At 45.1% G+C, this 72,089-nt stretch overlaps 1 long non-coding RNA gene across 1 annotated transcript; it reads right to left on the reverse strand.

The window, feature by feature from the left end:
- Positions 1-970: 970 nt before the first annotated feature.
- LOC120982479 lies at positions 971-11,988 on the reverse strand. The gene is made up of 3 exons (XR_005774906.1): positions 11,977-11,988; positions 10,820-10,824; positions 971-1,104 (listed from the first exon to the last, which is right to left on the reverse strand). It is a non-coding gene; the product is annotated as an uncharacterized LOC120982479 (long non-coding RNA).
- Between the last annotated feature and the right edge of the window lie 60,101 nt (positions 11,989-72,089).

A 72,089-nucleotide genomic window follows, 5' to 3' on the forward strand; every position in this document is an offset into this window, starting at 1 on the left:
CATACTGATGCGGACAGCACACGGTGTGCTGTCCGCAATTTTTGCGGACCCATTGAAATGAATGGGTCCGCATCCTACACGCAAAAAGAAAAAAACACGGAATGGGCCGGTAAACAAACAACATTCGTGTGCATGTAGCCTTAAGGCTGCACACCAGCCGATTGTCGGGCAGATCAACGCTGATAAGCGTTCGCAGAAACGCCAGTTAGCAATGATCTGGCAGTGTAATACTGCCGCAGATTACCCCAATGAGCCCGTTCTATGGTCAGTCGCAATCTTTCAGCAGGTTCAAAAATCGTCACTTGCCAGCGGCAGATTGTGCTGTCTAATCACTACCTGCTTCTGGCAAATAATGATCAGTATAGGAACGAGCGATTGCATTAGCGATCGCTACTCCCCGTACTGGGGAGGAGATTGCTGCATGTAATAGCAGAAGTCTCCTCCACTGACGAGCAGGCGATTGCTGGGAAGTAACACTTTCCTTTCCGATAATCGTCTGCCTGATCGCCTGGTGTAATACAGCACTTACTGTTGAAAATGCAACAGGTTTTTTTTTGGGCCCAAACTGATGTTCATGCTTTGCTCAGCATTAGGGTACTTTCACACTAGCGGTCTTCTTTTTGACATAGAGTTCCGTCAAAAGGGCTCAATGCCGGAAAAGAACTGATCAGGCATATCCCCATGCATTCTGAATGGAGAGCAATCCATTCAGTCATTTTAACTGATCAGGCAAAAGAGAAAACCGTAGCATGCTACGGTTTTACTTCCGGCGAAAAAGGCTTGCCTGAATGCAGTCATTTTTTCCCCCCATAGGAATGTATTAGTGCCGGATCCGTCCTTGCACATGCGCAGACCGAAAAAAGGTGAAAAAAAAATAAATGCTGGATCCGTTTCGTCGGATGACACCGGAAAGACTGATCTGGCATTTCAATGCATTTTTTGGACTGATCAGGATCCTGATCAGTCTTAGGCTACTTTCACACTAGCGTTGTTTGAATCCGGCGTTCAATTCAGTCAACGGAACTGCCCGCAGGATCCGGGAAAACGTGTGAAAACTGATTACATTTGAATCCTGATCAGGATTTTGATCACAATGAAAAAATGCTCGATCACCGTTCCCCATCAGTGCACCCCCTCCATACAATAGAATGTGATGAAGTAATTAGTAACGAATCAAATTTCTTGTCGAAGTTTGGCAGAGCAACAGAATCAAATTTTTCAAAACTTCACTCATCTCTAATAATGATACCTATTGCTTAGCGATCCATTGCCTTATGCCAGAGGAAAAAGTACTTTAATCCTTGTGCAAATGAGCAATTAAGTGCACGAAGGCCAGGCCTCGTCGTGTCTGACTTTTCTCCTGTGGTGTGTCCCTTCCAGTAATACACGCTGCATGTGAGATCTGTGGATCCAGGATGCTGCTCTCTTCCCCAGCTCTCATCATCATTCCTGAATTGATTTCTTCTTCTCCGGCCCATGAGTGATCTACATTCACTTGTACTGATATGGGGTGTTCCCTGGGCGCACCTACGCAGATTGATTGGACTTGTATGCCTTCCATGACTACGTCAAAAAACGGATGGAGTGGCCTGCGGGACTTTCCTTGCGCCTCTTGGTTTGTGCCATGTATTTTTTGTGTTACACTGGCATGTTGCACTATTTTTCTTTGCAGGAGCAAAAATGGTAGGAAATTTTTTTATAAAAACTATGTACAAAGTCGCTTAATTTTAGGATCCAACGAATATTTTTAAAAAAAATCTTTGCAAATTTGACTATAGCCTTTATAAAACCAATGATCAATTGCATGTGGCCTGTAAACTGATTATAGACCCGCATTGCACGTCTCATTTCCGCAGAAATATTCTTGTAGGCTGGAAAATGTCTTATGTAATAAAATTATACATGTGGACGACACTATAACCCATAGCAACCAGGTTATATTTATTCTATTCCGTATATCTGATCTCCTAATCGGAGCCATACCTATGGCTGATCCTCTGATGTGTCACCCACTGCAGCCCCTTCTAGCATCTCCCTTTTATCGGATTCGCCTCTAGGCTTTGCTGTTTATTGCAAAAAGCAGATTATTATTATTTTTTGTACAGAGCAACATGAATAGAATTGTAAAGTCTTTTATTACATCTGATCGCTGTTCTATTCCGGCCAATTTTCAGGAACTGAAATGAGGTGGTGACCGGAGTTATATAACGGTAGATGAAGAGGCCGAAACCCATTAAATACAGAGGGGGATGGAAATCTGGTTATGCAATGCAGAGAAGAGGCTTCACCTGACCGGGCAGTGTGTTATATAAACCGGGATTATTATGCACTGCGGTCATCCGCGAGTTAACCTCTCCTCTTGCAGGGGAGGGGGATCACCGCAGCCTTTCCTTGGCAGCCCTGCATAGAAATGAGGCGGTGGGGTACACCTGAGGGGAAAGACTTTTTGCTTGTAAAGAACAGCATAGATAATGTTCGAAATATATTTCTAAATACTTGCATGCATGAAATAGGCCTGTTAACTACTTGGCTATACTGAGAGACTGCAACCAAGCAAATCGGACATCATACGGTACATGACGATCTCTTTCTAACAGAGTGAGAACCAGCCTTGTAAGGCCCCTTTCACATGGGCGAGTATTCCGCGCGGGTGCAATGCGGGAGGTGAACGCATTGCACCCGCACTGAATCTGGACCCATTCATTTCTATGGGGCTGTGCACATGAGCTGTGATTTTCACGCATCACTTATGCGTTGCGTGAAAATCGCAGCATGCTCTGATATTGTGTGTTTTCCACGCAACGCAGGCCCCCTAGAAGTGAATGGGGCTGCGTGAAAATCGCAAGCAAGTGCGGATGTGGTGCAATTTTCACGCACGGTTGCTAGGAGACTATCGGGATGGAGACCTGATCATTATTATTTTCCCTTATAACATGGTTATAAGGGAAAATAATAGCATTCTGAATCCGGAATGCATAGTAAAATAGCGCTGGAGGGGTTAAAAAAAAATTAATAAAATTATTTAACTTACCTTAATCCATTTGCTCGCGCAGCCGGCATCTCTTCTGTCTTCATCTTAGCTGTGTGCAGGAAAAGGACCCGTGGTGACGTCACTCCGGTCATCACATGATCTTTTACCATGGTGATGGATCATGTGATGACCGGAGTGACATCACCACAGGTCCTTTTCCTGCACACAGCTAAGATGAAGACAGAAAAGATGCCGGCTGCGCGAGCAAATGGATTAAGGCGAGTTAAATTATTTTTTATTTTTTTTAACCCCTCCAGCGCTAGTTTACTATGCATTCTGTATTCAGAATTCTATTTTCCCTTATAACCATGTTATAAGGGCAAATAATACAATCTACAGAACACCGATCCCAAGCCCGAACTTCTGTGAAGAAGTTCGGGTACCAAACATGCGCGATTTTTCTCACGCGAGTGCAAAACGCATTACAATGTTTTGCACTCGCGCGGAACCCGTGTGAACTCAGCCTAACTCACATGGTTCCAGAGATCTCCCCATTCATTTCAAGATGGCAGCTCTCTTCCTATCACCGCTCAGAGGGCGCGTTGTTTCTGCCGCAGCTCTCTCCCTGTAAGGTTTCATGCACACGGCCGTATATTTGGTCCTTGTAAAATCTGCATTTTTTACGCATCGCACATGGACCCATTCATATCTATAGGTCTGCAAACAAAAACACGGACAGCTTCTGTGCGGCGAGGGCGACACACTGTAGATCAGAAGTAGGCAACCTCTGGCACGCCAGCTGTTGTGAAACTACAACTCCCAACATGCATACTTGCCCCGCCCTTCTCAGAACTCCCATAAAAATCAGTGGAGCATGCTGGGAATTGTAGTTTCACAACAGCTGGAGTGCTGAAGGTTGCTGACCCCCTGTAGTAGAATCTGTCCTATTGTCCATTTTGCGGATAAGAATAGGCTTGTTTACAGCGGGTCCTGAGAAAATTGCACGAGGCCTGTCACAGCTTCTAACAGGAGTCCTGTCTGGTGGCAATTAAAGGGTGGAACTGAGTATGTGCGTCCACCTCAGATGTTACCGAGGTGGACAGAGAAATAAGGAAAAGAAAAAACAGCAGGTGGCACTCTACAGATAGATTTTATTAAATAACTCAGTTGCTATATATTTTTAATTATATGCAATTGTGAAAGTATTCAGATCCAGGTGCTGGTTTGAAAAAATGCAGATTTTTTTTTTTTATAGGACAACCCCTTTTATCTGGTACAAATAAGCAAACATATGCAACTACGCCCATGTGTAAGCCAGAAAGGGACCATATGGAATACTTGTGCCGTTGTGCAGGGTCTGTGCATGATATATACCCCCAATCGGTCATAATACTAGCCAAAAGTCACTAAAAACACATAAAATAAAAAATGGGCCTGAGTGAATCTCGTGACAATGGCACCTGTTAAGGGGTGGGATATATTAGACAGCAAGTGAACAATTGGTTCTTGACGTTGAAGTGATGGAAGCAGGACACATGGGCAAGCAAGAGCTTCCGAGCGACTTTGATAAGGGCAAAACTGTTATGGTGCTTTGTTGTTGCAGACCAGTTAACGTTCCCATTCTGACCTGTCTCTTGCCAAAACCACCTGCGGTGGGCATGTGAGTATGGACAATGGAGCAATGGTAGATGAAGGCCTGGCCTGATGAATCACATTTTCTCGTCACTTGGAAAAGACATTGCACCAGTATGTACTATGCATCCTAAACATTGTAGTAGAGGCAAGTACCTCCTTCATGGCAACCGTATGTCCTAAGGGCAGTGGCCTCTTTCAGCAAGATACTGTTGACTTGGCCTCCAAATTATTCCCCAGATCTCAACCTAATTTGTTCATCTGCAGAATGTGCTGAAAAAAACAAGTCTGATCCATAGAAGCCCCACCGAACAGTTTACAGTCACTGAAGGATCTACAGCTAATGTATTGTGCCCGATCCCACAGGACACCTTCAGGGGTCTTGTGGAGTCCATGCCTCGATGGGTCAGAGCTGTTTTTGGATCACAGTAGAGATAACTAGAAAAATATTACTCACAGAAAAGGTGTTTTTTTTGGAAAATATAGAATAGGAAACTTGGACCTCATAGGCATTGTGGACCTTTGTCATGAGTATAAATGACCATCTACATTCCTCATGTTGGAAAGACAAGACTGCATCCAGGCTGGCATCTGTTGGGTTTAGCCTCATTCTTTCATGCTACAACAGGGGTCAGCAACCATCGGCACGCCAGATCGGGTGAAACTACAACTCCCAGCATGCTCCATTCATGGGTGTTCTGAAAACAGCTAAGCAAGTGTGTCTGCTGGGAGTCATAGTTTCACCACAGCTGGAGTGCCGAAGGTTGCTGATCCCTGTGCTAGAGCGTAGCTGAAATATCCATCCTGCCCACATAGTTCATACAATATAATGGTAGAATGTATTCGCCTGTTCTCTGAAATTGTCCGGAAGCGGATCTTAAGCCTAGAAAATCAATTTACCCAATGCATCCTAATAGCCCGGAGAATCACAGTCCAGAGATATCAATTGTCTTAGCTTTTTGCTAATGTTTCATAATTTCTACTGAAATCCCTCAATAAAATATTGCTATTTACCAAGGGCCGGAGTACAAGGCTTCATGTACGTGCACTTTGCCCCTGTACAGGGGACATTTGGGTGTGTTTGTTGATTGCATTGTCTAGATGCGAAGTGTTTGTGGTTAGAAGTTTTCATGCTTCAATTAATCTACACAAAGCTCTCAACCAGGCTGAAAGTAGGGTGACATATGATATACGAATTACCATGCAAATACATCTGATGGGAATAGGTTTAGGGTGCGGCCACACGTGGTGTTAATGCTGCGGATTCTCCGTTTTACAGTACATGCAAAGTGGATGGGATTTCAGGAATCGCATCCAGACGCTGCAAAAAAATAAAAATAAAAAAGTGTATAAACTGGTTTCCAATCTATGTTAGTGTACAGTATGCTGCAGCTGCAGGAAAGCAATGCTGCTGCAAATACAAGCCCGTTTCGGACATTTTTGCTGCAGTGAATTTCAGCCAGATTAGCTTTGGATTTTCCATTGTGAGCATACTCGCTACTTGTGGCTGTACTCTAAGGCCTCTTTCACACGGGCGCTGCGGGAAAAGGTGCGGGTGCGTTGCGGGAACATGCACGATTTTTCCGCGCGAGTGCAAAACATTGTAATGCGTTTTGCACTCGCGTGAGAAAAATCGCGCATGTTTGGTACCCAAACCCGAACTTCTTCACAGAAGTTCGGGCTTGGGATCGGTGTTCTGTAGATTGTATTATTTTCCATTATAACATGGTTATAAGGGAAAATAATAGCATTCTGAATACAGAAAGCATAGTAAAATAGTGCTGGAGGGGTTAAAAAAAATAAAATAAAAATTAACCTCACCTTAGTCCACTTGATCGCGCAGCCGGCATCTCTTCTGTCTCCTTCTTTGCTGATTGCAGGAAAAGGACCTGTGGTGACGTCACTCCGGTCATCACATGGTCCATGTATTCAGAATGCTATTATTGTCCCTTATAACCATGTTATAAGGGAAAATAATATTGATCGGGTCCCCATCCCGTCTCCTAGCAACCGTGCGTAAAAATCGCACCGCATCCGCACTTGCGCTCGGATGCTTGCGTTTTTCACGTAACCCCATTAATTTCTATGGGTCCTGCGTTACGTGAAAAACGCACAAAGAGGAGCATGCTGCGATTTTCACGCAACGCACAAGGTGATGCGTGAAAATCACCGCTCGTGTGCACAGCCCCATAGAAATGAATGGGTCATGATTCAGCGCGGGTGCAATGCGTTCAACTCACGCATCGCATCCGCGCGGAATACTCGCCCGTGTGAAAGGGGCCTAAGGCTAGTTTTACACTAGCCTAAGGCATCTTCGGCAGGCTGTTCCGGCAGTGAACAGCCTCCTGGATCTCTCCCCATTGCGGCATAGCCAGAAGCAACCGTATCGCCATCTGGCCCTATTCACTGTTATGGGGAGAATGCTCGCAGCGGTTTAAGTCCAGCCGCTTGATCGCCATGTTTGCCAAGTTTCGGCCTGATCTCTGTCAATCCCCATTCCCTTACAACCAAACAGCAGCACAACCGGGGGTATTACTGCCCCTGTGAACAATCAGAACAGGTGGAACTTTTATTAATTAAGTCAAACAAAGTGGTAATTAACCAGGAGTGCCCCCTATAAAGCCCACCCCCAACACACAGACTGTGCGAAAATTTGAGAAAACCGTTTTCTCAGGACCCTCTAGTCAAAAGGTTCCTTAAGGGAGCCGAAAGACTACATTCCAGGATCCTGAGCCCTATACCTCAGTGGGATCTGTCAGTCGTGCTCAGGGGGTTATGCTCTCCCCCCTTTGAGCCCCTTCAGAGCGTGGATTTAAAGTTCATATCCTGGAAAACCTGTTTTTTGCTGGCTATTACGTCAGCAAAGAGAATCTGAGAATTGCAGGCCTTGGCCGCGGTGGAGCCATACAGACTCTTCTTACCGGATAAAGTCCTCCTGCGTTTTCTCCCAACCTTTGTTCCTAAAGTTCCTTCCTTCCACAACGTAAACCAGGTCATTTCTTTACCGGTTTTCTATCCAACTCCAGTATTGGAGCAAGAGCAGGTGCTTCAGACCCTAGATGTTGCCAGAAGCATGAAGGTATACTTAGAAAGAACTAAAGACTTTCAGAGATCCGAGAATTTGTTCATTCTCTTTGCCGGAGGGAACAGAGGCCTTAAAGCTTCTAAACCGATATTAAGCCGCTGGATCAAGGAGGCAATCAGAGTAGCTTTTGTCGCTCAGGGGTTGACTCCCCCGGCTTTTGTAAACGCTCACTCTACGAGAGCGGTCGCTACCTCGGTGGCTGAGAGAAGCCTAGTACCATTGGAGCACATTTGCGCTGCGGCCTCATGGAGTTCCCATGCTAGATTTGTAAGCCATTATAGGCTTGATCTAAGGCTGCTTTCACACCTGTGTTCGGTGCGGATCGATCTTGTATCTGCACAGACGGATCCGCACCGATAATGCAAACGCTTGTATCCGTTCAGAACAAATCCGTTTGCATTATTCCTTCAAAAAAAAGTCTAAGTTAAAACGGATCCATCCTGACTTACATTGAAAGTCAATGGGGGACGGATCCGTTTTCAATTGCACAATATTGTGTCAGTGAAAACGGATCTGTCCCCATTGACTTACATTGCAAGTCAGGACGGATCCATCTGGCTCCGCATCGTCAGGCGCAAGCAGCGTTTTTGGTGTCCGCCTCCAGAGTGGAATGGAGGCTGAACGGAGCCAAACTGATGCATTCTGAGCGGATCCTTATCCATTCAGAATGCATTGGGGCTGAACTGATTTGTTTTGGGCCGCTCGTGAGACCCTGAAACGAATCTCACAAACGGACCCAGAAACGGCAGTGTGAAAGTAGCCTAAGAAGTTCAGAACATGCAGCCTTTGGCAGGTCTGTCCTGAGTTCATTTCAGCTTGAGGACCCTCCCTCATAGGGTTTCTTCTTGCTAATTCCCCAGTTGTGCTGCTGTTTGGACGTATATATCCCTCCCTCTAGATTTTTTGTTGTCTTTACTTACTATTTCGCACAGTCTGTGTGTTGGCGGTGGGCTTTATAGGGGGCACTCCTGGTTAATTACTACTTTGTTTGACTTAATTAATAAAAGTTCCACCTGTCCTGATTGTTCACAGGGGCAGTAATACCAGTGGTTGTGCTGCTGTTAGGACTAAGGGAAAACAAATTATTGTTAGAAAATTAACGATTATAGTAAATCAGGCCGGCGGGTGTCAGGTAGCGTCCGGATCCAAACATCCCCAGCAGGTTGTTCCTTGCTGGAACCGCCAGCCGGAGATGCCTTACGCTAGTATGAAACCAGGCTTTGGCCTCATGCTCAGGTTGATTTTTGTGCCTTAAATCTGCAGCTTTAATATAGTACCTGCTAGGTAGATGAACTTTTTCTAAATCTCATCTACATGGTGCAGAAATTTTTCACCCGGAAACTGACCTGCGGTGCAACTTTCAAAATCTGCAGAACGTCCATTATTTGTGTTGATTATCAGGGCAGATCTCACCCTTTGCAATGCAAAGGGTGACATCTGGGGCAAATCTGCATCAAAATCCATCAGAACTGTATTTCGCTACTTATTATTCAGCCTTCATAAAATTAACATTGCTCCTGAGTAAAAGGTGCATGTTGGTTATCCAGCTACATCCCACACCATGACAGATAAGCAGGGAGGTAAACCAGACAAATATGCTTTGGTATCCCCATAACGTGACAACATGAACAACCTCTACATAATGTGGTGCATTTGGCTGCTGAAGGCATCTATGTTGGTCCCATGTTCATATGTGCCTGCATTACTGGGAAAAATGATGTTTTAATATATGCAAATGAGCCTCTAGGAGTAACGGGGGCGTTGCCGTTACACCTAGAGGCTCTGCTCTCTCTGCAACTGCTGCACCCTCTGCACATGATTGACAGGGAAGGTGTGATGACATTTTCACTGCCTGGCCCTGTCAATCTATGTGGAGAGGGTGCAGAAGTTTCAGAGAGAGCAGAGCCTCTAGGTGTAAGGGTAACGCCCCTGTTGCTCCTAGAGGCTAATTTGCATATATACTTACACATCATTTTTCTCAGCAATGCGGGCACATATGAACATGGGACCAACACAGATGCCTTCAGCTGCCAAGCGCACATGTAACAGGTCAGCCAGTGTCATAGGTACAAATCTGCTGACAGATGCCCTTTAATACATAGATACTTCAAACTGGCAAAAATATCAACATATGGAAATGCAGTGGGATAAAAAAAAATCGACTTTCTTAAAGTAGCTGCCTCCTTAAAGGGTTAATTTATTAACGAAGCATGTACTCCAATAACTCTAGGGTTTCCCAGCTCTCTTACCAGCCCCACACTGGGGGGGAAAAAATGTCCGTCACAAGCTCACCAGGGAAGGAAAGGTTAGTTTGGGGGTAAACAACCAATATGGCTGCCAATTACAGCTCTCCTAGTCTTTGTCTCCGAGACTCCAAAGTGGTAAATGTGTCTTGTTATGTAGTGACCCCTTCTTCTGCTATGTATCACTGTATAATGAGACAGATTAGACAATCAAGATTTTAAGACTTGGGTGACAACCTCTTGTAGAAACTGTACCGACCGCCATATCGTCACCAAGCTTTCCCAAGGACAGCAAGCTATAAGATATGATCAAATAGAATGTTTTAACCTGATGGAAGAGGACCTCAAGGTCAGAGGTGTAATTAGAAGGTCCTGGGCCCTCCACTTATCATGTGTCATTTATAGTACTGGTTCATTTGTATAGGACAGGAGGCACATTTTTGGAGCCCGGGTGCCACTGCTACGTTGCTCAGCCCTTGTATTCTCCAAATTTTTTTTTTTGTTTTGTAACATTACAACTTTCTGCCTCCTATTTAACCGAGCATTTATCTTCTTGCGTAAGTGCTTTATATTTGCTGATCTGGGACAACTAAGTAGGTCAGGTGACTTAAAGGGGTTGTCCAAGATAAATAAGATTCTCGGACAACCCCTACAATGTCTTAAAACTAAAAAGCAAAAAAAAATAAAAAAAAAAAATATATATATATATATATATAAAAAAGGAAAATGATGGCGGCACTGGAAAAACAAGCAGTAATGGGTGCTAGGTCCAGGGATGTAGCTGCTTACCCCGTATGGATAGAGATGAAAAACGGACAGCACTCCAGGTAAAAAGCAATGGTGTTTATTCACCCATGTGGAAGGCCTTCCACATGGGTGAATAAACACCATTGCTTTTTACCTGGAGTGCTGTCCGTTTTTCATCTCTATATATATATATATATATATATTCACCTGTTTCTCTGCAGCGCTGGTCTGGTACTCCCGCTACTGCAGCCAATCACTATCCCTCAGCAGTGTACACCTGAAGACAGTGATTGGCTGTAGCGCTCAAGCGCCTCACAGTAGTCAGCACTTTACCACTGCAGCCCATCATCATCCTCGGCTGTAGACTGCTGGGGAAAATGGTTGGCTACAGCGGTTACATTCCATATCAAAGGCATGCCACTTCTGTTTGAAAACAGACAGCAGCAGAGAAAAGCGCTGGAGTAATGAATGAGTGTATCATTTTTTAAATTTTTTTTTTTTTTTTTCATTTTAAGAAATTTTAAGAGTTGTCCAAATTATCTGGGACAACTCCTTTAACAATTAGTGCTATTTAATGTGGAAGAATCTTGCGTTATGAAGGTGTTCAAGATCGACAAAAAAAATAATAATAAAAAGAACAGAAAACAGAAAAAAAAAAAAAAAAAAAACTAGGCAGCAGCTCATTAATGCTCAATATGCATAATATTCGGGAAAATTTACCTGTGTAACTACTAAAGCAATTACACGGCTTCATAATTTTCACAAATCCATTTAAATGTATGAAATATGCAGTAAACGAGACAACGGATGTAAGTAAATCGCCGTCTTCTCCCCTGATGTGCAATTAGTGATGAGAAGATAAAATGCTCGCATTGTTCTCCTGGCTTTTCTTCGCGCCCTGACACCCGTCTACCAGATACGCTCCTGACCTAATTGCAAAAACTAGTAGCATTTTCCCTAATCTTGGAGATGCTTCTATTTATACACAGGGAGCGTGTGACTGCAATTAAGTCATCGGTAATTTAACCATTAGCAGCTTTATCTTTGTCGCAGAAATAAAAAAAATACCTAGGGTAAGTATGCGGATTGCGTGCGTTAAAGCTGCAGCATAATACAGTACCAGCAAAGTTTATGGGATCCGACAAACGTCATGTACACTTTGCTTTTTTTTTTGCTTAGGTGCGGAAATTGATCCGTGTGGATTTTGAAATGTGCAGCATGTCCATTGTTGTTGCGTTTTTCATGTGTGGATTTCACCCTTTTCAGTGGAAGGGTGAGATGTGTGGAAAAATTTGCACCAAAAAACGGATAAATACTGTACAAAAAAACTAACCAAAACTGCAATAAATGGTGTGAATTTATGTGCTGTTTTGTGTGGTTTTGGTGCAGAATTCCACAAATTTCCATGGATTTATGTGCGTTTTTGCAGCATATCCACACCAAAATCAGCAATGTCTAACAGCGTTTTTTGGAGCGGATTTGATGCTTCATTGGAGAAGGGTGAAATCCACAGCTAAAACCGAAAACATAATTGACACGCTGCAAATCTGGAAGTCCGCACGGCTGGTCAATTTCGGCTCAGAAAAAAAATCTGTAAAGTCTACCTGACATTTGTGTAATCTCATACACTTTGCTAGTACTGTACTACGCTGCGTTTTTTTTCCGCTGGGGAATCTGCGTGGAAAAACCACATGTATTCCGCAACCTGTGCATGTGGTCTTAGAGGGTGTTCACACCGCGGCTTTTACAACAGACAGCTGAAATTCTGCTGTAAAAACCATCATGTGAATGGCCATTTAGGGTCGTTCTATGGTCGAAATGCACTGAATTTTTCCAAAAATCTCAGTGACGCTATGGAAAAAATGGCGGAGATGTTTCTGTTGTAAAGGGGACATTCACATGATGGTTTTTACAGCGGAATTTTGGCACAGACAGCTGCGCCGAAAAACCTGACGTTCACTTTGTCTTTTCTGCCTACCGTACATCTCAACGGGCAGCGGCGCTGAGGACCCCGGAGTGGCAGCCATGGCCACCCTGAGAAGTGACATGTACCTTATCGGCAGGGCCACGTCTTTAAGCTGCCGCTCCGTGATCTTCAGCGCTGCCTCCCATTGAAGTTAATTGGAGACAGAAAGGAAGCGGCTGTGGGTGGGTTTTCAGCAAAATTTCTGACAAAATTTCGCTGTAAAAGTTGTCGCGTGAACGTCCTCTAAGGGTATTTTCCCACAGGGTGGATATGCTGCACATTTTCCGAAAATCTCATTGACGCTATGAAAAAAATGTTGGGGTTGTTCCTGTCGGAAATGATTGTGTTTCAGGCAACTCCACTTCAGATCCAAATACAATAATCAAGATTTAGGGCGTAGGCCGGGGATACACAGCAATCTTGGCCGTGACACCCATCGTACAACTAAAGAGCGCTGTGTAGCAGTGCAGCCGTTGACCGGAATGCAGTTGCAGCTTGACTCACAAGTCTCTGTGACCCAGTTTCGGATTTTTTTGCAATCCTGGGGTTGTGGCAAATTACGAGTCATGCTGCAACTTCATTCAGTTCCACGGCTCTAAATTGCAGAAAAGTCACAGGTAAGTCGCTGTCACACAATTTACATTGTGGTCTATGGTAGCAAAGTCTTGAGCCATCAGTGCCATGCGACCAAAAATCCAACCGTTACATGGTAGTCATGGCATGTCACGTGTTGCACTGCGACACCATTGGTAATCATTAAATGCAATGTTGCACAATTTTCGTGTCACGTGACACATGTCTGTGTGTAGCCCCAGCCTTATAAGGGCTCATTCACACTACTGTGTTTATGTGTCCGCAATTTTGCGGAACGGATGTGGACCCATTTATTTCAATGAGGACGCAAAAGATGCGGACAGCACATTGAGCTGTCCGCATCCGTACTTCCGTTCTGCGGCCCGCAAAAAGATAAAGCATGTCCTATTCTTGCCTGTAATTGCGGACAAGAATAGGCATTTCTATCACAGGGCGGTATCAGAGTTTCCCGGATCCGCAATTTGAGGACCACAAAACAAATACGGTCGTCTGAGTGAACCCTTATTGAGATGTGTGCAAGTTTTTGCCTTCATTCTCTTCCATAAGCATATAAAGGGTTATAGTACCCTTAGCAATGCATAGGATGATATGCGTGTGGATTTTGCCACTGATTCATTGCAGATTTGCTATAACATCTGCGGCAAAAAAATAATTATTTTACTATATATGACTATCCACATGTCCTGGTTATGTCAGTTTCTCTTTTTTAACCCAATTTTTCCTAAATTGCTAGCAAACCGCGAGTTGGGTATAAACCCTTTGTTCACAGTTGGCAGATTTCCACAGAAATGTCATCCAAATGAACGGAACAGCTGTAGAATTTCCTTCAACAGATCTGCCAGGTGTGAATGAAGGCCTAAATATGGAGGTGTGAATGAGGCCTAAAGCTTCAGGCAAAGTACACAAGTGCATGCAGGCTTAGTGGTTGTCATGGCCACCAGTCAGCGCACCACAGCCAATCAGCTCACTGCTTACATTTTCTAGCCTGTACAAGTAAAATGAGAGACAAAATTTGATTGATTGATATTGGTCTCCCTATTTTACCTCAGAATTAAGAGCAAAATATTAGTCAAATACAGCTGCATGGCAGTGACTTAGGTAATGAAGGTCCCATTTGGGGGATGGCTGTATATTCCCATATTTAGTGTGACAGAAAAGTGATCTCCATGTCATATTTCAGCTTGATATATTGGCTGTTAAGCGTATTTTACACATGGCTTTACATCATACAATACAATAGGGGACATATATATATGTATAATATACACACACACACACACGTGTTTCTTACAGCAACCAATTACATTGCTGCTTTTATTTTCCAATATGGGAAAGCTGGGTTGTGGTTGGTTGCCATTATTGCTCCGATGTGGCAGATTTCCACAATGTAAACACATTCTTGTGTGGGAAAAGGAAGTGACTACTCCTCCAGTGCGGTGCACGCTGTGACACGTCGCATTTTACATGTGACAATGGCGTCACACATAGGGGAGATTTATCCTCCTCTCACATAAAAGTCGTAAACTGCAGCTTTTTAAACAGCACTTGTGCAATTATTTTTGTATGTGTCTTTTCTACACACGCCCAGCCACTTTCTGAATAGGGCGAGTGACGTAGGTGCGGCCATTGGTGTTTTTTTCACCCTTGAGGTATGTTTTTTTTTTTGGTCTAGCATTTTTTTTCCTCATTACCTGGTGTTTTTCTCCCAAAAGTCATGTGCAATGTGTATTGCTGTTTTTTTTTTGTTTTTTGTTTTTACTTTTCTTTAACTTTTAAGCAATGCTATATGCCCATACAGCTCTACAGAGAAAGTGACATTATGGTGGAAGGGGGCACATACTTTCTTCACACTATAAAGGTGAAAAACACCTTAAAAATGCCCCTAAAACAGTATTTAAAAAAAAACTTGATTAGGCTGGGCTTTTGTTAAGGTTTCATTTTTTTGGGCCAAAAAAACCTGCCAGGGACAAAAATGAGGGAGAGTTATCAAAACTGGTGCAAACTAAAACTGGCTTAATTGCTCATAGCAACCAACAAGATTCCACCTTTCATTTTACAGAGCTCCATTGGAAAATGAAAGGATTCATCTAATTGGTTGCTATGGGCAACTTTGTCAGTTATGATGAATCTCCCGCTCTGTGTGTGAAAAAAAACATAATGTTGGCTTCACACATAAAGGGAAATTTTTCAAGCTCCCTGCGCCAGAATGGTGGCTCCAAATAGTCGCCAATTTCTCTGCGGAAATGGCGGCCGGATCGCAGTGCCTCAGATGTGGAAGAAGCCTTTGACTGGTGTAAGAAATAGTGGCCCAGATACTGATCCTATAAGCTTAGATATGGCTAAGGGCTTGTTCACACGACCATTTAAAGCCCGTGCCCGTGCTGTGGACCGCAAATTGCACGGGCACCATCCGTGGGGCAGCCGCATGGGGATCGCTGTTTCATGTGATGTAAATAAACACAGCACGCGGGATTACTGCACAGGAGCCATGTTGGTAACAGAACATAAAGATAGGAGCGACTGCCACAAACGGAAAACAGGAAACAGGAAGTGGTGCACCAACATAACATCCATAACATCTTCCCCTTTTTTAGTGTTAATAAATGAACATTGTAAGTTTTGAAGAGAGATAATAACACATTTGATACTCTATAGCAGGGGGGCACAACCTTTTCTTGTTGGGGGCCACATTGTCAGACTGAAGGAATCCCAAGGGCCGAAAATAAAAGTTATAAGGGTATTAGAAACTGAAATACTGTATTTATGGTGCATTGTACATACAGTATATATCATAAATGTCTGGTTACACCTCCAGGATTTCCATCTAGTGTGAAAATACATGAAAAATACATGTGAGCAGCCACAAGACATAGACATACATGTCTGTCACCAGATGATTGGGGGCCACACAGAATGATATTGAGGGCCGCATGTGGCCTCCGGGCCACAGGTTGTGCACCCCTGCTCTATAGGTTAAGTCTAATAGGTGGTTTTGAACATCTGCCACTACGGGTGATGACTGGTTCCTGTAGTATATCAGCCCTCTCGGTAGTTACTGGGCTCTTATCACCTCCTACTGGCATGTCCTGCGCGTGGCTGCTGGTAGATGTACTAGCTTGCTCAGGATTGCCAGTACCATTGGTCTGTGGCCCCACCTCTGTACATTCCTCACAGTTAATGGGCACACGTGTCCCTGTTATACCAAGCGAGACTGGCTTATCAATGAGATATTGCGATGTAGGTTTTTCTGCCACTCGTAAATGCACATGATTGCGACGAAAGAGAGTTCCGTCAACGTCCACTAGATACGAGCATGGTGCAACTTTTTTCAAACAAGTACCCATTCTCCAACGACCTGTTCGGTCCACAGGTAAGGGTTTCATACAGATTTGTTCTCCCATAATCAACTCTGGCAGATCCTTGGCCGATGTATCATATTGAGCCTTTGACATTTGTCTCTTAAACTTTAACTTTTCTGTAACACCTTGTACCACACAAGGTTCCAGAAGCTTATTCACTGCCGGTAAGGAAGTCTTCAGCCTCCTTGACATCAGTCTTTGTGCTGGACTACTATCCATGCCTTCGGTTGGAGTGTTTCTCCAATGCAAAATGGCCTTCCACGAGTCTTTACCATCACTGTGTGCTCTCTTGCACAAGTTCTTAACAATCTTTACAGCTGCTTCAGCTTTGCCATTCGCCTGTGGATGACGTGGTGAGAAAGTAACGTGCTCAAACTCCCATTCCATTGCAAATCTTCTAAATTGCAAGCTTGAAAACTGAGTGCCATTATGTCACCGCCAGTTCTGTGAGAAGGTCTGGCAGACGTTCTTCTCTACCTCTTGCATGATGTTCTTTGTTTTGGTTTCACTTTGTCATCTCCTTTCCTTCTCCCAGGTGTCACCTATTTAGACTAATTGTCTCCCTTTATATTCCCTTCCATACTGCCTCACTTTGCGGTTTATACTACTTCCTGGATGAAGTGTTCACTGCTGGAGGCTGCGGCTGCTGTTTGCTCAGATAAGACTTTTCATGTATTGTGTTTCCTTGCTGGCTTGATTCTAGGTGACCCTGACTCCGTCCATATTAAGTGCAGGGAGCCGGTGGTCGTGTCCCCTCACTATTAGAAGGTTTTCAGGTGTCACACAGTATTAGGTACCTGGGCATGCAATCGTCTACCATAGAGACCCTTGCATGGGCATAGCAGTCAGGGAGAGCTCTAGGGGATTTATAGGGCTCACCCATATGCTCCTTAGTTTAGGATCAAGCCAGTCGGGTGTTTATTTAAAAGTTCCAGCTTTCTGCAACATCATCCGTGACACATTATCAGAGATCACTTTATCTGGTTGGCCATAACGGGCAAACTGAGCCTTGCACTGCTTAATTGTGGTTTCAGTGGACAAATCAGGGAGAAGGTCGATTTCCCAAAAGTCCGAATAGTGGTCAACTAATATCAGGTATTCTTTGCCTGCGTAGTTGAATAAGTTCATATTGATGATCTGCCATGGACGTGTCGGTATCTCGTGCGACATTATAGTTTCCTTTTGTTGGAAGTGGGCATATTCATTGCAGATGTGACATTTACTGACAAAATCTTTGATTTTACCTTGCATGTTAGGCCAGTAAAGACTATCACGAGCTTGTCTGTAGCATGCTTCACCTCCAATGTGGCTAGAGTGTATTCGTGATAACATCTCCGCTCTCAGCGATTTAGGCACTATGACCCTTGGGCCTTTGTACAAGATACCATTTTGTACCCCGATCTCATCTCTGAAGGACCAATATTCCCGTAGAGTTGCAGGAATTGCTACTTTATCATCTGGCCATCCACTCAAGACAACAGATTTCAGAGCTTGTAACGTTGCGTCACCGTCAGTGTGTTGTATGAGTTGCTGCAGACGCTGAGCAGTGACATTAAGATAGTCGGCTCGATTGATGTCGGCAAAGAAAATTTGTTCCTGTTGCAGCTGACAAATTGTTTGACGCTCGTGCTCACCTCCAGGTGCCACATTATCCAACGTAGCTCTGCTCAAAGCATCGCTGATATACTGCACAGGAGCCATGTTGGTAACATAACATAAAGACAGGAGCAACTGCCACCAACGGGAAACAGGAAGTGATGCACCAACATAACATCCATAACAATCGCAGACCCATTCACTTGAATGGGTCCGCGATCGATCCGTCCGTTCCGCAAAAAGATAGAGCAAGTTCTATCTTTTTGTGGTGCGGAGGCATGGAACGGAACCCCAGAAAGCACTCCGTAGTGCTTCCGTAGTGTTCCGTTCCGTGCTTCAGTTCCGCACCATTCCTCATCTCCGGATTTGCGGACCTATGAAAGTGAATGGGTCCGCATCCGTGATGCGGAATGCACACGGAACGGTGCCCGTGTATTGCGGATCCGCAAATGCGGTCCGCAATACGGCAACGGGCAGCACACATTCGTGTGAATGAGCCCTAAGCCATATAATTTAGGGCATACATAGCCAAATTTATCAAGATGGCACCAGTTATGGCATACCTGACGAGCCCCTTCCTTATGCCCCTGTCTTTGTACATACTGTATGTAATTACAAGTACATGTCATTTGATGAAACATGTCATTTATTTTTTAGAAATGTACGGGATCTGACAGGAAAAAAAAAAAGCCTCCTTATAAGGTCTCCTGCACACGGCCGTGTTTTGCTGGTTCCCGGCCATGGGCATGCTGCCATTTTTTTTTAAATTGCTGCAGAAATGTCATATCCTTGTCTGCAAAATGGACAAGATTAGGGCATGTTCTTTTTTTTTTGTGGGGCCGCAGAACGGACATACGGATGTGGACAGCCCACGGGTGCGCTGTCCACATCTTTTGCGGCCCTGTTGAAATGAATGGGTCTGCATCTGATCCTCAAAACTACGGCCTTGTCTATGAGCCCTAACTGGGAGGCATACATACCCAGGTACTGGAAAGCCCTATGCATTTTTAAGTGTGGCCTCTTATGGCTCTGTATTATCTAGAACTGCAATAGAGCCGTATGTATGAAGCGGTATTATTTTTCTGGAGAAATCTAATCAGATATCCCCTAGTCCTCTGTAAAACTCTCAGTTTCTCCTTTATACTGGATTCGCCTGGCTCAGGGCCGCACCACACCTTACAGACGTAGATTACCTCTACTATAATTGACTGGTCGGTGTTAATGTTTAACGTTGTTTTTCCCTATTATCTCGGTTTCTTATCGGCAGCCGTGTTCTGTATAACCCTTTTCATGGCTTACAGCCGCCTGAGTTAGATCTTTACTTGTTCAGACCTTGTGAACCTGAAATGTCATTGAAATATAGCCTGCGGGATTAGACTTTGACCCGTGTAGAGGCGGGTTTGGCATTTTAGGAGCCCCAAGAAAAGTTGTGTCTGAAGAATCTCAGCAGCACTGCTAAGCTCTGTCACAGCACCAAGCTCCGCCTAAGTTTTGCCCCTGAGGCACCGCTAAACTCCACCCCCCAGCAGCCCATTAAGCCCCACTCTCAGCTTAGCAGTGCACCCTGGGCAATTCTGCTGCCGCTCTACAGCTGGGAATTGCCCCTAGGGCCCATGTGTAGCTCAACTGACCCCATAAGTGGCATGTTTGCCCCTTTAGTCATTTTTTTTTTTCAGCAAGCCAGCAGGGTTCCCACTCTGACCTCGAAAGCTTATATAGGGCTATCATAGATAGAAGTGAATTGTGGCGGGATACCCTCGCAGTCTTCTATACTCCATTGGCTACAACCCAGGAAGACGGTATACAGTTTTAAACCGGGTATATTTTTTATTTAAATGGTAAATCTTGACAAAATCACATACTATAAAAAATGAATAACCGCTAGATTGCTGTCTGCAGTGGTTGATACATAACTTATGATGCCTTAGGCAATTTCCACTACCTGTGAATGTAAAATTGTAAATTATACATCAAGGATGGAGATGCATCATTATACAGGGGCGGACGACAACAGCAGAGGGCCCCAGTGCAAGAACAGTATATGGGCCCCTTATTTGTGAGGTGCTACTTTGATGACTGCAGGTTAGTAGCTATAGACCACCTCATTCATAACTGTCCAGAAAATCCCAAAATAGGGTGTAATTATATGATGCCACCCAGAAAAAAAACATTCCTGTTCTGTGTCCATGCCATTTGACTAAATAAAGCAGCAGTTTGTGCTCCAGAGCTGCTCTTAAGGTGGCCAGACACATTAGATGAATGCCGACCGAACCCGCTGATTTCAGCAGGACCAGCCGACCATCTTATGTGCATGGTAAGGGTCCATCCTTTGTTCTCCTAGTGAGAACACATGTATGCTCTGCAGAGCGGAGTGTGCATGTGTAAGGGGGGGGGGGGGCTTCAAAGCCCAGAATGAGCAGGAATGTAAAAGAATGAAATTCAGGTTATATTGAACCTTCTCCTATAAAACTATATATGAATCTGCTCAGATCCTCCTGTTCCATAGCATGTTTTCTGCTGATTATTTCGCATTATTTTTTTCGCATTCAAGGTTCACTCGAAAGTAGTTTTCCGGGAGTTTAATACTGATGGTCTAACGTCAGGATAGGCCATCAATATCTGATCAATGACAGCCCAACTCCTGGAACCCCCACCGATCAGCTCAGGTGCAGAGCTCTGGTCGTTCCTAGGCTAGTAACGCTAGTAATGTTTATTGGCTAAATAGCCTATTCGTAGCTCAGTTTCATTCAAGTGAACGGGCCTGGGCTTCAATACCAACAACAGCCACTATACAATGTACAACGCTTAGCATGGTCAGCTGTGAGGAGGCTGGAGCGCCGCGACCTCTTCAAATGATCGGTTGGGGTGTCGGGAGTCAGACCCCCACTGATCGGATATTGACGACCTAGCCTTAAAATAGGCCATCAATTTTAAATTGCTAGATAACTCCTTTAAAGTTGTTCTCCAGGCTACAGATATTGTTCCTCTATTCTACGGATAAGGGCTTGTTCACGCGAACGTGCCGTATTTTGCAGTCCGCAAATTGTGGATCCGCAAAACACGGATACCACCCGTGTGCCTTCGACAATTTGCGGAACGGAACGGACGGCCCTTTATAGAAATGCCCATTCTTGGCCGCAAATTTTTGCGGGGCCACGGAACGGAGCAACGGATGCGGACACCACACGGAGTGCTGTCCGCATCTTTTGCGGCCCCACTGAAGTGAATGGGTCCGCACCCAAGCCGCAAAAAAAAAAAATGCAGCTCGGATGCGGAACCAAACCACGGTCGTGTGAATGGGCCCTAAGTCATCGATATCAGATTGGTGAGGGTCCCACATCCGGAATCCCCACAGATCAGCTGTTTTGGGCTGCTGATTGGTGGGGGCACTGACTGGCCCACCTCCACTGATCTGATACTGATGACATATCTTAAAGGGGTATTCCGGTAGTACAGGATAGAGGATAACTATCAAATCGGTGGGGGTGCTACCGCTGGGACCCCCACTGATCACAAGAACGAGGTCCCTGTACTGCCTGCAGGATCCTTGCTGCTCCCCTACAATGATCGGAGCAGCATTCCTTTATGCATTCCGTCACAGAATTGCGCTATGGTCCATGGTAATGGAATCCATAACGCAATTCACCTTTTATCACCAAACGAAGTGTGAACAAATTTCATAAGCAGAAATTCACTTATCTCTAGTGGCCAGCATTAGGCCTCCTGCACACGACTGTATACATTTTGCATACCCAATAGGTCAGTGGCCCGCATTTTGCAGACATGTTCTATCTTTTTACTGAACAGACATACAGATGCGGAAACCACATGAATGAATGCAACTGCGCAAAACATGCGGATGCAACACGGACAAGGTCCGTATTTTGTGGATCCGCAATTTGCGGACTGCAAAATAAATACGGTCATGTGCATGAGGCCCTACTGTAATAACATATTGGCCGTTGTAATCACAGGCACACATTCTGGAAGTTGTGTTTTGTCACCTGGTCACTCGGGCGACTGAAAAGTACCCAAACTGTTCCCTACTATTCTGTCTGCCAACCTTATGTAACACCCCTGTACCATTCTATGCAAAGCGTGAGATACAAAAGCCCACCCTGATAGCTGACGCTAACGTAAGGGTTTTCGTTCTTTCCAATGGAGCCAGCTGTCAGGTACACCTCTACGTCACAGCAGACAGCACATAATGCCAAAATGACAAATTCAGCCCTGCTACATCTGTATCAGCAGCCCTTTGTAAACCGTTGACTCCTATGGGCTGCATACTTCAGGTTTAGCACTACTTCCACGTAGGAGTAACAGAAAACAGGGCTCGTCATGGGATCAATGCTGTGGGTCAATGTGTATTCAATTAGCTGTAATAAACTTGTTTGTTCCTGTAATTTCTTACTAACAACATGTCCTATTAGTTTCTCAGTGATCCATGGCCTACAAGGCGGCCCCTTCGGCATGTAAAACGCTTTTCACCAGAGCCAGGGCCGGCGATGCGGAAAGCCACATTACTTCACGTTGGTAAGGAAATGCGAGGATGTCATTGTGTTACTTTGGAACGGTTGCCTTGGTGCCGGAAAGCGCAAGATGCAGAATTTTGTTTATTCCGCTCTTTTAGGCTCTTTTAAGGTTTTTTTTGTTGTTTGTTTTGTGTAGATGAGGTAAATGTTAGTACATAAAGTCAACAGGATACAATTGGGAATTCTGGCAGCCAATGGGAGCCTTGTGCTCTTTATTTTACTAAGAGGCCGTGTCTGTGGTATAAAAAAAAAAAGTTGTGCACGTGACGACGGACAGGACTTCACGCTTCTGGACCACAGGGGACCGGAGGCAGCAGGGACGACCGCCCTGTCACTGGAAGACTTCACTGGTGAATGTCTTTTTTTTCTTTAGGCTAGGCAATTTTTGGACCATAAGTAAGTTGCTGTGGGGGTCAGACAACCCCTTTAACAGAATTTTACCATTTGACCATTTTACTTTGGATTTTAGTAGGTAATGGTTTTGATTTTAGTATCAACTCATCTATCTTCAAGGAAAAATAGTTTTTACATATTTAAAAACCTCAGTGTATAATTGTGCAATTCCATTTGTAATCAAGGTAACGCCGTAAATGATTAACTCCTATAAATGCCATAGTCACTTTGCAGCAAACTCTCCCTAGATCTATAAACCCGATTTGCTGGCCTGTAAGGAAGCCTTTCCCGAGGATCACATGCAGACATTTGCATAGGTCAGGCTCTGAATGTCAGCAGTAAATTGCTGTATCCTCAGGGGCTTTGAAGTGCATTGCATCCTTTCTGTCCGCTGCTTGCAAATGTACCAGGAGATACAGAAGACTAAGTGGAGTGGGGAGGAACTTTTGCTGCAGGAGAAACAATTCCATTTATAAAAGGCAGACAAGGCGGTTTAACCTTCAAGTAACCTTGAGAAGCCACCATCTGCAGCTACTGGGCCTAATATGGTAAAGGGGGGTAGATGACAACTGGAGCAGAGCTCTTGAAGACCAGACGTAGCTCTGTGGGAAAAGAATGGCTATCCCTGCAAACTGCAAAGATTTTTAGACTGGTAGTAGATGCCAACATATGCTGCTTTATGGGATATGAGCCATATGCTTTGTGCTGCTCCCATTGGCAATACTCCTGTTGTGAAATGCAGCCTTGGCAATATGGATGTCTGCCATTGTAACTGACCGCGGCTTCATACCCTAACTGTAGGGGGGACGGGGGGGGGGGACGACTATGGTTTTCAAGTTGGCTTAGCAGTCAATTTGCCGTATAAGAGAAAGGCAGTGCTGTAAATGGCAGCTGATAGATGTGGGGTCCTAGTATAGATTTTACATTGGGGGGGTTACACTTCAGTGGGCAAGGCAGCCTGGAAAAATAATGGGTCTTCCAGGTGATGATTTAGACAATGGATGCTGCTTTGTAACCCCAACTTTAAAGGGGTCGTCTCATCACGGACAATGGGGGCATATCGCTAGGATATGCCCCCATTGTATTATAGGTGCGGGTCCCACCGCTGGGACCAGCACCTATTTCGAGAACGGAGCCCCACAAGTGAAGGAGGGCGCACTGTGCATGCGCAGCCGCCCTCCATTCATTTTTCTATGGGGCCGGCGAAAATAGCCGAGCGCTGGATCGGCTTTTTCCGTTGGCCCCATAAACTGTATAAATAATGAGAAACCTGAAAAGTCACCTTTTCCCTCCCATGTTACACTCAGTGGTCAGCTAAGTAGTGGGGATTTGGAAGGGTCCTCACAATGAAAAGTTGGTGGACACCAGGTTTTAATAGAATTTGACAATTTATAGGGAACCTGTCGCCATGAAAGTGCAATGTAAGCTACAGGCACCAAGTTATAGAGCAAAAGGGGCTGAACAGACTGATTATATAATTTTATGGAAAAAATATTCAGTATTACTGTCATTTCATTCATGTAAATTCCTGCTCATTCTGGGATCTGAAGTCCAGGAGGCGGTCCTATCAGTGATTGACAGCTATCTCTGTATACAGAGTCATAGAGGGAAGGCTGTCAATCACTGATAGGACCGCCTCCTGGACTTCAGAGCCCAGAATGAGCAGAGATATAAATGAATAAATTATAAGTTATACTGAGTACTTTCCCACAAAAAAGTATATCAATCTGCTCAGCTCCTCCTGTTCTATAACATCCTTCCTGCAGTTCAGACACCATGTTCAACGTGACAACTATTTTTGGGGGTCTCAGTGCTCAGACCGCCACCGATCTAACCTTTCAATATGTCCCTATAACATGTCAAAAGTTTATTGAATGTATAGTGCCACTTTAAAGGGAATCTATCTTCCTTTGTGAGAACAGCATAAACGGATGGCAGATTCCCTTTAAATCCAAATTCAGTCCATATAGTGAATGATAAATATTCTTTGGACCCAGCCCTGTACCTCAACTGGATCCAGACATCTCACCATTCATTGCTCTTACTGCCCTGCTAGATTTATTTCACGTTGGCAGCTAAGTAGGCATGACCTTTCTGCTGCAGCTCTCAGGGGACATGCCCATTCTCAGGGGGTATGTCCCTTCTCAGGGGCATTTCCATTCTCCTTCAGCAATCACACTGTAACTCTGCCAATCAGTAGAAAAAAAAGAGACATAGATCGCACATTCACATGCATTGATCTATTGAGTCTCAGCATAATTTGTAACCCTGCACACAAGGCACTTTGTATACGTTTTGATCAAAATGCATCAGCCCACTCACCATATCAAGGTGTTCTCTTATGAGTGGGTCCTTACTACTCTACTTTGGCTGACCACCGCACCTGCAACTCAACACCTTCAAGAGGCAAGAGGCTCTTGAGGGTGGCTTGGCCCTGCAGAAGGGGTGTTGTTGGGCTGCTGGGTCTTGCTGCCTGTGGGTGCTGTGTTGCAGTGGTCACCATGTGGCTCTGTGCCAAAGTAGAGTAGGGACCCATTCAAAAGAGGACACCTTGATGTGGTGAGTGGGCTTATGCATCTTGATCAAAATATATACAAAGTGCCTGGTGGACATGTTTATAAATTATGCTGAAAAGCATTAAATCAATGCATGTGGATGTATGAGCCGTGTTTTTCTTCTACAGATTGGCTTCATGTAACTATCACAACTTCTAACAGTACATCCAGCTGGTGGCAATTGAAGGATGGAACTGAACATGTGGACAGGGAGCTAAGGATAAGAGAAAACAGCAGGTGGTGCAATACAGATACATTTTTTAAATAAGTAGTGTGACACAGTGAGAGGTTTTGTCTGGGGAAAAAAAGGTATTTTTTCATGTGCTGCTGGTCTGGTTTCCAGCCAGGTGAGGTCAAATACCGGACCGGATTTTAAGTGCCGGTCCGGGTTTTGGCAGCACCTGGCTGTCCTTAAATAGGCAGCTGGGTTCAGAAGCCAGGTCTCTGTGTTGGGATCTGGGAGCCTTGTGTCTGGATGAAGGCTTGCTACCTGTTTGGCGTGAAAACAGGTTGGTGCTGCCATCAGCAAGGACTCTTTGAGGCAGAATTGCCGCATGGTGTGAATTACCACCAACACCGCAAGGTGACTTTTTGTTTGAATTTGACTGCTTGTTTTGTCACTTGCCTAAAGTGTGAATAAAACAATGAACAGTTTGATCCAAAGAACTTGTTGCCGCTATACTGCGTCCGCTAATCCTGTCTACCAGAGCGAGTCCCCACAGTAGCTATACTAAAGTTTTAATGATATGCCATTACAAAAGCCTCCGATTAAGATACTGCTTTAAAAAAAACTGTGGAGCAACCCCTTTAAGAACTGTAACTAAAAGCTATAGTTTCTGCAGGTAAGTATGAAGCTCTTGTTATAGGGTTCAGTGACAGCCCTTGGATATTAATCCTGACATCCTCACATGTATATCGCTGCAGGTATTTTAGTCAACTTCATCAACTGCTTTTTCAACCCATGCTGTGAATAAAATGGTGTCATGCCAGTGTCTTCAAGGCAATTACTGTCAAATGACTCACATAGCCAGAACACGCGCTATTGTCACTTATATAATATCACCTAACGGACAGTACTAGGTGTGGGGAATCATTTCGCTATAATAGGTCATGGCAGGGAACAGTGAAAGTGTTCTTGCATGGAAATGGACTCATGAGTTCATAACTTCATGTGCATCTATAACCCATGCGTGCTCTACCAGCTCAGAGGAAGAATTACCGCTTACAACCGCCTCCTAGTCCCTTATAGGATCCATTAGCTCAAAGGCGCTCCTGACATGTGCAAAATGTGTATCAGAGAATACATTTAAAGGGTTATCCGGCTGTAAAAAAAAAAAGAAAAAAAAAAAAAAAAAGCTTCATGTGAAAGTCTACCCTCGAATACCAATTTTTTTTATCCAAATTATTCTGTGCTGATTAATTTCTTAATATGACTATGGCGGTTGGAGCTTTGTTTATTACATTGACCTCAATAGGAAAACAGTATGCAGTAATGTAAGCGCTCTCTGGTGGTGACTGCAGGCAGACAGAATGTTGTTTTTTAATTCTGCAGAGATTTTAGGAAACCCAATTTCATATACTGTAATTAATATATGGTAAAAAGACATATGTCGATGCAGTTCGGCCTGTTATCTTGCAAGTTGATCGAGAGGAAGGCAAAAAAGCCATAAGGTAGAAGCGAATTTTCCTCATTTAAGGGGCAGAAAAAATCCTTCCCAACTCCAATCAGAATAACTCCCTGGATCGATGACCTCTCCAGAAGTCTAATAACTATAGCCTGTAATATTATTACACTCCAGAAATACATCCAGGCCCCTCTTGAATTCCTTTATTGTACTCACCATCACCACCTCCTCAGGCAGAGAGCTCCATAGTCTCACTGCTCTTACCGTAAAGAACCCTTTTCTATGTTTGTGTACAAACCTTCTTTCCTCCAGACGCAGAGGATGTCCCCTCGTCACAGTCCTGGGGATAAATAGATGATGGGAGAGATCTCTGTGCTGACCCCTGATATATTTATACATAGTTATTAGATCTCCCCTCAGTCATCTTTTTTCTAAAGTGAATAACCCTAATTTTGATAATCTTTCAGGCCACTGTAGTTTCCCCATTCCAGTTATTACTTTAGTTGCCCTCCTCTGGACCCTCTCCAGCTCTGCTATGTCTGCCCTGTTCACAGGAGCCCAGAACTGTACACAGTCCTCCATGTGTGGTCTGACTAGTGATTTGTAAAGTGGTAGGACTATGTTCTCATCACGGGCATCTATGTCCCTTCTGATGCAACTCATTATCTTATTGGCCTTGGCAGCAGCTGCCTGACACTGTTTTTTCAGTGAACAGCAAACCTAACTATAAAAACCAAAGTCCTTTTCCATGTCAGTGTTATCCAGTGGTTTACCCTGTAGTATGTACTGGTGACTTGCATTATTCCTTCCCATGTGCATAACCTTACATTTGTCAGTGTTAAACCTCATCTGCCACTTATCTGCCCAAGCCTCCAGTCTATCCAGATCCCTCTGTAGTAGTATACTGTCCTCTTCTGTGTTAATTACTTTACACAGTTTAGTGTCATCTGCAAAAATGTATATTTTACTGTGCAATCCTTCTACAAGATCATTAATAAATATATTGAAGAGAATAGGGCCCAATACTGACCCCTGAGGTACTCCACTAGTGACAGTGACCCAATCTGACTGTGTACTGTTAATAACCACCCTCTGTTTTCTATCCCTCAGCCAGTTACTTACCCACATACAGACATTTTCCCCCAAACCGAGCATTCTCATTTTATATACTAACCTTTCATGTGGTACAGTATCAAATGCTTTGGAGAAGTCCAGATATACGACATCCATTGATTCGCCGCTGTCAAGTGTAAAATTTACCTCCTCATAGAAAAGGATTAAATTCGTTTGACATGACCGATCCCTCATAAAGCCATGCTGCTAGGGTGTAATTCACTTATTTTCATTGAGATACTCTGAGATAGCATCTCTTAGAAAACCTTCAAGCAGTTTACCCACAACAGGTGTTAGACTTACTGGCATATAGTTTCCAGGCTCTGCTTTTGACCCCTTTTTGAATATTGGCACCAAATTTGCTAGGCGGAAATCCTCTGGAACTCTCCCTGTCATTAAAGAGTCCTTAAATATCAGAAATAAGGATTTGTCTATGACATAACTTAACTCTCTTAGGATACAGGGTGGGAGTGCCATCTGGCCCCAGTGATTTGTCTATTTTAATTTGGATTAAACAGTGCAGAACTGTGGACCTATAAAATGATTTCGTGAACAATCACATTAATTATTACACATTGAAAAGTTTTAACATTTTCTTATTCAGTATATATTTATTTCATTTGTAAGATCTCTGCCTGTGTATGCTATGTGCATTTAGAGGCTAAATGAATGACGCCAGTCCATCTTCACTTAAAGATCAAATGCTGTCTCTGAGATGGCCAAACTCCTTGCGCTCATATGCAAGTAATTAAAATTCTCAGAAAAATAGCTCTACTGGATACTAAAAAAATGAGATACATCATCTCATTAAATACTCTCAAGAGAATATATTATAAGCCGGTGCAGAGTCTGACTCAAAAAATAGTGACAGATGCTCTTTCAAGTGGAGTAGCTTTCTTCTGCTGTTGCCAGGTAGCTCATTCCAAAAGCCTATATGACTAATTGTTTTGGTTTATCAAAAATAATGTGTAAAACAAGCGTATGCATAAAAATCTGTGGCTTCCCAAACTTTCTGTGATATATCAACCTTGGAAGTCCAAACAGGCCTGATCGCCCTTATTGCATTACTAGTTAATATAAACTGACCCACTATAATGCTGCCCGCCCTCCTCTTCCCTCCAGTTTATTTCTAGATTCTGTCTCCAGAAATAGCAAGGTAGCATCAATACTTGCTACCTAGTAATAGCTGTGAAGGATGGCTATACGCATTAAACTTACTGTAGGTTGGGTGAACCCACAGACTTCGGCAGGACAGGCCGCCCATTCAACATGTCAGAAATGCCCGTGCATGCAGTGGGCTCCCCCTAGTGGCGGTTGAAATGCGTTGACTAAACGTCCGGAAGCAATTAAAAAAGTGTTTTCGCCTTAAAGGGACTGTCCCATCTGAGACATCAGCATGTTCCATAAATGTCCGGTAGGTGCAGGTCTCACCTCTGGGACCCACTCCTATCTCCAGAACGGGGCACCGTCACTTCCAGCTGGGAATGGAGCTCTGACTTTCTGGAAATGCGTGGCCACCTCTTCATTTCCAGCTGGCCATGACTGGGCCCCATTCAGGAGATAGGAGTGGGTCCCAGAGGTAGGACTTGTGACATAAATGTCCCAGATGGGTATACCCCTTTAACATCATTTATCACCTATACAAAGAATAGGTGATACATTATTGTCATTGGGTCAGACCCCAGTCATCAAACAACCTGTAGATAGGTGATAAATGTTGTCGTGAGCCAACCCCTTTAAGAGCCAACCTTCCTCACCATGTCTACCTCTATGACAGGTACACATTTAACACCCTCTCCCAATTTGTCTCCATCACAATGTACATGTTTGCAAAAAAGATATATAGGAGCAGCAGTATACGCAGATATGAGATCTCCTACAGAAACATCAGGAGCTGCACTTTTGTAATGTCCAGATGATTGAAAATGCCTGCCCAGTCTGACCCCGTCAGTACTAATTGGATAGGGTAAGACTGGGACACATCCCAAACTGGTAGCACCAATTTACTTTTATTCATAAACCTTTAGCAGGAATAACAGAGGAATGGCGCAGCACAGAACTAAAAGAATAGACGCTGCAGAATTGTCATTTCATGTGGAAGACAAGCAATTACTAAAACAGAAATGTCAGCAGAGGTGACAGGTCCTCTTTAAATGCAAGTGCTGGATCCTGAATTCCACCTCACGCTGGGTTTCTTGTTTGATGCCAGAGATCGCTGCATAGTATTGAAATAAGAGGCAGCTGAGCATCGCCTGTAATGTGATAATCTACTGCATTTATGAATTCCAAAGCAGAAAAACACACAAAACCCACAAAAATTACATTTTCATTAGTTATCCTGTAAAATCAGCTATGTTTCTATAAAACGAAGGGTGAATCCCGCTGATCCAAGCGTTAAGGAAGTGTCATAATACTGTAGCGTCATTCAATTCTAAGAGGCTGTCCTTGAAGGCTTTAAAGGGGTTGTTTGCTTTTGTAATATTGATGACCTAAGAGGTCATCAGTATTACAAAGGCAGACAATCAATTTCACAATTAGATGTTTATGGCCACCTCTCCACCCCCTGAAGACACTCCCTACACCAGGTCATTTCAACAAGCTAGGTATATCTAGGTGCTCTCCTTCTACTTATCAAGACTTTCATTTGTGACTGATTAATGCAAACAGAAGGAAAGGCCAAGTCCGCTCTTTCAGCATACCTCACTGGCTGGAAGGTGCCTCTAGGGCATACAGAGGCACCCACTAACATGTAACTGTGCAGGTACCCCCCTAGTCACCAAAAAGTCTGTGTAGTGTACAAATAGTAAATAGAAAAATGGAGGAACAGTGACAAGGGGAAGGCTAAAGGATGTTGTGAGAGTGGAGGCTGTGCAGCAGCAATTCTACTCATGCTGTGGAAGAGGAGGGGAAGAGGGGGTGCTGTAGCAATTCGACTCATGCTGTGGAAAAGGAGGGGAAGAGGGGGTGCTGCAGCAGTGAGACTTATGCTGTGAGAGAGGAGGGGAAGGAGAGGGTGCTGCAGCAGTCAGACTCATGTTGTGAGGGGGGAGGGAGAAGAGGGGGTTCTCAAGCAGTATGACTTATGCTGTGAGAGGGGAGGGAAAAGAGGATGTGCTGCTGCAGTCAGACTCCTGCTGTGAGAGGGGAGGGGGAAGAGGGGGTTCTCAAGCAGTCAGACTCATGCTGTGAGAGGGGAGGTCGAAGAGGATGTGCTGCTGCAATCAGACTCATGCTGTGAGAGGGGAGGGGGAAGAGGATGTGCTGCTGCAATCAGACTCATGCTGTGAGAGGGGAGGTCGAAGAGGATGTGCTGCTGCAATCAGACTCATGCTGTGAGAGGGGAGGTCGAAGAGGATGGGCTGCTGCATTCAGACTCATGCTGTGAGAGGGGAGGTCGAAGAGGATGTGCTGCTGCAATCAGACTCATGCTGTGAGAGGGGAGGGGGAAGAGGATGGGCTGCTGCATTCAGACTCATGCTGTGAGAGGGGAGGGGGAAGAGGATGGGCTGCTGCAATCAGACTCATGCTGTGAGAGGGGAGGGGGAAGAGGATGTGCTGCTACAGTCAGACTCATGCTGTGAGAGGGGAGGGGGGAGAGGATGTGCTGCTGCAGTCAGACTCATGCTGTGAGAGGGGAGGGGGAAGAGGATGGGCTGCTGCAGTCAGACTCCTGCTGTGAGAGGGGAGGGGGAAGAGGATGTGCTGCTGCAGTCAGACTCCTGCTGTGAGAGGGGAGGGGGAAGAGGATGGGCTGCTGCAGTCAGACTCCTGCTGTGAGAGGGGAGGGGGAAGAGGATGTGCTGCTGCAGTCAGACTCATGCTGTGAGAGGGGAGGGGGAAGAGGATGTGCTGCTGCAGTCAGACTCATGCTGTGAGAGGGGAGGGGGAAGAGGATGTGCTGCTGCAGTCAGACTCATGCTGTGAGAGGGGAGGGGGAAGAGGATGTGCTGCTGCAATCAGACTCATGCTGTGAGAGGGGAGGTCGAAGAGGATGGGCTGCTGCAGTCAGACTCATGCTGTGAGAGGGGAGGGGGAAGAGGATGTGCTGGTGCAGTCAGACTCATGCTGTGAGAGGGGAGGGGGAAGAGGATGTGCTGCTGCAGTCAGACTCATGCTGTGAGAGGGGAGGGGGAAGAGGATGTGCTGCTGCAATCAGACTCATGCTGTGAGAGGGGAGGTCGAAGAGGATGGGCTGCTGCATTCAGACTCATGCTGTGAGAGGGGAGGTCGAAGAGGATGTGCTGCTGCAATCAGACTCATGCTGTGAGAGGGGAGGGGGAAGAGGATGGGCTGCTGCATTCAGACTCATGCTGTGAGAGGGGAGGGGGAAGAGGATGGGCTGCTGCAATCAGACTCATGCTGTGAGAGGGGAGGGGGAAGAGGATGTGCTGCTACAGTCAGACTCATGCTGTGAGAGGGGAGGGGGGAGAGGATGTGCTGCTGCAGTCAGACTCATGCTGTGAGAGGGGAGGGGGAAGAGGATGGGCTGCTGCAGTCAGACTCCTGCTGTGAGAGGGGAGGGGGAAGAGGATGTGCTGCTGCAGTCAGACTCCTGCTGTGAGAGGGGAGGGGGAAGAGGATGGGCTGCTGCAATCAGACTCATGCTGTGAGAGGGGAGGGGGAAGAGGATGTGCTGCTGCAGTCAGACTCCTGCTGTGAGAGGGGAGGGGGAAGAGGATGTGCTGCTGCAGTCAGACTCATGCTGTGAGAGGGGAGGGGGAAGAGGATGGGCTGCTGCAGTCAGACTCCTGCTGTGAGAGGGGAGGGGGAAGAGGATGTGCTGCTGCAGTCAGACTCATGCTGTGAGAGGGGAGGGGGAAGAGGATGTGCTGCTGCAGTCAGACTCATGCTGTGAGAGGGGAGGGGGAAGAGGATGTGCTGCTGCAGTCAGACTCATGCTGTGAGAGGGGAAGGGGCGGTGGGCATGCTGCGAAAGTGAGACTTCTCTAATGAGAAGGGAGGGTGCATTGTGTGACCATGTCTTGGAACAGGGCATATGGACAGGGTGTAGTTTTTACGAGACTGCTCTTTTACAGGATTTGACTCATGAAGACAAGCCATTTAAAAGAGAAAAAAAAACAGAAGAACATTAGCCACACAGTGGTCGCTGCAGGGGAAATGCGCGCCCAGCTCTAACCAGGAATGTTCTGGGAGAATGTCTGACTCATGTGATGGTGTGTGTAGATCTAGAGAACATGAATGGTATTCAGCATGTGTGCCATCCCAGACTATTACCAGAATGGCATACTATACATACTTTGCACTTGTTCTTCCTCCGTCTGCACATGCCAGGCATTTCTCTCCCATAGAACAAGTGTAACAAAATCTGTGTCTCGTAGAATAGAAATAAAAACAATGGACGTATGAAGTACATTAAAGGTTCAGATCCAGTTTGTAGCAGATAATACTACTGCCTACATGACAATTCCATATTATACTATTGCTATAGGAATTCACATCTGTGGGTGGGGATATGGCTATAGTGGGAGTCGAGGTTGCAGAAGGACCTAGATCCCGGACAATGAGGGGGGTCCAAGTCACTTCTATGATCCTATAAGGCAATTGCTATTTATGCAGTTCCATAATATACAGTATTATTTGAAGTGACCCCAATCTGGAGCTTCAGGGTGCGACCTTATTAGAGGGACTGTTTATGGACTTGGGGAACTGACCTTCACCAATGGGCAGAACCGAAATCTAACTGCCTAGCAACAGGCTCCAAAATCATTTAATAGCTCTCTGCTTTGGTAGATTGCAGTACAGTCACCTAATAGTCGGTATGACCACTGATGGGCACAAGCACTTCTGGACCCAAAATTTATCCTGGTAAAAGGGTACACTTGCTGTAATGCAAATCAGTTCCACTGGTGACCTTTATGTTGCTTATATATAGCACCCAGTTCACAAGCAGAGCTGCAGTATAAAGCATGGAAGGTGGATTTCAGACAACCTCAGATTCCTAGTAAGGTAATGCAGCTCTGCTGCTTTGCAATGTCATGTAACAGGGGGTCAGCAACCTCCGGCACTCTAACTGCTGTGAAACTACAACTCTCAGCATTCACCATTTGCTTCTATGAGAGTTCCAAGAACAGCTGAGTAAGTGTGCACGCTGGGAGTTGCAGTTTGACAACAGCTGGAGTACCAGAGGTCACTGACCCCAGTCATATAGTAACACTGAGGACGACGAATAACCTCTAAGCACATTCCAATGGATGTGACATCAGATGAATGACTGCCAGCTCTCATCCTTAGGGCTCATACACATGATCGTAGTTTTGGTCCACATCTGATCCGCATTTTTTGAGGATTGGATGCGGACCCATTCACTTCAATGGGACTGAAAAAGATCCAGACAGCACACCCCTGTGCTGTCCACATCTGTAAGCCCATTCCGCATACCCGCAAAAAAATAAAACACGTCCTATTCTTGTCTGTTTTGCGGACAAGAATAGGACATTTCTGAAGGAGTAAAAAATAAAAATGGCCGCAGGCTCTCGGACGATATTCGAGTTTCCGGATCCGCAATTTGCAGACAGCAAAAACAGCAATGGCCGTGTGCATGAGCCCTTATTAAGACTATTTTTTTGCTCTTGCACTATGCAAAAAAAGATTTAAATATCGTCTCTTCTACCAACTCAGCAGCGGCTGTTAGTTTTCAAGTGGAAGCTTCAGGGTCCCCTCTGACAACAGGAATAGTGTCACAGATCAGTGGAGCTAGGTAAATTCTGACAATGTCACCTCTGGACAAACCATTTACCCTTGAATCTGGCTCATAGAAGAGATATCTCCAGCTTATTCTGCAGGGAGTGGTTGAAAGTCATATGTCTGGACAGATTATCGTGGCTATAATTCAGCAGCTGTCATGTGACTGATTCTGCCTAACGTTTATCGCCTGTGCATACTTGTAAATTGTTTGCTTTGGCAGAAGTCCTGTGTTACTGAAAGAGAACCTGTCCCCTCTCCTGATATGTCCATTTTACTAAATACCTGTATTTCCCATAAAACAACAATTTAAGGGTATCTTTTCATGGAGCTCTGTGCCAATCCTATGTTATTCCTCCTAGAAATATATAAATAAACTGGGTGTTACCATTCCTATTGGATGGAGCAGTTGTCGGGTCTGGTCTGAAAGAGTGATTTTGACTAGCTGCAGGAGTGGGGGTTGCATGGGAGGAGGAGGTTGCAAAGAAGTTTGTGGGGGGAAGGGGGGCGTTCTGACGTTTGCCGTGGGGCCCAGTCCGTTCTAGTTACGCCACTGTGACGAGGGAGAATAGCCAAGCCAAATATCCATCTGTAGACAGCTGTCTGGGGGGGGGGGGGACTCGCCCCTCATCAGTATGGAGAAGGATTCTGGCTGGCTGAGTGCAGTGCCTTGAGTGTAGCTTAGCCAGCGTAGTTGTTCTCCTTAAAGAGACCAGCTCTGTATGAATACTTTGAATCCAGAGGAAAAAAATCTGCTGACTGTTTGCAGCTGAGTTGAGGAAAACAGCTTTGTAAGCAGACTGATAAAGCTTGTGTTTGGGAGCTTGCAAGTCTGTTTTTATCTAAAGTGTGTTCTGTCTTAAGCGTGTGACTTGAGATTAAGTGGCTTTAGATTCAGGGACTTTTGGTGGGAACTGGATTTATTCACGAATTGTTCAACAACTTGTTTTTAGCAGATCTTGTGCAATGTATGCAGTCCTTCAGAGGCTGATTGAGGGTGCATATTGCTGTGCAAAATGTGAGTAAATTGCACCTTTGGAAGCCCAGATCCTGGATCTCAATGAGATAATTACAACAACAAGATGCCTTGAAATTATAGAAAGGAGTTTGCTGCTCATAGTATAGGTCGGCAAGTCTAATATCTGTTGTGGGGAAACTGAAAGTTGTCTAAGAGATGTATCTCAATGAAAATAAGTGTATAACACAGTATCAGCATGGATATAAGAGAGATCGGTCCTGTCCAAGTAATCTAATGAGTTTCTATGAGGAGGCAAGTTCTAGACTGGATCAGGATGCGTAGGTGGATGTCACATATCTTGACTTCTCCAAAGCATTTGATACTGTACCACATCTTAGACTGGGAGAAAATGTCTGTATGTGGGTAAGTAACTGGCTCAGTGATAGAAAACAGAGGGTGGTTATTAACAGTACACACTCAGATTGGGTCATAGTCACTAGTGGGGTACCACAGGGGTCAGTATAGGAGGGGTCACTGTCACTAGGGGGGTACCACAGGGGTCAGTATTGGAGAGGTCACTGTCACTAGTGGGGTACCACAGGGGTCAGTATTGGAGAGGTCACTGTCACTAGTGGGGTACCACAGGGGTCAGTATTGGAGAGGTCACTGTCACTAGTGGGGTACCACAGGGGTCAGTATTGGAGAGGTCACTGTCACTAGTGGGGTACCACAGTCTTCAATATTGGAGGGGTCTTTGTCACTAGTGGGGTACCACAAGGTTCAGTATTGGAGGGGTCACTGTCACTAGTGGGGTACCACAGGGTTCAGTATTGGAGGGGTCACTGTCACTAATGGGGTACCACAGGGGTCAGTATCGGAGGGGTCACTGTCACTAGTGACTTGGGAATTTTAGTTGACAGTAGTAACCAGTCCCAGGCAGCTGCTGCCAAGGCCAATAAGATTATGTGTCTTTTAATAATATGGGCACGATGTATGTCAGCGTATTACTTTATTAAGACTGGTATAAGAAACCCACTTATAAATTTCCCCTTATATACACTCACCTAAAGAATTATTAGTGCCACCATACTAATACGGTGTTGGACCCCCTTTTGCCTTCAGAACTGCCTTAATTCTACGTGGCATTGATTCCACAAGGTGCTGATAGCATTCTTTAGAAATGTTGGCCCATTTTGATAGGATGGCATCTTGCAGTTGATGGAGATTTGAGGGATGCACATCCAGGGCACGAAGCTCCCGTTCCACCACATCCCAAAGATGCTCTATTGGGTTGAGATCTGGTGACTGTGGGGGCCATTTTAGTACAGTGAACTCATTGTCATGTTCAAGAAACCAATGTGAAATGATTCGAGCTTTGTGACATGGTGCATTATCCTGCTGGAAGTAGCCATCAGAGGTTGGATACATGTTCTCATTCTGTTTACGCCAAATTCGGACTCTACCATTTGAACGTCTCAACAGAAATCGAGACTCATCAGACCAGGCAACATTTTTCCAGTCCTCAACAGTCCAATTTTGGTGAGCTCGTACAAATTGTAGCCTCTTTTTCCTATTTGTAGTGGAGATGAGTGGTACCCGGTGGGGTCTTCTGCTGTTGTAGCCCATCCGCCTCAAGGTTGTGCGTGTTGTGGCTTCACAAATGCTTTGCTGCATACCTCGGGTGTAACGAGTGGTTATTTCAGTCAACGTTGCTCTTCTATCAGCTGGAATCAGTCGGCCCATTCTCCTCTGACCTCTAGCATCCACAAGGCATTTTCGCCCACAGGACTGCCGCATACTGGATGTTTTTCCCTTTTCACACCATTCTTTGTAAACCCTAGAAATGGTTGTGCGTGAAAATCCCAGTAACTGAGCAGATTGTGAAATACTCAGACCGGCCCGTCTGGCACAAACAACCATGCCACGCTCAAAATTGTATAAATCCCCTTTCTTTCCCATTCTGACATTCAGTTTGGAGTTCAGGAGATTGTCTTGACCAGGACCACCCCCCTAAATGCATTGAAGCAACTGCCATGTGATTGGTTGACTAGATAATTGCATTAATGAGAAATAGAACAGGTGTTCCTAATAATTCTTTAGGTGAGTGTATATGGGTGAGAATTACAGAAAAAAAGATGCAAAAGTCACCTTAACAGCATAAAAAGTTATAGCTGTTTAACCAACACAACAAAATCAATAAAAATGCCTGTAAGTAAATATGATGAGGTAAGAGATGAAAATAGAGTACAAAGCCACATATTGTTGTCACTACAGTACGAAGTAAAGGTGACCGACACAGCCAGTCTCCGGTGGAAGCAAAGACATTGCCATGAAAAAAAACATTGTTGTTTATGGAGGAACAGACAACTCTATTTAAAGGGGCTTTCCAACTTTCGAAAGAAGAAACGTAGTTTTTCATATTGTTAAATAAATGTGTCATTTTCCTGCAACAATGGTACAAGGGCTACCGACCTGCCGTATTGTCACTGGAGTACAAGTTGTGCACCAATGACAATAAGGCAGGTTGGTAGCCCTTGTACCAGTGCCACAGGAAAATGACACATTTATTTAACAATATGAAAAACTACGTTTCTTCTTTCAAAAGTTGAAAAGCCCCTTTAAATAGCGCTGCCTATTCCTCCATAACATGGGCCTAGCTACCAGGTTAGCAGATGCTGTGGGGCCCAACAAGGAGACCCATTTCTACTCAGACATAAGGTGCGGTTTGTAATGATTATGGATCGGGATGGTCTCTGGTGTACTATTCATGTGCCTTCATATTACTGCATTGTCCTTGCACTGTGACATTATGTGTATATTATTACATGTGGCATCTTTATATGCACAGTGTTGTGCAAAAGTTGGATGAAAAAAATGTAAATCCAATCAATATTTGGTGATTGCCTTTAGCCTTCAGAACAGCATCAGTTCTTCTAGGTACACTTGCACACAGTTTTTGAAGAACTCAGCAGGGAATTTGTTCCAAAACATCTTGAAAAACTAACCACAGATCGTCTATGGATGTAGGCTTGATACAATCTTTCTGTCTCTTTATATAATCCCAGACAGACAGGATGATGATGATGATGAGATCAGTGCTCTGTGGGGGTCATATCATCACTTCAGGGGCTCCTTGGTCTTCTTTATGCTGAAGATGGTTCTTTGTGACATTAGCTGTATGTTTAGGGGTAGTTGTCCTGCTGCAGAATAGGTTTAGCGCCTCCTTGATGATATTGCATGATGTATCTGCCTGTATTTCTCAGCACTGAGGAGACCTGCGTTATCTCTGTGGCATCTTATCATGGTGTGCATTATTCATGTGCTCTGATATTGCTGTGTCCATTATCCCTGTACAGTGACATCACTGTGTCCATTATCCCTGTACAGTGACATCACTGTGTCCACTATCCCTGTACAGTGACATCACTGTGTCCACTATCCCTGTACAGTGACATCACTGTGTCCACTATCCCTGTACAGTGACATCACTGTGTCCACTATCCCTGTACAGTGACATCACTGTGTCCACTATTCTTGTACCTAGACATCACTGTGTCCATTATCCCTGTACTGTGACATCACTGTTCATTATCCCTGTACTGTGACATCACTGTGAGAATTATCCTTGTACTGTGACATCACTGTGTCCACTATCCCTGTACAGTGACATCACTGTGTCCACTATCCCTGTACAGTGACATCACGGTGTCCACTATCCCTGTACAGTGACATCACTGTGTCCACTATCCCTGTACTGTGACATCACTGTGTCCATTATCCCTGTACTGTGACATCACTGTGTTCATTATCCCTGTACAGTGACATCACTGTATCCATTATCCCTGTACTGTGACATCAATGTGACCATTATTTCTGTACTGTGACATCACTGTGTCCATTATCCCTGTACTGTGACATCACTGTGTCCATTATCCCTGTACTGTGACATCACTGTGTCCACTATCCCTGTACTGTGACATCACTGTGTCCATTATCCCTGTACTGTGACATCACTGTGTCCATTATCCCTGTACTGTGACATCACTGTGTCCACTATCCCTGTACTGTGACATCACTGTGTCCATTATCCCTGTACTGTGACATCACTGTGTCCATTATCCCTGTACTGTGACATCACTGTGTTCATTATCCCTGTACAGTGACATCACTGTGAGAATTATCCCTGTACTGTTACATCACCGTGTCCACTATCCCTGTACTGTGACATCAATGTGACCATTATTTCTGTACTGTGACATCACTGTGTCCATTATCCCTGTACTGTGAAATGACCACTAAATCTATACTCTGACATCATTGTGAGCATTATCCCTGTACTGTGACATCACTGTGTGTATTATCCCTGTACTGTGATATCACTGTGAGAATTATCCTTGTACTGTGACATTATTGTGTGCATTACACCTGTACTGTGCATTATAATCGGTACTATGACATCACTGTGTGCATTATCCCTGTATTGTGACATCACTGTGTGCATTTTCCTGGTGCATTAGAGAGGCCATTAAATTGTCTATATTCTAAAAAAGGGGTCATCGTGGAGTGGGCCCCCGTTCCAGGCGTTACCATAGCCCCCATGGTTACTAGTTACACCCCTGCTCCTTAATAGATTTGCTGTAATTTGTACCATTGTCCTGTATGAAGGATGAAAACTGAAGCAGATGAATGAAGCACATCAGTTCTGCCATTAAATTTATTGCAATGAACGATACCGCAGCACTAGTGTGAACAGGATTTTACCTCCGCACTTGCAGTTTCCTCATCAGCGATATCCATCCCTAATTGTTTGAGTCATAAATTTATCAGCAGTTTATTAAGGAAGCCGCAGCTGACATCAAACAGATACACCTCTTGAACTTCTCCTTTCCTCAGATTTTCGTGTGATGATTCACAGTTCTCCGGGATCCGTCTCTCTGGTCTGTTTTCAGCTTCATTTTCATGCATGAATAGAAGTTTTTCCGTACGCCCACTCACAGGCCTCAGTGAGAACACTGTATACAGCGTTCAGCAGCTCTGTACATCTTGTGTACTGAACCTCCTACGGCATGTGCAGTGACGTCAAAAAAACCTGATTGTTTCTGTTTTGAAGCGAATTGGAGATGTGATTCTCCACAGTATTGCAACGCTGTTAAAAAATGATAGGTAGGTGGGATTTATTTCCTTAGGTGGACCCTAGGAATCCCAGCCTCCAGCACTGCCTCTAATGTCCTCCTAAGCTAACAAAGTGGAATTTGATCCAAATTTCAGGAAAAATTTGATTCACCACGAATCCGAATTTCTTGAAGCTTTGTGGTAACAAATCAATTTTTCCTGAAATAACGATAAAAAAAATAAAAAAATACTCATACATACATTTTTTTCGCGGAGACGCCATCATGACTAGTGTTGAGCGAACTTCTGTTTAAAGTTCGGCTCCCGGTTAGCGAAGAATCCCGATATGGATTCCGAATTCCGTTGTGGTCCGTGGTAGCGGAATCAATAATGGCCGATTATTGATTCCGCTACCACGGACCACAACGGAATTCGGAATCCATATCGGGATTCTCCGCTAACCGGAAGCCGAACTTTAGACGCCGAACTTAAAACAGAAGTTCGCTCAACACTAATCATGACCAATCAAGATGGCCACAATGGCCTATCCAAGAGTAAATGAATGAGGTAAGTATGTATTTTTTTAAACCCCTAAAAGGCCTCAATGTGATTGTCAGATGCCGCAATCAGTATTGAACGCGGCATTTGAGGAGTTCAATGACAGGGAGCAGCGCGATCGTGGTTCCCTTTAAGTGTGTGTTTAGTAGGGGGAGATCTTGGATGTTTTGGGCGTATGTCCCAATTTTGGTGTGTTAAAGGTTTTGTGCAGCTCCACTATACTGATATTTTATTGTATGTTTCTGGCTATTGTTATCAGTAAGTATGTAGATGGCAAAGGTTGGCAAGGAACAGGGCTAACCACCCTGTTCCTCCCCTCTTGGTAGGAGTACCCTGGTCCTGCTTCGTGCCAGGAGGGGAAGTTCCTGTCCAGAGACAGAGAGAAGAAGAGGCACAAGCCAGAACTCCTGTTACAGATTGTCCAGAGTGATCACTTCTCCAGACACTGCTTCAAGGTGAGGGACTATAGCAAAGACACCCATCACCCAAAAAGTTAGTGGGTTAGTGTGACCTAAGTGCTAAATTGCCTCCATCCAACCTGCCTCCATAATACTGGAACTGGAGAAGTTTTGCACTTGAAATCTGCTGCTATTGAATGTATTTGAAGTTCTACATTGCACTTAGTAAAAGGACTTTGGGACATATTTATTAAGAACTGCGTTTTAGACAGCATTTCAGAATTACCTGAAGCGGAGGCAGCGTGTATGAGCAGTGCCCTCTCCTTTACTTCAAGGGCCACTGTCATGCCCCACTCTGACGATGTGCGGAGGTCGGCCAGGAAAGCAGCACGAGTTTAGTGTTTGTTTGGAGCCGTGCTGGATCCGCCTTTCATCAAGTGCACTGGGTGGGGTCATTAGTTTAAATAGTACACCAGCCCAGTGCTCTAAGCGGATTATACTAATCATTGTGGTCTTGGAAGCTAGGAAGGAAGGTTGGCTGTCTGTTCCAGCTCAGGAAGATAAGTGTTATTTCAAGTTTGGGTGTTTTGTGCCATCAATCCCATCCAGGTTCTGTGCGAGCAGGCTGCTCCTATTTCCCCACTTCACCATCTCAGGGAATTCAGGGTTTTGTCAGCCCAGGCACGGGGACACCTCATACCTACCTTAAAGGTCTGTAGGTGGGCTGAGCAGTGCAGGGAAAGAGGTCAGGGATTAGCTAGGAGGTGACCCTTCCCCTGTCTCTCGCCCAGAGCCTGGTTGGTGCGTTATCTGTTATACTGAGTGCACGCCCGCCGTGACAGCCACGTTCTGTAGATAGGTGTGGGTCCCAGAGATGGTACCGGCACCTCTCTGACATTGATGGCATACCCTAGATGGGACAACCCTTTTACGGATAGTTGTGATTAGGGATGAGCGAATCGACTTTGGATAAAACATCGATTCACATAAAACTTCGTTCTAATACTGGAGCTTGGAACCGAACCCGAGTTCGGGAAATGTTATTTTTACAGTAGAAATTCATTTCTGAAGTTATTATGCAAAGTCTCACTCCTGCTCCGTACAGTATTAGAACGAAGTTTTATGAGAATTGACTTTAGATGTTTCATCCGAAGTCGATTCGCTCATCCCTAGGTGTGATCTATAGGACCAATAGCTCTTCACATAATTAGGTGCAGTAGTTTTTTTTTAGCCTATACAATGAATGACATTTTTCAGGAACCTTTTACTACTCGACCGATGTGCTGATCTGTGCACTGTGCTCTGAGAATGTTTAAAGGGAACCTGTCACCAGGATTTTGGGTATAGAGCTGAGGACATGGGCTGCTAGATGGCCGCTAGCACATCCGCAATACCCAGTCCCCATAGCTCTGTGTGCTTTTATTATGAAAAGAAAAACTGATTTGATACATATGCAAATTAACCTGAGATGAGTCAGAGCTTGAAAATATGACTCTTCTCTGGTCACACAAGATATGACTCTTTTATATTAATTTGCATAAAAGACGGGAAGTACAAAAATGCATAATACTTATTGAATTCGTCTGCAAATTAAATTAAAAGTGTAATTTATATGTTTAGGGTAACACAATGAACATTTGGAAACGCTCAGTGAGGGTAGCACAGTAGAGGTGACAGGTTCCGTTAGATTTCATTTCATTACATCATATCACATTACAATTAAAGACCATGAAAAGTGACCCAAGGCAATATGTCTTTTATATTACCAGTCATGAACTTCTGGATATTGAGCGATATTTCTCAGAGCTCTGCCAGCAGAGTGCAAAGAGATTAGATTAATAATTTAAATGAGGTGAATTAATTTAAATGAATTGAGAAGAGGAGATGCAGGGACTGCGAGACTACAAAAGAATGAGATTGCTCTTTCCTAGAAAACAATACAGGCTTTGCGTTGTGATGAGGGTGAATGAAAGCAGCACAACTGCAGGTAATATATGCAATGTTACTGCAGGCAGATTTGTACCTAGGACACTGGCTGACCTGCTACATGTGCACTTGGCAGCTGAAGACATCTGTGTTGGTCCCATGTTCATATGTGTTCACATAGCTGAGAAAAATGATGTTTCAATATATGCAAATTAGCCTCTAGGAGCAACGGGGGCGCTGCCATTACACCTAGAGGCTCTGCTCTCTCTGCAACTGCAGCGCCCTCTCCACTTTGATTGACATGGCCAGGCAGGCATGTTGAACATCCAAACCTTTCTTCCCCCAAGTTCTGGCAGCAACTTACTCCTATCTGTCCATTGAAAACACATATATATACTGCTCAAAGCCAAGCATGTACTAGATGTATATTGGGGAGTCAGGACAGATAGCTGGCTCATTCTGATAGCAGCTATTAAAGGGGTATGGGCATCTTTACTCCGGTCTCCCCATTCATCTGCATGGGAGTATTTATTTTCCAACAGCCTATAACATTACATGAGGGGTTTAATATTTAAGCAGCGCCCTAATATATTTTGAACAGAGGCCCAACAAAAGGTAGAGCATCCCTTTAAGTTTTGTTTGGAGTTACCCTTAAAATATCTTTGTAAATCCAACAATAATCTTAGAGGGGTTGGCCACTATATCAGTACTTTACACAACATTGTTGGAGGCAGGGTAAAAAAAGAGATTCCAAATATACTTTATTTTAAAAATCTGTCTGGTAATCATTTTATAGTAAGCCCCGCCCCATGAGCCCCGCTCTGCCGCGCAGCCAGTTCGTCCATGGCTGCACGCGACATGGAGGAGCTTTAGAGAAAGATCGTCCATGCCTTTATTGTAACTGCACATGCGCTGCTTTTCCTAATCTGCCTAAGAACAGCGCGTGCCCAATCTGCCCCTGCCACTTGCGCGCTACCTGTTCTGTCTCTGACAGGAATCCGCTGCTTGTTCTGTCAGTCCAAACAGCTTATTCCTGTCAGAGTTCAGAGCAGGAGCCTAGTAAGAGCGCATCTGATCTCCAGGCCGTATTTCACAAACATCAGAGCCCCAGTAAAGTACATTTTTCAGTAGTAAAATGGAATATATATGTGTATATATGTAACATCCCAGAGTTATGTTACTAAACTCTTTTGCCCCGCCACAACCTGTTAAGTGTATCTGCATTGTCATCCTGTGTAATTTAACATCACATCCTCACAAATGTGCATTTTCTAAGCCTGTTACATGTATTTGATGTAATTTCCATGTACACCAGCAGGGGTCAGCAATGTGTCAGCAGGGCCTTAGTAACAGTTTAGCATTTCTAGACTGGAATAGTACATTCCAGTTTAGCTCCCCCCTCTTTGAGGAGGTGTGGTATGTTCCCACATCCTGCCTCATGGGGAGGAGAAGGAAGTTATAGTCAGTGTGCCAGCCACCCCTGCTAGGGGAAGGTTGTGCTGGTAGGAGCTCCCAGAAATAGGGATCCCAAACCAGGATCTTGTCTCGGTTGAGACCAAAGATCTTCATCCCCAGTCTGAGCCCTTCAGCCTCAACTGGTCACAAGCAAGCAGCCACCTCCAGGACGAACCATTCCCTGTGAGCTAACAGTGAGTACTATCCAGAGACCAAGAGAAGCCAAATTCCTCTTCAGCTAGTCAGTCCCATACACAGCAGAAGAGAGACAGAGCAGAAGACAGATTCCTGCCATATTCTCCAGGCACATGATAGGAGCAGAAGAGATATTGATCCCTGCCATACATTGCCAATACCTGCTGGGACCCAAGACTATTGCTGTATCTCGTATGGATTAAAGCTGCCTCCAGTAAAGACAAGTTGAATTATATCTCAAGTCTGGATCTAATTCATTACTACCAAGTTCCTCAATTACTCCTACTAGCAACACACTCATTTATTGCAAGTGAGCCAGGATCCAGGAGTCCAGCCGTACCCAGGTAGGAGACACCGTTGACACTATACCTACTGCTATACAGAGACATTATACCACTCTGGCATTCCTCACCTGGTACGTGAGTTGCAACACCTTAAAGGGCCCTGAGACTGTACCCTGCACACGCTGCAATTGGCGTCACGAACAAAAAACATAGACTATTATACCCATATCCGGACCCACTGCATATTTTGGCGTCTGCCTAACCGTACCACGGTCCTGCTCATTGCATATACATATGTGTGTATATCGACTTAGTGCTCCATGACGAGTATACACGTCATGGCATTAAACTGTCAACATGTCTGCAGACGAGGTGACAGTGCTGAGACCCAGTGCTTGTTACCTCCCTCTGTACCCTTACTGAGGGCTAATAGCAATTCATTCATAACTTCTAGCAGGAATAAAAAAAGCAATGGCACAACATAGAGCCATAAGAATAGATGCTCCAGAATTGTTACTACATGGTGAATGCATGAAGCTATTAAAACAGACATGTCAGGAGCGGTGAGACCTCCCGTCTCCCGCCTTGATGTAAGACAGGGGTTAAAGTTCCTGCTGCTACTGCAGGACTGTCTCTTATCAGGTAGTAAGTTAGATAGGAGCAGAGGTAAGACAGACTGAATGATTTCAAGATCTTTAACATGGCAAATGTATCCTACTGTCTGCCCTTGAAATTTTCTAGTCTTTTGTCAAATTGCGATCTTTTCTTGAAATTATCTTATGCAATAATGAAAATGAGAGTCATTCAGTAATTTTTTTTTTCGTGTTTAAATGTTTGAATCCATCTTAAAGGGAGTTACAATGTTGTGTAGGGCTAGCTCGGCTGAATGCAATGATACCGTTCATGTAGCGATCCATTGGTTCATTATGGAGAAAAAGTAATGTCAATCCGTGTGCACATGAGTAGTCAAGTGCACAGAGGGTGGTCCCAAGCCACTCTGTGCACTCTTGCTCCTCCTACTTCCTCTGCCTGCCCTCCCTCTCCTCCTTGATTGACAGGCGCGATGACTATGCAGAAATGTGTATATCCAAAAAAGGTCGGCACTGCTTGAAAAATTTGGCGGTGCACGTGTCTGCGGGCAGGAATCCCAGTAGATAATTCGTGAAGAACAAGACCGGCACTCGCACTGATGAATAATCTTGTAGACTTATTCAGTCACATATTACATCATAGTGACGCGTTTCAGCAACTAAGTGCTTTCATCAGACTGTGTGTCACGCATTATGCAGAAATGTGGTCCTGTCAATGATGGTGGTACCTGTCGGGGATGGGGGTGTCCCTGCACAGTTTAATACTATCCAATCAGTGCTGCCTGTGTCAGACTGTGCAGGGACACGTCTGCTATGGCAGCGGTCTGTGCCCAACGCTGCTCCTCTCCCACTGGTGAGCTCGGCCCTCAGCTTGCTCACCCGTCCCAGTCCCGTCTGTGTCTCCCCAACCAGGGGTCCCAGCCAGAGTAATTGGGCTCCTTCCATGCAGGCTGAGGTCTGCTTCCTGGCGGCTATGACTCTCACTGACCGGTGACACGTGTTCTCTCACCGGCTATTAAAGGGCCATTGAATGAACCGTAATCTTCCCCAGTCGATGACTGGTCACCCTGCGGTACTTTAAGCACCTTTGCCTGTGGAAAGGTGTCTGAACGATAGGTTCTAGTTTACTAGTTTACTGCAAAGGTGTGCCATTAGTTTGTTTGCCTGTTCCTTGTACAGACTTCAGCTTGACTTCTGATACTGACCCTTCTCTGCCTGACCTGACCTTGGACTGTTTAACGGATTTCCCGTACCCTGGCAGACCTGACCTGAACTGACTGTGGTATTGCACAATCCCTGTGTTCCAGTCCGGTGTCTCATGGACCTCGTGGGTCATCAATCTACTGAACAGAGACTTCTCCAGTAAATAGAGGCCTAGTGGTTCCTCTGCAGTGGGGTCCAAAACCCTGTACAGAGGTTAAAGGGTGAATACTGAGGAAGCAGGGGCAGTTAGATAACACCCTTAGGAATAGCCCTAAGCGAAATCTGTTCACGCGACACAGCGGATACATATCTGCTCTGTTACGACACCTCTTTCAAAGGTGAATGGTAACCCACATAAACTTCCAATAGGAATAATAGAGAAACAACACAACATACAGTTCTAAAAAAGATGCCATACAATTGTCATTTTATGTGGAATACAATTATTTACTAAGACAGAGATGTCAGTGTCCTGCTTTTGGCTTCCAAAACTGCATGCAGAAACCCGACTTTGTGACCGTGCCCTTAAGCTGAAGAAGACATTTTAGTCTATCTTCTCCCTTTGGCACGGTCTTGACAGATAATTCTTGCACCATGGGAGTCAGGGGTGAGGGGATTTTTGACACCTCAAGTTTAGATGAAGTGTGAATGGAGTTGTCAGCTGGAGGCGGACAAGGGCAGATCTGGCTCAGACAGCCTTCAGACCGCTCAGATGTGTATGTATACAGCATATAACAAAGGCCTGTAAAGACTTCACCCAGCTGCTGCCCTGTGCACACCAGAGTGATTGGCAAGATTCTGCAATGGGCACTGGCTGTTAATACTGTGCAAATGATCCACGTCCTTGCTGTGCTATACTGTGCAGCGTCTAGAAATAAAGTGGACTGGTATTAATGCGATGGTCAATGAATGTTCCAAAGAAATTCCTGCAAAGGTGTTCTGAAAAATCCCAAATGACTGTTAGATTTTATAGCATGGATGTGATTAAAGATGGTTTATTTGGCCATCTAACTGGACAAGTCTCATGTGACTTCTTTTCGATTGTCTTCTCTATGTCTCTTTATTGCTTTTCACTGCTCTGGGCTGCACTGACCACTTAGGCTGGTTTCACACAAAAGAGTTCCATGCAGGGGCGTTGCTAGGGTCTCAAAGGATCCGGGGCCCAAGCCCCAATGAAGATGGCCCAGTTCTCTACGGCTACTTTCACACTGTTCTGGCGGGGGGAACAGCCTGCCGAATCCGTGCTACCGCTAGTGCATCGTGCCGCCGGATGTCCGCTCCGGCCCCATTCACTATAATGGGGCGGGCCGGAGGTCCAGCCGCAGCACGGCAAACATGTCGAGCGGCAGGATGGAATAAAACTGCAGCATGCTGTAGTTTTTTACAGCCCACCTCTCGGCATGTTTGCAGTACTGCAGCCGGACCTCTGGCCCGCCCAATTATAGTGAATGGGGCCGGAGCGGACTTCCGGCGGCATGGTGCACTAGCGGTAGCATGGATCCGGCAGGCTGCTCACCCGCCAGAACAGCCTGCCGGAGATGGCTACCTCTAGTGTAAAAGCAGCCTAAGTCGACCCTCCCCGCGCACGCTGCATTTTGCTGTACTCGCTATACAGCAGCACATAGCTGTCACATCCGGTGCATCCAGGTGACGTCTGATGTAGATCTTCTCTGTCATCATCTTCTCCACTCGGTCCAGACAACTTCTTTCAGCTGCACCTCGTCTCTGCAGAGTGTGACACACAGACATCTTAGCTTCCTCACATTTCTATCATCATCCCCCAACCTGGAGCCCCCACAGTGTTCTCCTGCTGCTCGCTGTGCCCCCCAATACTATCCTGAAGAGAAATGAGTGCTGTACAGATAGCCCCCCCCCCCATAGTAATAGTGCTCCTCATAGTCCCACTAATAGTAATTCCCTTCTAGAGTGTCCTCATTAGTAATACTGCCCCGTACAGTGCCCCCAACAGTAATAATGCTCCCCAAGAGTAACATCACTCCCTCCCACAACTACCATCAACATACTGTACATTCCCATGTAAACATCATTACCTCCCACAGCCGCCATCAACATATAGTCCCATGTAAATAACATCGCTCCCTCCCCCAGCCACCATCAATATACAGTCCCATGTAAATAACATCACCCGCTCCCCAGTCTTATCCAACATACAGTCCCATGTAAATCACTCCCTTCCCCCAGCCACCATCAATATACAGCCCCATGTAAATAACAAATCACTCCTGAACATTTAGTCCCATGATAACATCCCTCTCTTCAGCCCTAACATACAGTCCCAGTTAAATAACCACAACTCCCAGCATTGCTCTGCCTCTCCCTTCACTTACCTCTCCTCATGTAGCAGACATCACCACAGATTCTTCCCCAGGACTTCTCCTCTTCACTGCGGGCCTCTCCTGCACTGGTCACATGATGGTGACATCATCGCAGGTCCTTCTCAACCCCTGCCTTCTGCACTGATCACGTGACCTGTGATGTTATCAAAGGTCCTTCAGATCTTGCAGTGCTTTATATTCAATTGTATTGCCGCCCTAAGGACAGTTGTATCTGCCTGGCAGGCAGTACATTCGGGGCCTGGGACAAAACATCAGGGGTCCAGGCCCGAATGTTTTAGCCTAGCAACGCCCCTGGTTCCATGCATTGGGCATGTGTCAGTGAGAGCACCCTTCCTGACCTCCTCAGGATAGGTTGTCAATATCCGATTGGCGGGGGGGTCCGACACCAAGCACCCCTGTATCAGGAAACGCCGCGCGCAATGTGCACGTGCCATCTACCTTCTCTCTTCCTGCTCTACTGCTGCTTTGCCATAGACAGCAGCGGTGAGCAGAGATGGGAGACAGCACGTGCACACTGCGTGCTCCATCTCCTCATACAGATGACCGTCGGGGAGCCGGGTGTCGGACCCCCGCCGATCTAATATTGAGGACCTATCCTGAAGATAGCTCATCAAAATAGGAGAGCCCGGAGAACCCCTTTAAAGCATCATTCACATGGCAGTGTTCCACGTACGTGTGCCATAGTGTTTTGCACGGACAGCACACATCCCCATTCACACATCATTGTTTTAGCATGGTCCGTGGGTCCATGTTTTTAGCACGGATGCATGCTCTATTTTGTCTGTCCCATCACGCCCATTATACTCTATGGCTCCGTGAAAACCACGGATGCAACACAAATAGATGTTTTGTAAATTATTTTTCAGCTGTGCAATGTCAGTGAAACATGGAGGACACATGGACAGCAAAAAACGGACACGCAGACCCAACACAGATCCATTACGGACATCTTCACGGAGGCATCACTGACCACCTTTTAAGCACGAACACTGGTGTGTGAATGAGGCTTAAGATTGTATAGAAGGTACACAAATGAGCTCTTAACAAGCTCTGCCTCTAATACTACCAGATGTAAGGTAGCTATCCTACAGTATAAGTCAATTTACGACCTTTTAAGAGGCCCCGAGACATGACTTGGATAATTAAGCCAGCATCATATCTGCAGACAACTGTTTCTGGGTGATTGACCCTCATCAGTGCAAAGCAGAGTGTACTGGCTTAATTAGGTTATAGACCTGGGTCAGGATTTGGAGAATACAATATTTTAAGGGGCTCTCCATAAGGAGATATTGTATTCCCCAAATCCTGACCTAGGCCTCTCACCTAGTTAAACCAGTACTCTCTGCTCTGCACTGATGAGGGGTAATCACCACAAAACAGCTGTCTGCAGATGAGATGCTGGCTTAATTATTATCCAAGTCACGTCTCAAGGCCTCTTAAAAGGTCAAACATTCAGTTTGCATAATGCTGCATTATTCAACATTTCCACAAGTTATTTAGTCTGTTATCAAGTCAGTTTTTTTTTAGCATGGTCATCAAGGAGTTGGGGCATCTTACCGCTTATGCATTTATACAGCTCCTGTCTACTTAAACAGTGGCAGTAGGAATCTGTATGCAGTGAAGGCCCCCTAGTGATGGCTGGAGACTACCAGAATTTTATCTTATTTATGGCTTTGAAAAGTGAAGGAGATTTGGGATTTCTGGGCCCCCAAGCGACATTATGCCTGGGGGCCCCCATCGCACTTCTAGCTTTGCCCCAATGCATCTCTAAGCTCCGCCGTGTTACCCTACTCTCAGCTTAGCAGTGCAGCTTGAGCACTTCTGGTACTGCTCCACAGCTGGAAAGGACTCCCCCGGGGCCCCTGCTTAACCAGCTGCACAGGCGGTATGTCTGCACCATGTAGTCCTTTTTTTCAGCCAATCTCGGAGGCCCCAAGCATTTACTTGGTTTGCGTGCTGGTAAACTACAACTCTCAGCATGCCAGCTGTCAGAGGCTGCTGGAAGTTATGCTCTCATAATGCAAGTTGAGGATGTTCTTCTATAAAACTCTGAAATATCCATAGTCACACAGGTCATCCTGTGTAACAGCTCAGCTAGTTATATCAAGCAGTGTGGCTGCAAATTATTTCTCCATAGCCCATTCACACACCATTGATCACAGCTGATCGCAGTGAAAATAGCAGATTAATGAGGAAAAGCAGGCTGCCATCCTTAATGTCACACTGTGCCCTTGGCAAGCATCTCCATCGCCTAATAGTGGATTTGGTTTTGTTCCAGGCTTTCTAGATCACAGTTATCTTGGGAAGGATGTTCTGAAGCCCACAATCGTTATGATTAGTCAGAAATAAACAAAGCGCCATATTCCTGATCCGCTGCTGAGGTGGTATATGAGTCATGAAAGGCAACCTGTCATCAGGACATCCTTTAGATTAGGCCATGATGTCATAAAGACTCAACTCTTCTCTTTCTCTGTTTGCATATTACTGTATTTTGCCATGGAGTATTGCTGCTATATCTGCATACATAGCTGGTCTCCTTAAAGGGGTTGTCGGGGAATAAGTAACTTTTCAGTGATTTATGGAAACAATCATACTTACCTGCTCCACACCACTCTGGTCCTACGTGCTGGCTCACAAATGTCCATCTTCCAGTCCACTGCTTGTTTACTTCTTCCCGAGCATGGTCACCTCTGCTGCATCCATCCACTGGTTGAGTGGTGACATGTCCCTTGGGGACCAAGTCAGTCACTGGCTACAGCGAAGCAGTTGACCATGCCTATGCCCAGGAGGAAGTAAACAAGTAGTGTACTGGAAGACACACATGCGTGAGCCAGCGAGCAGGACATGAACTCAGATTTTTTCCATAGCGGTGGCAGGCTGCGGGCGCACCTGAGTTTTCAAAAAAGGTCTACATAATGGCCGTGTTTCTTTGTACAATCACAACAGTGAAATAATTGGTCTTTTTTGGGCTTCCCTAATGTCTTTTTCAGCCACATTATTATTACCTGATTCACTTGCACAGTTAGATGAATATCTCTTACAAGCAGGCGGTGTCTCCCTTCTGTGGAATCTGCCAGCACTGTACTGCTGTGACATCCTTTTCCTTACTTCCCACTATGTTTGTGTTCAGCTCTGGAGCTCACAAAACAGATAAAGATGGGGAAACCACACTTACAAAAAGGCAGGAGACTCCTATGGTCTTCAGAAGCAGTGTAGAAGCAGTTTAGTGACTCTTTGAAGGAATCCATTAGGGATGGCAGCAATGTGCAGCATTAGAGAAGTCCTGTGTATAAAATTCTCTCCTCCAGCCCTAAAGATCCTGATCACGGCGCAGCCAGAGGAATAACTTGAAGCTCTTGAACTGCAAAACAAAATCTATAACCCCTAAGTATCTGGTTTATAGGTGAAGGCTAACTCAGCCATACCAGTGATTGTTGCTGGATGGGAGGTATTAATAACATTTGTATAGGAATACAAGATCATATTGTTACTATCACAACTAGTAATAAGAGAAGTTGTGAAAAATTTGATTTGGCTGCTTTGCCGAATTTCACAAAGAATCGATGATCATCACTGATCGCGGCATCTGATGCTACAATTGAGATCTTTTAGGGGTTAATCAAGTTAAAAAGAACATACTCACCTTATCCATTTGCTGTCGCAGCCATCTTGATTGAAGACAGCGTGTGAAATCTTGTGCGGTGACATCATCACGCTGGCCGGGCGCGATAACGTTATCACTGATTACGTCACCACACCCTGCCAGCGTGCTGGCGTGGTGATGTCACACGACACCCTGGGCAAGATTTCACGTGGTATCTTCAATCAAGATGGCTGCGACGGCCTCTCCGCAAGCAAATGGATGAGGTGAGTATTTTATTTATTTTTTTACCGCCATTTCAGGATAAATTGAATCGTTACCATGAAGTATGAGGAAATTTGGCTTCGCAGCGAATGGAACTTCTCCTGAAATTCGGATCGAAGTCAATTCGTTTGGCTTTGATTATCTCAACACTAATCACAACATAGACATAAATACTCCAAAGGTGATTGTTACTTTATATCCCAATTTCTTTACTAAATACTAGTAACGGGAATAAATAAATAAATATTAAACACTTATTTAACCCCTTAAGGACCCACCCCTGGTGGACGTGACTTAAGGACCAGCGCCGTACATGTACAGCACGCTGATCGCGCGGGTGCAGGAGCTGCACCTGCCCGATCAGCGGCAGGGGTCCGGCGGTTACTGATAGCCGGACCCCTGCTGTATGCGCCGGCATCGCGTCCCCGCGCTGCTGTGACGGGGACCCGATGGCAGGGAAGGCTGCCCGATGTCTTCCGTAGGCATCCTGGCTGCCTTCTGTGAAAGCCTTTGAGATCCAGTCCCCTGGATCTCACAGACAAGCAGGCTGTAAGTGTATTACACTGTGTAATACACTTACAGCCAATGCATGACAATACAGAAGTATTGTCATGCATTGTAAAGGGGATCAGACCCCCACAAGTTGAAGTCCCACAGTGAAAAAAGAAGTTAAAAAAATAAAGTAAAAAAAAAAAAAAAGATTTAAAGGGCTTCTGTCACCCCCAAAACACATTTTTCATTTTTGGGCTTGTTAAAATCCTTATTGAACGACTATTCCCTATATAGGGCTCTTACCTTCGTCTGTGGCTTCGTTTCATTAAAAATCAATCTTTTAAAATATGCAAATGACTTCACTACCAGCAAGTAGGGCGTCTACTTGCTGGTAGCCGCCGCATCCTCCTTTTAAAAAAACGCCCCCTCCTCCCGTTGATTGACAGGGCCAGCGAGCACTCTCCTCTTCCGGCTGGCCCTTTCAGCATTTCAAATCCCGCGCCTGTCTTCATTCGGGAGAGAAGGACGCTTGCCTCCTCAGCACTCCCTCAATGACCTCTTCTCTTTCGGTGACGTCATCGGCGCCGGCGCACTGAGGGAGTGCTGAGGAGGCGGTCATTAAAAAGTAGATTTTGGAAATTTTTAGAAAATTTTAAGATTTGCTTCTAAACTTCTAAGCCTTCTAACGTCCCCAAAAAAAGAAAATGTAATTTACAAAATGATCCAAACATGAAGTAGACATATGGGGAATGTAAAGTAATAACTATTTTTGGAGGTATTACTATCTGTTTTAAAAGCAGAGAAATAGAAATTTAGAAAATTGCGAATTTTTCCAAAAATTTTTATATATAAAAACGAAATATTTTCACTCAAACAATCTCAGAATGGCTTGAATAAGTAAAAGCGTTTTAAAGTTATCACCACATAAAGGGACACATCAGATTTTCAAAAAATGGCCTGGTCCTTAAGGTGGAAAATGGCAGGGTCCTGAAGGGGTTAAAGATTACCCACAAGTATGCTACCCATGTAGCATACTTGAACTAACTTTGCATTAATATACGGCAGTGATAGCGAACCTGCGGCTCTCCAGCTGTTGTAAAACTACAATTCCCACCATGCCCTGCTGTAGGGTTATAACTGGGCATGCTGGGAGTTGTAGTTTTGCAACAGCTGGAGAGCCGCAGGTTGGCCATCCCTGATATATGGAGTGCAACGTTTTTTTCTTCCTATTCACTGATGGTCAGCTTTCCTTGTGTGACTGTGTATACAGTGATGGTTGTCAATCACTTATCCTACCCGCTGGGCCCCTAGCCATAGCAAAAGCAGGGATTTCATGCATGAAATGCAAGTGATACTGAATATTTTCCCACAAAACTATATATCGACCTGCTCAGCTCCTCCTGTTCTATACCATGCTGCCCACAGATAAGACTGCATTTAAAATATGACAGGTTCCCGTTGAAGGGGTTGCCTCATCTGAGACAATGGGGGGATATCGCTAGGGTATTCCCCCATTGTCTGATAGGTGCGGGTCCCACCGCTGGGACCCGCACCTATATAGAGAACGGAGCTCGCAAGGTGGTGGCTAGAAGACTCCAATCTGGCCACCACCAAGCGCTCTCCCCAAAGAAGTGAATTGGAGCGCACTACGCATGACCGGCCACCACTCCCATTTACTTCTATGAGCCCTACGGAAATAGCCGAGCCAGCGCTCGGCTATTTTCGGCAGCCCCATAGAAATTAATGGAGGGCGACTGCGCATGCGCAGTGCACCCTCCACCACTTTCGGGGCTCCATTTAGGAGATAGGACTGGGACCCGCACTTATCAGACAGATATCTCAGATGAGAAAACTCCTTTAATGTTCTTTATTTGAGCAATTTCATAAAATGCATCTTGAAAATATTAGAATCTGCATTAAAGAAATGTGTTTTTCATTAGTTTTCTGCTAAATAAAACTGCAACACCCACCCACCATATACTGATAATGATGGCACCCTCTTGCACTGTGAACACTAATGGAGTCGAATCACAGTTCAGTTGGGTTTCTTTCAATCTGGATATGGCCCTGCACTTACTCTCTGGTAATAGATTGTGATAAGGCCAATGGATTATTCCATGGGGCGACATGGAAGTCTGGAGGACAATGCTTGAAAGGCGGTTTCTAAGGCTACCAATGAAGAGCTTAAGAGCATTGCCGCTCATTAAAGATTCTACTTGAGCTTTGAGAGCAGCTGGGGCGAGTACAGGCAGCGCAATCCTCTTCTCGCAATGCCCTCGTACTGACACCTGTCTGTTCCTATCATTTATAAGACAAATCATACACTTTGTGAACTTTCTGTGGTAGGCAAATGAGTTGCCATTTTCCCTTTTTATATAAATTGGAGATAAAACCTTAGCAATTACATCTAGTGGGAAGCTGGGGAGGGCTGCGAAGAGGAGGTGGGTTTTTAAAGAAGTAGACCGGTATTGAGAGATTTACTAAAAATTGTGCATGATCTCTTGGTTTACCTTTTGGGGGTCTTTGGCCAGACCTGCAAAGGGAAGCATATGCACCTGGCTCCGGCTGCTGGGTCCTGGTTGCTTTGCTCCCATGCCGCGCTCAAGTCCCCCCCAGTGTCAACATCCACTTTGATGCTGCTGCAGCCAATGACTGGCCGCAGCAGTGACCTGCTCCCCTTGCATCACGTCCGTTGGTCATGTGACACAGGGGGGCAGGTCACAGCTTCAGACGGTGATTGGCTGGAGTGGCGTCAAGGCGGATGTTGACAGCAGGTGAACTGAGCAAGGCAGCAGCGGTGGGGGAGCAAAGGAGCAAGGACCCAGTGCCATGGAGCAGGTAGAAATGCTTCCCTTTGGAGACCTGGCCAGATTGGAGGGGGGGGGGGGGGGAGGTCTTCCCAAAAACACCCCCAAAATTTGATCAACCTACAAGATTAGAAAAACATGGTCTCTTTGTTCCAAAAACTGCACTACACCTCTCTACAGCTTGTGTCTGGTATTACAACTCTGCCACATTTACTTCAGTAGACCTGGGCTGTAGTACCACACACAACTCATGGACAAGCGTAGTGATATTTTGGGAAAAAAGCACCACACGTGCTATGCTACCAAGTGCTGTCAGCAGTTTAGCATGGTCAGAACTACTGACAGGCTCCCTTTAGTTAATATTTTTGTTTGGAATGAGAGAGATGTTCATGGACAGATAGGTAAAGATTTCATCATGTTAGTCAATTAACTTCCTGCTGCTACAGAAATAATGTGTTCTATTACACCGTCTCCTGTGATGACCCAGTACAGCATTATGCAGCAGGATCATCATACTGAAAAGGTCCCCTCCATTTTTCATGCACCCGTCATTATCTCCTGATGAATACAACGTGTATGACTTGCCAAGCTGTGTAAGGGAAGAGAGGAGACAGCTGCCCTGAGAATATTTCTGTGTGGTTGTCTCTTTTAAGCCTACTCAGATGGATGGAAGAATTTAAATTTTAAAGGCTATTCCAATTATTGTACTTAATGTCATTGTAAGGAGAGAGAGGACTTGCATCCGAGCAGACATGTGCAAACTGGATAACAAATCAAATGGCCTTTGTGCAGCTCAGTCCTATTCAAGTGAATGGGACTGAGCTGCAATGCCAAGCACAGCCACTATTCAATGTACGGCGCTGTACATGGTACACGATGAAGAGGCCGCAGCGTTCATCTGAGCACCGTGGTCTTTTCAATCAGCTGATCATTGAGGGTGCCGGGAGTCAGACCCCCGCCGATCTGATATTGATGACCTATGCTGAGGATAAGTCATCCATATGTATAGTAAGTCCCAGAAAAATTTCCTAAAAACTTGAACAGGAAGGAGCCATCCCATTGAAGGGAATGGTGACAGAGCAGTTGTAATTACACCTGCTCACCTCTGCAGTTGCGATGGTGAGCAGGTAAACAGTGAAGAGAAGGCAGAGCTCGTACAAACGTTGCGATCTCTTCAAACAGCTGGTCAGGTGGGGGAGCCAGGAGTTTGCCCCCGACAGTCTGATATTGATAGACTATCCTGAAGATAGGTCATCAACAGGCTCGGTCGGGCCCACAGGGGGCCAGGTGAATCCCCCAGTGGGCCCCTATTCCCCCACCCCCTGCACAAGTGGCACATGGTAAAATAGACTGACATACAGTCAGGTCCATATATATTGGGACACCGACACAATTGTAACATTTTTGGCTGTATACACCACCACAATGTACTTGAAATGAAACGAACAAGATGTGCTTTACTGCAGACTGTCAGCTTTAATTTGAGGGTATTTACATCCAAAGATAAGATCCAAAGAGCTGTCACTATCAGTGAAGCAAGCCATCATTAGGCTGAAAAAACACAACAAACCCATCAGAGAGATAGCAAAAACATTAGGTGCGGCCAAAACAACTGTTTGGAACATTCTTAAAAAGAAGGAACGCACCAGTGAGCTCAGCAACACCAAAAGACTCCGAAGACCACAGAAAACAACCGTGGTGGATGACCGAAGAATTATTTCCCTGGTGAAGAAAACACCCTTCACAACAGTTGGCCAGATCAAGAACACTCTTCCAGAAGGTAGGTGTATGTGTGTCAAAGTCAACAATCAAGAGAAGACTTCACCAGAGTGAATACAGAGGGTTCACCACAAGATGTAAACCATCGGTGAGCCTCAAAAACAGGAAGGCCAGATTAGAGTTTGACAAACGACATCTAAAAATGCCTTCACAGTTCTGGAACAACATGCTATGGACAGATGAGACCAAGATCAACTTGTACCAGAGTGATGGGAAGAGAAGAGTATGGAGAAGGAAAGGAACTGCTCATGATCCTAAGCATACCACCTCATCAGTGAAGCATGGTGGTGGTAGTGTCATGGCGTGGGCATGTATGGCTGCCAATGAAACTGCTTCTCTTGTATTTATTGATGATGTGACTGCTGACAAAAGCAGCAGGATGAATTCTGAAGTGTTTCGGGCAATATTATCTGCTCATATTCAACCAAATGCTTCAGAACTCATTGGACGGCGCTTCACAGTGCAGATGGACAATGACCCAAAGCATACTGCAAAAGCAACCAAAGAGTTTTTTAAGGGAAAGAAGTGGAATGTTATGCAATGGCCAAGTCAATCACCGGACCTGAATCCGATTGAGCATGCATTTCACTTGCTGAAGACAAAACTGAAGGGAAAATGCCCCAAGAACAAGCAGGAACTGAAGACAGTTGCAGTAGAGGCCTGGCAGAGCATCACCAGGGATGAAACCCAGCGTCTGGTGATGTCTATGCGTTCCAGACTTCAGGATGTACGGTAATTGACTGCAAAGGATTTGCAACCAAGTATTAAAAAGTGAAAGTTTGATTTATGATTATTATTCTGTCCCATTACTTTTGGTTCATTAACAAAGTGGGAGACACATATGCAAACTGTAATTCCTACACCGTTCACCTGATTTGGATGTAAATACCCTCAAATTTAAGCTGACAGTCTGCAGGTAAAGCACATCTTGTTCGTTCCATTTCAAATCCATTGTGGTGGTGTATAGAGCCAAAAATTTTAGAATTGTGTCGATGTTCCAATATTTATGGACCGAGATGCTATACAGTACATTGTCTATATTTGTATAAAGAACTGGGTAGTGTGGGCATGTAGTATATGCAGGTAGCTTTACAGTGGGCCCCCAGATTGAATTTTATTGGTAGACACTAGGCACCCCAGTCGGACACTGGTCATCAATATAAAAAAAGCTGATACCCTGATGCTTTGTATTATGCTTTGCATATATTCCCAAAAGCAGTCTATAGTTGGCACCGTTTAGAGTATTATGCCCTGACTCAGCAGAGAGAACTAGCTTTCCCCTCTGAGGGTGGAGCTTTCTAGTTTGTATAGCATCAGCCACAGCCACCTTAGTTTAGCTCTGCCTGTCGTTCAGGGCAGATGCTAGTTCGTTTTGGGCTTTGCCTGTGAGAGAAGCTGATGCCTATGAGCCTGTGTGAAGCTGGAGACAAGGAAAGAGGCTATTTCCTCAGTGAACGACAGAATCCCTAAGGGAAGGATAAACAGATATCCAAAGACTGTTTAGGATCACAAGGCCATGCACGTTAGGAAGGGATTTGATTGTTACAAAGCATTAATCATCTTAGTAACGTACCAGGGGCCCAGTTCTGGAGTACTGCATCAACCCCTGTAAATACCCTGAAATAACAAAGACTTTGCTGCTTGTGGAAGGATTACCAGTTAACGGCATCTTTCACACTTATATAATAGATTGGCTGACCGTTTGTAGGATTTGCACCCCACCGTGGGCACTGCAGTACATATTTTTGAGAGTTTTGCACGCCTGTGATCATCTTGGAAAGATTGCAAAGTGTTTAAAAGGAGCTCTGATACTACTACTCCTATTATCATCATTATTGCAGTTTGCCTATATACAATTATTGGGAAGACTGCACTGTGACTTGCCTTGGAACTGTGCCTTGATATCATTGGATGCACTACAACTCCTATTGTGCGCTTTAGTAAAGAGAGACTTGTTTATTTTCTAAAAAAATCTGCCAGGTTACTAAATCTAGCACCATTTGCCGGCCACATCTCCTGCCTTGCACCCATACAACACTCAAAACACCAAGGGCACCCCAACTACTATCAGGCAGGAGCCTCAAACTCAGGGTGTGCCGAGGGCAGAAAGGGTGCACCCTCCTATCATTGCCCTAGAGAGCATCGATATGAGGCTTGCCACTGTGAATAATTATTGCAGCCAGAGCCACTACCACTCCCATCCTCAGCTACAGTCCTCTGGGGCTTGCGGTATTACGTGAGTTCTTATTTAACTCCTACAACGTCTCTAATTTTAGACCCGCTTAATTTGGGAACAAAGGTTCAACGTTCACTTTAAGGTTACAAAATAATTGCGCCGTTCCTGAAATTCTTACAAGGACATTTGTCTTCTGCCAAATTATTTGATCCAAAAGCAGGTCATTTCTAGTTTACTTCTTGGATGTTGTGTAATCAGTTGAACACTGCTGAAAGCCGATGGCAGTTTTTTTGAGCAAACCTGTATATGCCCAATCTAATTTTTATGATGTGCGGCCTGCCCTGAATTGTAAATAGCACTGCAGACTCCTGGTGCTTGCAGTTTATTACGCATGGCGGCATTCTCGGGGGCCTGACTTAGCAGAACACAATGTATTGCAGCAGACGGTGATCTCTCATCAGTGTAACTCCTTGCAGACTCGGAACAGCTGGTAACATGGTATTGTCTCCTACAATTTAAAAGAAAAATAAATAAATGAAGCAAACAACTTGGATTTATTCATTTATTAGATATGAGATTTCGAAAAGTCTGGAACCAAGTAGTTTGGACCTTCATCTGTTTGACATGCAGCTAAATATGGAACTAATATCAGATTGGACTACTAGTTATTTTATTTATTATCTTTAATATCCACAGTTACGGGCCCTCCTCTTGGCCACCAGCCAAAAGATCTGTGTCACAGCTGAGGATGGGGGAAACCCTCAGCCGTGCGATGCCAGAAGATGTTTGGTCGCTGCTCGGCCAGGACCACAGGATCAGGGAGCAGGTCACCTCCTATGGCGTCCCTAATACTGACCCTGACTCCTAGCCGTATGAGCCAACCCTGATGGTGGGAGGGCTCATACACCGGAAACCTAGGGTCCCTACTAGCCCTCAGGATTGCCCTGGACTAGGAGCAGGGTAAGACAACCTGTTCCTCCTAGGCACGGACGAACAGGAGTCTCACTGGCCAAGCTGCAAGGAGAAGGGGAACATAAACAGACATATGGATAGGACAGGGGAACCAAGCAGTTCCACACTAACCTGCCACAGCCTTGCTGACTGGAACCCGTGCTCAAAATACGCTGTCCACACAAACACTAGGGAGACAGCACACACATCAAAACACACAGGTAACCAGGACATCCATAGCTGCAATAAATATCAAGAGCATAAAAACATCAACTTAACATCAGACATTCTTTTTATGACCGCAAGGGTGGCCCTTACTGGAAAGATGGTATATGAACCAGGAGGATGACTCCAGCAAACCGCATGGCTGAAGTACCCCTCAGCAACTGCCTTCCAGCAGGAAGCTAAATAGCCCAAGCGGCCACACCCACACACACACTAGGGAAGGGTTTAACCCGTCCATCACCAAACAAGGTAAGTGTCACTTAAAGGGGAAGAGTACACACCACAAACTCCCTCATACCAAACATAGAAAGTGCACACTAAAACCACACGTTGCCAGAGGCAACCGCATGCTGTGACAGCGAGCGCCTAGCAACCGCTCAGTCCGCTCCACTGCCAACAACCTTATGTTGCCAACGGCAACCACACGTGAGGCAAGATACAGAGCCCACACCTGTGGTTGACAACATAAAACAAACCGCTGACAACTGCATGCGAACCAAGGAGTCACGACCACAACCATGGTCGTGACAATCTGATGCTCTTAGCATTAATGTAGGAGCATCAGTCACTTATACTGTACACATAGCCAATGGCCGCAGGTGCCCTCCTGAATTCAACTGAATTGTTATCCTTAGGACGATAATACAGTTTTATACTGTGACTCAGGCGGCAGTATTTTATGCTGCACTGTGGTATTCGGTTTATAGAGACAGTATTTTGTGCTGCACTGCGGTATCTGGTTCTGCTGGGGTGGTATCCTGTGCTGCACTGCGGTATCTGGTTCTGCTGGGGCGGTATCTTGTGCTGCACTGTGGTATCTGGTTCTGCTGGGGCAGTATCCTGTGCTGCACTGCGGTATCTGGTTCTGCTGGGGCGGTATCCTGTGCTGCACTGCGGTATCTGGTTCTGCTGGGGCGGTATCTTGTGCTGCACTGCGGTATCTGGTTCTGCTGGGGCGGTATCCTGTGCTGCACTGCGGTATCCGGTTCTGCTGGGGCGGTATCCTGTGCTGCACTGCGGTATCTGGATCTGCTGGGGCGGTATCCTGTGCTGCACTGCGGTATCTGGTTCTGCTGGGGCAGTATCCTGTGCTGCACTGCAGTATCTGGTTCTGCTGGGGCGGTATCCTGTGCTGCACTGTGGTATTGCTGGCCCCGCCTACTTCTGTTGTCCCGTCTTCTGTCAATTTGGACCAACCTACAACATAAGGCCACTTTTAGGTTTGTTTCCAGGGCCACTTCAAGTTTACAGTCCGCCCCTGTCCACAGTTCATACTTGAGTTGCCCAACAGTGCGGTGTGATCGGACTTTGGACTAGATGCCTTGGGCTCTGTTCGTACTGACGGCAAGAATAGTTTGACAGCAGTGCTATTTTTTCCCAGTGGAGCTCCGACTTAGGCTGAGCTCACATCTCCTTCATGGAGATCCAGCAGGCTATTCCAGCACAGAGCAGCCTGCTGTATTCTCTACTTCACTGCTGGATCCCCATAGACTATAATGAGGTCCAGCGGTTATCCGCTTTGGACAAAAAACACTCCATGCACGAGTTTTTGTTGTCCAGCCGACAGCCGGCATTGGTGCCAGATCAGGCAGCCGGATCTCCTTGATGGAGATGTGAACGAGGTTGCCTCGCTTAGGCAGGCTATCTGTCTACACCACACCTTGCCATACCTGCGGAGGGAAGTGTATTTACCTGCTTCCGTCTCGTCTGTCCACTGCTGCGATCTCAGCGCTCTGGTCTCCAATAGTCAACTTTCAGAGCGGACAGGACTCACATGTGCAATTGCAGCCAATGACTGGCCTTAATGGTAATGTGTAACCCAAAACGGCACATCAATGGATCGCATGCTGCTTGGGACACAGGTCACTGCTGCAGCCAGTCCTTTCCTGCAACGGTGCATGTGACCCCCTGTGCACTCCGGAAGTTAACAAGTGGAGACTGGAGCACTGAGACCACAGCATTTTTGCCGACAGCATACGGCCGTCTGAATGAGCCCTTAACAAACAGCAACAGGAGTACCAGAGCAGCGCCGCAGAGAACGGCGCTGGAGAAACATTACAACATGGCTTTAAGCAATTGTAGGGGTTGTCCAAGATTTTTAATTATCTCGGATCAACCCGTTTAAGGCTGGGACTACACAGACACATAATAATGGTAAAGTTATATATTTTACGTCTTGGGATGGTAGCAAGGGTCACTCACCAACTTTTTTTTTCTATAGGGAAACATTATGGTGGGGAATATATGGCAGATGTAGATTCTCATCTTTAACTGTGAGATGCCCACTTGCAGGTTAACCAGCAGCCATTTATATGTATGATATATTGGTGCACCCTACTTGTTTACATCTGTTTTGAGCAGCTGCATTTGCTGCCTATTTAGCGCCTGCCAGCCATGCCAACTCAACACACACTGTCGGCTTCAACAAGCAGCGTAGCAATTAAACACTAATAAAGACCTAGGAAAAATAGAGCAGCGCAGAAAGTTCCTCCTTGAAGATTATAGATTATTACGGAAAACAGCAGCCTTTGTTGCCTTAGGTGACGTTTTACAACTGATTGACTTTCTGAAAGCTCAGCAACCGGGAGATGCTCTGCGTAATTGTGCTGCAGGCCGAGTACTTCAGAGTATCTTACATGATGAGCAGGTAGCGTAATAACTGAGAATGAAGTAAACCCCGAGATGTGTGCATACTCCTCTTTAAAAAGATTCCAGATTGACACACGGTGGCTCAGTGGTTCGCACTGGGGTCCGTAGGTTCAAATCTGACCTAGGACAACATCGGCATGGAGCTTGTATGTTTTCCCCGTGTTTGCATGGGTTTCCTCCAACACTCCAAAGACATACTGATAGGGAACTTAGATTGTAAGCCCCATTGGAGACTAAATATAGTAGTGCTATATAAATGCATAAAGTAATAAATAAACTTTATAGATTTAAAGGGGTTTTCCAGCAAATAAAAACCACTTGTAAACCATCCCTCAATTAGTTACAAAAATAAAAAGGCATACTCGCTTCAATAATTTTTCCCGCCGTTCCTCTTCAGATGTTGCACGGTCTTGCACTACCTCTGCTGCCTTGTCCTGGTCCACACACAGGAAATCCTGCTCAGCCAACATCTGGCTGAGGCGGGTCACTTCCTGTGTGTCAAGAGAGACCAGGAAGCAGAAAGGGAGCCATTGAAACAGGAGGGGCAGAGTAATGGTAAGCATGGCTTTTTTGTTGTTATTATTATTATTAAAGAGCCATTCATTCAATGGTGCTGTACATATGAAAAGGCGTGCACATACATAAAATAAAACAATTACAACAAGCATGAACAAGACGAGTTACAAACTGGTACACTAGGAGAGAGGGCCCTGCCCGTGAGGGCTTACAATCTACAATCAACCCCATTTGTTATTTTTGTACCCTATTGTGAACCAGTTTAAAAGTAATTGTTATGTGCTAAGCAACCCCTTTAAAACAAGCAATCAATTTGCTAATAGATACCCTTTACAAATTACATAGTTAATACGGTTGAAAAAACAAAACAACGGGATAGGTGGGGATGTGAATTTTAGAAATGGGGAGTGACACCCAGACATCCAAACCCTTTTCAAAAGTGCCCACTGTTCCTATTGTGACCACGTCCTGAGGTACACTATTCCACAGATTTACAGTTCGTACAGTAAAGAAGCCTTGTCGCCTCTGGAGAATGAACTTTTTCTACACCAAACAGAGGCAGTGCCCCCTTGTTTTTTGGGGGGATTTTAAATGGAACAGCTTTTCACCATATTTTTTGTACTAATTGCTCGTATTTATTGCTTTTTAAGACGCACCTGATAAGACGCATCTACATTTTAGAGGAGGAAAATAGGAAAAAAATATTTTTCATCAGTCCTCAGATCAGAACGCCCATATGAGACCTCAAATCAGACCCCACATCAGACCTCAAATCAGACCCCCACATCAGACCTCAAATCAGATCCCCACATCAGATCCTCAGATCAGACCCCCACATTAGATCCTCAGATCAGACCCCCACATCAGATCCTCGGATCAGACCCTACATTAGATCCTCAGATCAGACCCAGACATTAGATCCTCAGATCAGACCCCCACATCAGATCCTCGGATCAGACCCCACATTAGATCCTCGGATCAGACCCCCACATCAGTTCCTCGGATCAGACCCCCACATCAGTTCCTCCGATCAGACCCCCATATCAGATCCTCAGATCAGACCCCCATATCAGATCCTCAGATCAGACCCCCATATCAGATCCTCAGATCAGACCCCCATATCAGATCCTCAGATCAGACCCCCATATCAGATCCTCAGATCAGACCCCCATATCAGATCCTCAGATCAGACCCCCATATCAGATCCTCAGATCAGACCCCCATATCAGATCCTCAGATCAGACCCCCATATCAGATCCTCAGATCAGACCCCCATATCAGATCCTCAGATCCTCAGATCAGACACCCATATCAGATCCTCAGATCAGACACTCATATTAGACCTCAAATCAGCATCCCAAATCAGACTTCAGATCAGACCGCCATATCAAACCTCAGATCAGACCCCATCAGACCTCCATGTTAGACCCCCCCATATCAGACCCCCCCATATCAGACCCCCCCATATCAGACCCCCCCATATCAGACCTCATATCAGAAGCCCTTTAGACCTTTATCTCAGACATCCATATCAGACCTGAAATAATACCCCAATATCAGATGTCAGATCAGACCCACATCAGACCTCAGATCAATCAGAAAGACCTCCATTAGAGCTAAAATAAAAAAATTAACCTCTCCTGCTCTGCTGCTACTCTGCAGGTCCAGCCTTCTCCCCTGCATTCACGCTCCTTGGTCTTCTCTAGGTGCTCCTCTGTGTGCAGCGTCAGGTCATAGTGCACGCACTACATCATGACGTTGTACGCAGTTAGGAGACAGTGCAGCGCAGGCCAGGAGAATCCCAGGGAGGAGTGAGTACAGGCAGCGTTTGAAGTGCATCATTCACTATTCGCTTTATAAGAAGCACTGCCATTTCCCCCCTCCCCCTCCCCCCTACACACACACTTCTTTTTTTCTTTTTTCTTTTTTTTGGGGGGGGGGGGTAGTGCATATTATAAAGTGAAAAATACGGTATATTTGTTTAGGTTAATCTTATTCCCCCTTAGAGACCTCAAGAATAAATAAAATGAATTATTTTAACCTTTCCTCATATCTAAGACTAAGGTGAAGACAAATAAGTCACAGGGGCCTGATGAGATACACCCAAAATTATTAAAAGAGCTTAGTGGTGAGCTGGCAAAACCGTTAACAGATTTATTTAACCAATCATTAGTAACAGGAGTCGTCCCGGAAGATTGGAAATTGGCTAATGTCGTGCCCATTCACAAGAAAGGTAGTAGGGAGGAATCGAGCAACTATAGACCAGTGAGTCTGACATCAATAGTAGGCAAATTAATGGAAACCCTATTAAAGGATAGGATTGTGGAACATCTAAAATCCCATGGATTGCAAGATGAAAAACAACATGGGTTTACTTCAGGGAGATCATGTCAAACAAATCTTATAGATTTTTTTGACTGGGTGAATAAAATAATAGACGGTGGAGGTGCAGTAGACATCGCATATCTAGATTTTAGTAAGGCTTTTGACACTGTCCCACATAGAAGACTAATCAATAAACTGCAGTCATTGAGCATGGACTCCCATATTGTTGAGTGGATTAGGCAGTGGCTGAGTGACAGACAACAGAGGGTGGTAGTCAATGGAGAACATTCAAAACAAGGTAATGTTACCAGTGGGGTTCCACAGGGATCTGTACTGGGACCGATTTTGTTTAATATCTTCATAAGTGATATTGCAAAAGGCCTCGCTGGTAAGGTTTGTCTTTTTGCTGATGACACAAAGATATGTAACAGGGTTGATGTTCCTGGAGGGAAACGCCAAATGGAAAAGGATTTAGGAAAACTAGAAGAATGGTCAGAACTCTGGAAACTGAAATTTAATGTGGATAAGTGCAAGATAATGCACCTGGGGCGTAAAAACCCAAGGGCAGAATATAGAATATTTGACACAGTCCTGACCTCAGTATCTGAGGAAAGGGATTTAGGAGTAATTATTTTCAGAAGACTTAAAGGTGGGAAGACAATGTAATAGAGCAGCACGAAATGCCAGCAGAATGCTTGGATGTATAGGGAGAGGTATAAGCAGTAGAAAGAGTGAAGTGCTTATGCCGCTGTACAGAACACTGGTGAGACCTCACTTGGAGTATTGTGCGCAGTACTGGAGGCCATATCTCCAGAAGGATATAGATACTCTAGAGAGAGTTCAGAGGAGAGCTACTAAACTAGTACATGGATTGCAGGATAAAACTTACCAGGAAAGGTTAAAGGACCTTAATATGTATAGCTTGGAAGAAAGAAGAGACAGAGGGGATATGATAGAAACTTTTAAATACATAAAGGGAATCAACTCGGTAAAGGAAGAGAGCATATTTAAAAGAAGAAAAACTACCACAAGAGGACACAGTTTTAAATTAGAGGGGCAAAGGTTTAAAAGTAATATAAGGAAGTATTACTTTACTGAGAGAGTAGTGGATGCATGGAATAGCCTTCCTGCAGAAGTGGTAGCTGCAAATACAGTGAAGGGGTTTAAGCATGCATGGGATAGGCACAAGGCCATCCTTCATATAAGATAGGGCCGGGGGCTATCCATAGTATTCAGTATATTGGGCAGACTAGATGGGCCAAATGGTTCTTATCTGCCGACACATTCTATGTTTCTATGTTTCTATGTTTCTAAGACCCTTCAGGCCCCTTATCAGTTTTGTTGCTCTCCTTTGTACTTTTCCCAGCTCCAGGGCATCATTACTATGAACCAGTGCCCAGAACTGAACAGCATATTCCAGATGAGGCCGCACCAAAGCTTTATAAAGTGGTAATAATACAGTACATTCCTGCCTCACGAGTCCATGCCTCTTTTAATACATAACAATATCCTGCTGGCCTTAGAAGCAGCTAATTGACATTGCATGCTGTTATTTAATCCATGATCTACAAGTACACCCAAATCCTTCTCTACAAATGACTCTCCCACTGTTACTTCCCTTAGGACATATGATGCACATAGATTATTACTACCAAAATGTAGAACTTTACATTAATGTATTCCCATTTTCTCATAAAATTTGTAGCAGCTACTTTGGACGAGCGTGAGGAAAGGTCTATGAAGTTCTTTCACATGGATATTCAGGCCCAGGAGGCCATCAGAAGCCTGTTCACAAATGCTCTGAACAAGGGGCATCTGTGTGTTTGATTGGCAGCAGACGCAGCTCCTTTGTATAACATTGATAGTCTGCTCACGTACTTCATTGTTCAGCAGTTCAATAAATTTGACCTCCCAGACTGCAAGAAATCTCAATGCTTAACAGTCCCTGGACTTACTTTGGTATTAGAAACCTACAATCAAAATGAAAGAAGAGCCCAGGTACACAGAAATGTTTAGATAATACACTAAGAAAGCTCAAAATGATAGACATACAGACAGATACTTTGGATGAATGGATAGATAGATATGAGAGAGCTAGACAGATAGATGGACAGATAATGTTGCAGAATATTGAATAGAACACATATTAAAGCGCATCTGTCAGCAGTTTTGTACCTGTGACACTGGCTGACCTGTTACATGTGCACTTGGCAGCTTAAAGGGATTCTGTCACCGATCTCCTGGAGCCCAGCCGCGCCCATCGATCCGGAGCCCAGCACCGCCTACTACTTCATTTATTCACTGCACTATCCTGACGTCATGTTATCTCTGCTCCGTAGTCTCGCATAGGCGCAGTGGACACTGTAGTCTGCGCCAGTGCGGACTACTGGCGCCGGCTTCGACTTGTCCACTGTGCATGCGCCGGCTCCCTGCGCACCCACGGACCGGAAAATACTTTCTTTCTCTGCGCAAGTCGGTCAAAATTGTAAAAGGAGCGATTTCTGCCAGAAGATTCCTCCGCCTAGGACCGACTTGCGCAGAGAAAGAGTCTTTTCCGGTCCGATCGGGGTGCGTAGGGAGCCGGCGCATGCGCAGTGGACAAGTTGAAGCCGTTGCCAGGCGCACAGGCGCAGACTACAGTGTCCACTGCGCCTGTGCGAGACTACGGAGCAGAGACAACATGACGTCAGGATAGTGCAGTGAAAAAATGAAGTAGTAGGCGGTGCTGGGCTCCGGATCGATGGGCGCGGCTGGGCTCCAGGAGATCGTGGGACAACCCCTTGGGCTCCTGACAGAGGTGATTTACATATGAATAGGATCTCTTTTTATAAGAATATAAGGCACACAGAGCATAAACAGAGGGATCATTGTAAACACTGCATGAAGACTAATGAGCACATATAAATATCTACATATCGTTAATCCTGGTGACAGAATCCCTTTAAGGCAGTTAACCTCGTTAAGTTACTATATACAGAGTGCTGTGGCTCACTTAGAGGCCTGCAAGGACAGCACACGGTGCTGTGAATACTGAGGACCAGTGAGCAAACTACGTCAGCCTAACAACTGTAGCCTAGGTGAGACAAACTATTTGTGTTATTAGTTAGTCCCAGACGGGAAGGCTTTTGTTTTGTAATTTGTTACTGCAATACTGGAAATCCTGGGTTCCACTAAAAAGCATGTGTTGATGTAACCCTCCTGAAATCGGACCCTAAATAAAAAGTGACGTGAACGTTATATCATCTGTGCCTCCGTGAATGTCCAGAACCGTACGCTGCCCCCCTTGCAGGCTTACACTAGTCTTAAATTTTAATCTTAATTGATTTCATCTTTAGTACATGGACATTGCTGGCATGCCGTCAGATGTACTGTAGCACCTAAATAATACATATAGTCAGGTCCATAAATATTGGGACATGGACACAATTCTAACATTTGTGGCTCTATACACCACCACAATGGATTTGAAATGACACAAACAAGATGTGCTTTACCTGCAGACTGTCAGCTTTAATTTGAGGGTATTTACATCCAAATCAGGTGAACGGTGCAGGAATTACAACAGTTTGCTTATTGTTAACGGACCAAAAGTAATGGGACAGAATAATAATCATAAATCAAACTTAAACTTTTTAATACTTGGTTGCAAATCCTTTGCAGTCAATTACAGCTTGAAGTCTGGAACGCATAGACATCACCAGACGCTGGGTTTCATCCCTGGTGATGCTCTGCCAGGCCTCTACTGCAACTGTCTTCAGTTCCTGCTGGTTCTTGGGGCATTTTCCCTTCAGTTTTGTCTTCAGCAAGTAAAAGGCATGCTCAATCGGATTCAGGTCCGGTGATTGACTTGGCCATTGCATAACATTTCACTTCTTTCCCTTAACCGCTTCACGTCCTCCCATAGGATATAAACGTCCTATGGGTGGACGTCTATTTCTGAACGGACGTTCCAGAACGTCCGTTCAGAAAGTGCAGCTGCACGCTAATCGTGCAGCTGCTGATCGGGTTGCCCGCTGTCAGTGACAGCAGGGCAACCCTAAGACAAGGCAGGGACAGTTCCCAGGTGTCCCTGCCTTCCGGATCGCTGCATACACAGCGCTCGGTGAGCGCTGTGTATGCAGAGAAGGAAGCGCTATGCGCTTCCTGTTCCGGCCC

This window comes from Bufo bufo, chromosome 11 (assembly GCF_905171765.1).
Source record: "Bufo bufo chromosome 11, aBufBuf1.1, whole genome shotgun sequence".
Lineage (NCBI taxonomy): Eukaryota > Metazoa > Chordata > Amphibia > Anura > Bufonidae > Bufo > Bufo bufo.